General features: G+C 34.4%; 2 protein-coding genes across 2 annotated transcripts; both read right to left on the bottom strand.

Annotated features, from left to right (window-relative positions):
* Nucleotides 1-4081: 4081 nt before the first annotated feature.
* Nucleotides 4082-15436, bottom strand: LOC136036671 (zinc finger protein 583-like). The gene is made up of 4 exons (XM_065718982.1): nucleotides 15418-15436; nucleotides 10888-11049; nucleotides 9955-10125; nucleotides 4082-5246 (listed from the first exon to the last, which is right to left on the bottom strand). The coding sequence occupies exons 2-4, from the start codon at nucleotides 10931-10933 to the stop codon at nucleotides 4366-4368; spliced, it is 1098 nt and encodes a 365-aa protein (XP_065575054.1). The 5' UTR covers nucleotides 10934-11049; nucleotides 15418-15436; the 3' UTR covers nucleotides 4082-4365.
* A 25983-nt stretch (nucleotides 15437-41419) lies between these two features.
* LOC136036799 (gastrula zinc finger protein XlCGF52.1-like) lies at nucleotides 41420-71611 on the bottom strand. Its single transcript, XM_065719132.1, has 4 exons — nucleotides 71248-71611; nucleotides 53190-53350; nucleotides 46276-46353; nucleotides 41420-44373 (listed from the first exon to the last, which is right to left on the bottom strand). Exons 2-4 carry the CDS (start codon nucleotides 53230-53232, stop codon nucleotides 43382-43384), a joined length of 1113 nt encoding a protein of 370 aa, XP_065575204.1. The 5' UTR covers nucleotides 53233-53350; nucleotides 71248-71611; the 3' UTR covers nucleotides 41420-43381.
* Nucleotides 71612-72089: the final 478 nt, after the last annotated feature.

Genomic DNA, 72089 nt, shown 5'->3' with positions numbered 1-72089 from the left:
AAAGAGTGAGGTATTGATGAGGTGATAAACCCCCTCATGTAAATAATAGTTTCTGTCCGTTTTAATGTTAATTTTCACTCTCAGTTGAAAAAACTTTTATATTTAATTACTGATTGTTTTTAAATAACACTACGAAATCAAGCGGCTCCTCCATGGAAAATTCTCTTCTGCCCTCGGCGAGATCCTCTCAATGAAATCCCATTACCGCACAAGATAAATTCTCCTCAAAAAATGTCTGTACACTTCCCAATAGCCAATACTTTATGTAAATAATGATCAAATTTCACAGCTTACAGCCTTACCTTGGGGGCTACGGGGAGTCAATCATCCTTAAAGACATGCTAATTTAAGCCAATTTCCTAGGGAAGGAAAGGATACCTTAGCATATGCTTGTCAAATGCACTTACAGGAGTGTATTTAAATCAGATCAGTTTTTCGTTTAAGCCCCAAAAGAAGTCAAAACAAAAAGTTTTTGGCATTGATCCTTTCTTAAACCATTTACCAATAAAATCAAAACAAACACATTGAGTCCATTTTTTGGGAGGAGGGGACTTGCTCTTTTACTCTTTCTTTCAGTGCATGAAAGCCCTCTTACACCACGAACATGTTGACATAAGTTCAGAAATTGTGAGTAAAAAAGTTGTTGTCACTGGTGTTCCTCATTCAATACCAATCGAATAAAATTTGAGATCTATTTTGAATCCCGTTTTAGGCCAGCACAAGCACAAATAGTAAGACGAACAAACAAAGTCTTTCTGTTTTTCAAAAAATCCGGTAATCTTGGTCAAGGGACATGAGTTAACGTAAATTTGATCATTTGCAAGCCCCGTCCATCTAAAAAAAAAAAAATTGTGGTCTACTTAGGCTAGCAAACAAAATAGAGAATTCTAAAAATAACGAAGTAATTCAGAAAGTAAAAAAATTTATTACATTTTAATATCACAACACATTGAATTGCTGTAGGATAGACAATTTTTTTTTCATTTCAAGTAACAAAACAAAACTTTCTTAAGCAAAAACAAACAGAATTTCTAAGCAGTTTAAGCACAACTGGGCTCATATTTTTTAAATGAAACCGAAGTAAATCAGTGAGGATAGCTTGTAATCAAGAAAAAGAAACCCATGAGCCATAAATTTGTTTTTCTTTTCCAGTCGATCCATGGTTTCCATTTCTTTAGTATTTTAATTCTTTTCGTCTTTTTTTGTGGACCTATATGAAACTAATTTCAACTATTTACATCTTGCTTTCTTGGGCAAATATTGTTGCTTCGAATCCTGATTATTAAACATTTCAGCTATAAACAATATACAATTCTATTTCTTTTTATATTATTGATTTGAGGGCGATTATAATTTTTTTTTCTGCTTCTGTAGTTCCACATCGGTGATCGACAGAAAAGACGGGTTTCACTTATGAAAAAATGACACTACCAGAAAACTATACAAAAGATACAAATTACTAATTTAAAAATTAAAAATTAGCCAGCATGGGCAAGCAGTTCATCAAATATACTTCTTACAATAAAAGTCACAATTATGCCAGAAGGTCTTGCTGCAGTCCATAAAATGAGAGGTTTTTCTAGAATAGTTTGTCGGATGCCAATTCAGGCTTACTTAAATGAAAATAACCTTTTGCACAAATCACGTTTAAGTAATATTTTATTTGTATGCACTTTTTAATCAACTGTTTGGAGCTCAACTTTTTGATGTTGGTAAAAATTGCACAGATCAGAATGTTTTTTTTTTAAACAAATCCCATTTGAAAGATTTCTCACCTGTATGCAGTCTTTGATGTGCATTTAAACTGCAAACTTACTTAAAACACTTCTCACATTAAACAAAAATTTAACACTTTGCAAGTTACACTTTGCGACACTTTGCAAGTTACAGAGCGCAGGCCTATTGCAACTACTTGAAACAAAATGTTTAATTTGGAATTTTTTAAAGGTTTTTCCAAATTAAGCTTCATTTTCCATTGCTTATTCCACGAATCAACAGAGACTAAGGAGGAACATTAAAACTTAAAATTAACAGAAATTATTACGCATATGAAGGGGATTGTCTTTTGCTCTTTACAATAAGATTTGACTTATTATTAAATTATTTAAGAATGACACCTCAAACACATCGGCTGTTAGATTTGTATAATAAGCTTTTTGAAAGTTATAAAAAGACTTTAACGTAAAGAGCAAGGTATTGATGATGTTATAACCCCCTTTATATAGATAATAGTTTCTGTCCGTTTAATATTTCTTTTCACTAATATTTAAACTTATTTAATTACTGATTTTTTTTTTAAATAACGTCAGGAAAACAAGCTCCTCCTCCAAGCAAAATTCCCTTGCACCCTCGGAAAGATCCTCTCACTAAAACCCCTCCAGTCCTCGAGATGAATTCTCCTCGAAAAATATCTGTAAACTCCTAATAGCCAATAATATATTTAAATAATGGTCAATTTTCATAGCTTGCAACCTTACCTCGGGGGGCTGCGGGGAGTCAATTTTCCTTAAAGACATCCTAATTTAAGCCAATTTCCTAGGGAAGGAAAGAATACCTTAGGATATGCTTAACAAAGGAACTTACAGCAGTAACTTTAAATCATATCAGTTTTTCTTTTACGCCCCAAAAGAAGTCAAACAAATAATTTTTTGGCATTGATCCTTTCTTAAACCGTTCGTTAAAAGAATCAAAACAAACATATTTAGTCTATTTTTTGGGAGGAGGGGACTTGCTCTTTTACTACATAAGAGCCTTCTTATACCACGAAGATGTTGGCATCAGTTCATGAAATGTAATTAAAAATTATTTTCATTGGTATTCCTTATTCAATGCCAATAACAAATTTGGGTTTTACTTTGAATCCCGTTATAGGCCAGCACAAATGGTAGGACAAACAAACAAGTCTTTCAGTTTTTCAAAATTTTGGTAACCTTGGCCAAGGGATGTGAGTTAGCATAAATTCGATCATTTGCAAGCAGCATCCATGTAAAAAAAAAAGTTGTGGTCTACTTAGGATAGCAAACAAAATTCTAAAAATAATAAAGAAATTCAAAGAGTAAAATATTTAACACATTTTAATAACACAGCACATTGAAATACTTTAGGGAAGATAACTTTTATTTTCAGGTAACAAAACAGAACTTTTCCAAGTACTGACAAATGGAATTTCCAAGCAAATAAAAAACACAACTGGGTTCTTTTTTTTTAATCAGAACCGAAGTAAATCAGAAAGGATAGTTTATAAACAAGAAAAAAGAACACAAATGAGCCATAATTTTTTTTTTTTTTTAATTGATTCATAGTTTCCCTTTCTTTAGCCTTGTTATTCTTTTCATCGTTTTTGTGGACCTATATGAAACTAATTCCGACTAATTATATCTTGGGTAAATGTTAAGTTTCTTTGAATCTTGATTATTATGCATTTCAGCTTTAAACAATGTACAATTCTGTTTCTTTTGAGGTTATTGATTAGAGATGGATTTTGTTGTTGTTTTTTTCTGCTCATGTAATTCTATATCGGTGATCGGCAGAAAAACGAACTTCATTTGCCAAAATATGGAATTATCGGAAAACTAGACAAAAACATACAAAGTATAAATTAAATATTAGCCAAAAATATGTGAAAAATTAATTCTTTATGAAGTTTTCTTCTTATAATAAAAACCACAATTGTGCCAGAAGGTCTTGCTGTAGTCCATAAAATGAGAGGTCTTTCTGAATAGGTTGTTGGATGTTAATTCAGGGCAGACTTAAATGAAAATAATCTTTTGCATAAATCACGTTTAAATAGTGTCTCATTTCTATGCAATTTTTACGCTTGTTCAGACAGTCCAAGTCACGGCAAACGCATCTTGCATAAACCATCCTTTAAATAGTTTCTTTTAAATCATCTTTTGAATATTTTTTTTTAATATTTTAAATAGTTGAATAAACTCTTTCGAGCTCATTCAAAAACCTTGATGTAGACAAGCATTTCTTAACATACATCACATTTGTGACAATTAAGCAAATTTGTACACTTTTACTACTTTTCACAGGAGGATGATGAAATTGCTATAGAAGCTAAACACATAGAAAAACATTAAAAAAAAACTTATCTATTTAAAAAACTATTCTTATTAAGAACTACTCAGTGGTAGTGAAAATTAAAATCCCTAATCAATGAGGACACAGTTTGTCTTACGATAATCTTCTTAAACTTCTGCATGAACTCCTTGATGCTGGTGAAAATTACACCAATCAGAAAGGTTTTATTTTTACACACATCCATTTGAAAGATTTCTCGCCTGTATGCAGTCTTTGATGTGCATTTAAACTGCAAACTTGCTTAAAACACTTCTCACATTAACACAAAAATTTAAATGGCTACTCAGCCATATGCACTCTTTGGTGCCTGTTCAAACTGCCCAATTGAGAAAAGCATTTTTTACATACATCGCATTTAAACGGCTTCTCACCTGTATGCACTGTTTGGTGCCTGTTTAAACTACCCAGTTCAGAAAAGCCTTTTTTACATACATCGCATTTAAAGAGTTTCTCACCCGTATGCACTGTTTGGTGCCTGTTCAAACCACCCTGTACAGAAAAGCCTTTTTTACAAACATCGCATTTAAACGGCTTCTCACCTGTATGAACTTTTTGGTGCTTGTTCAAATTGCCCAGTTCAGAAAAGCCTTTTTTACAAACATCACATATAAACGGCTTCTCACCAGTATGCTTTCTTTGATGCCGGTTCAAATATCCTACTTGAGAAAAAGTTTGGTCACACACATCACATTTATACGGTTTTTCACCCGTATGCACTCTTTGGTGCCTGTTCAAACTATGTGCCAGAGGAAAGGTCTTGAAACATACATCGCATATAAACGGTTTCTCTCCCGTATGTACTCTTTGGTGCTGGTACAAATTTCCTGCTTGAGAAAAGGTTTGGTCACAAACATCACACTTAAATGGTTTCTCACCTGTATGAATTCTTTGATGTTTGTTCAAATTACGCATTCGAGAAAATATTTTGTCACATACCTCACATAAATATGTTTTTTTCTCTTTATGAGTTTTTTGACATCTTTCCAATTTTCTATACCTTATACTTTGCAGGCAACTTTTTAAACCTGTTCCCTGATTTTGTACGCCTTTTTCTTCAGGTTCTGATTCATTTGAGAAACTGTTCGTCGATGGATTCTTTGAAATAACTAGTGAAGTATTTCCCTGTAAGTGTAGTCCAGACATGTTTGATGAAAAGCAACCTAAAAATTTAAAAGTCTCTTTAAAAAAAGGAATTTTTTTAAAAAAAATTAAAGAAAGTTAAGAACAAAAAAAAGCGAATAAATCAAAATATCTAACTAAAAACTGTATACAAAAAACATACATTTCAATATGATTTGATAGTCTACAGAGTAAAAAAAAAATTACTTCAATATGTTCTAAAAGTCTACAGCGTTAAAAGAAAATGGTATATATTCTGATGCTTTAACGACTAATGTTATTTTTATTCCCTCTTCTCACCCTCATTGTGACACTTGTATTAGCTTTTAAAATTATTTACTCTAATTTAACAAAAAAAAGAAAATTAAACTTTAAACATTCAAAAATTATACGAAGGGATAAATCTGAAATTGAAGGATAGGAAATATTACAACAACTATTGGAAATTATTGCAACTAAAAGAGGAAGAGCTAATAGGATCCAAAAAGTAAATTTGACGGTAAGAATATTTTGAGTAGCTACAAAGCTCTGGATTAAAAAAAAAAATCTAACAAATGCACGTTTTCCTCAGGCCTTAGAAAATACCAGTTCAAATAGAAATAAATCCTTTTAATACAGTGAAAAAAAAAAGAAACGAAAAGGGATATTTTGGTCTAACATTCAGTGACATCGTCATCAGCAAATAGCCAATTTTTTTGTCATCGTTTTTCACTTTTCAAACAGTTCGTGGTAACGAACTGTAGTAAGGAGCGACCCGGTTCAATAGTAACCAAAACTCTAAAAAATGGAATTTTGATACCAATACCTACATCAAAAGAATCGCATTTTAATGCTGATTTTAAATATATAAGTTTCATCAAGTTTAGTCTTACCCATCAAAAGTTACGAGCCTGAGAAAATTTGCGTTATTTTAGAAAATAGGGGGAAACGCCCCCTAGAAGTAATAGAATCTTAACGAAAATCCCACCATCAGATTCAGCGTATCAGAGAACCCTATTGTAGAAGTTTCAAGCTCCTATCTACAAAAATGTGGAATTTTGTATTTTTTACCAGAAGGCAGATCACAGATGCGTGTTTATTTGTTTTTGTTTTTTTTTCCCCAGGGGTGATCGTATTGACCCAGTTGTCCTAGAATGTTGCAAGAGGGCTCATTCTATCGGAAATGAAAAGTTCTAGTGCCCTTTTTACGTGACCAAAAAAATTGGAGGGCACCTAGGCCCCCTCCCACGCTAATTATTTCACCAAAGTCAACGGATCAAAATTCTGAGATAGCCATTTTATTCAGCGTAGTCGAAAAACCTTATAACTATGTCTTTGGGGACGACTTACTCCCCCACAGTCCCCATGGGAGGGGCAACAAGTTACAAACTTTGACCAATGCTTACATATAGTAATGGTTATTGGGAAGTGTACAGGCGTTTTCAGGAGGATTTTTTTGGTTGGGGGAGGGGTTGAGAAGAGGGGGATATGCTGGGGGAACTTTCCATCGATAATTTGTCATGGGGGAAGAAAATCTCCATAAAGGGAGCGCAGGATTTACTAGCATTATTTAAAAACACAATGAAAAAATAAATATGAAAAAAGTTCTTTCAGCTGGAAGTAAGGAACAGCATTAAAACTTAAAACAAACAGAAATTATTACCCATTTGAGGGGCTCACCTCCTCCTAATACCTCGCTCTTTACGTTAAAGTATTTTTAGTAATTTCAACTATTTATTCTACGGCTTTTGTGATTCTGGGGTCATTCTTAATGAATTGGGACAAAATTTAAGCTTTAGTGTAAAGAGCGAGGATCTGACAAGGGGGCGAACCCCCTCATATATGTAATAAAAATATGAGAATACAAAAGTTCTTTACGTAAGCTAATTTATAAGTTACGTAAATCTTTTACTAATAAAAATATTCGTAAAAAATTAAAAGTTCTAGTTGCCTTTTTAATTAACCAAAAAATCGGAGGGCAACTAGGCTTCCTCCCCCGCTCTTTTTTTCTCAAAATCATTCGATCAAAATTATGAGAAAGCCATTTAGCCAAAAAAAAAAAAAATGCAAATTTTGTTTTAATTATTCCTCTGCGGAGAGCCAAAATCAAAACATGCATTGATTCAAAAACGTTCAGAAATTAAATAAAAAAACAAGTTTTTTTAACTGAAAGTAAGGAGCGACATTAAAACTTAAAACGAACAAAAATTACTTCGTATATGAAAGAGGCTGCTTCCTCATCAACGCCCCGCTCTTTACGCTAAAGTTTTTATACTGCTTTAAAAAGAAGAATTGAGAGACAGAGTCAAACTTTAGCGTAAAGAGCGGGGCGTTGATGAGGAAGCAGCCTCTTTCATATACGAAGTAATTTCTGTTCGTTTTAAGTTTTAATGTCGCTCCTTACTTTCAGTTAAAAAAACTTATTTTTTTTATTTAATCTATTAAAAGGATTTATCCCTATTTGAACTGTTATCTGCAACAGCTGAGGATAACGTGATTTTCATTGCTTTTTTATAACCTATGCGACTTGCTTTGCTTTTCTAGCTAATTATTTAAAACAGCTCGTTCTAAAAACAGACAAATGAACTTTTGACTTCATCTGCACAAAATGAATTAAAAGGAGAAATATACACTATAAATATGGATTGTAAAATTTATATAGAGATGTAGCTTTAATGCTTTTTATCAAACCTTTTCAAAATAGCAAACCTGCCAAACTGCTATCAGGTAAAAATTTTTAAAATTCATTAAAGATTAAAAAAACCGGTTTGGCAAACACCTGCACATTAGAATAAGGTAAAACAGAAATGTCATCTAAGATCAAGTTCCTTTGTTCTTATTTTGTCCAATAAAATATTGTCCAATGTATATCAATCAACAAAAACGCAATATTTCAGATGTACCTTCATCGTTATAACAATTGGGTTCTGATTTCTGGGTGTCGTATTCAAATTTACATGGTCCTGAAATGCAAGGTAAATTGAGCAAGGGACTACCTTCACGTTTTGGTGACAAAATACAGACTGGAAAATGAAAAGGTTTCTCAAGGTAACCTGATAAAGCGTCTTCAACTTCTAAAATAAATTTTAAATTAAACAGACACAGGAAAACTTATGTCTTTTTTTGTGCAGTCGGGTCTCTTGGTTTAAATATACATAAGTCTGCACAATACCATAAACAAAATATTGCACCTCTGACTGAAATTTATCTTACAGGGTTCTTTCTTTTCTTTTTTTTTTAAATCAAAATCAGAGTAGTTCAGTGAGGATCGCTTATAAACAAGAAAAAGAAATACGTGAGCCACAAATTTGTTTTTGACAATACATTAATGGTTCCCGCTTCTTTAGCCTTTTGATTCTTTTCATCTTTTTTTCTTTTTGTGGAACTAGATGAAAAAAAATTAAAACTACTTATATCTTGCTTTCTTGCATAAATTTTTGATTGCTTAAAAATCCTGATTATTGTGCATTTCAGTTCTGGACAATGTGAACTTCTGTTTCATCCAAGATAATCAATTTAAGAGACAATTTTTCCGGGATTCAGCTTTTTCAGCTAATATGGTTCCACATTGGTCATTGGATAAAAAGACAAACTTTACTTGCAAAAAAAAACGGAATTACCAGAAAACAGCATAAATATTCAAACTGCTAATTTAAGTATGAGAATTAGTCAGTTCTTCATCAAGTCATCTTGTTTAAATGAAAATCACCTTTGTTTGATAGGTCTTGTTGCAGTATATTAACTGAGAGATTTTATCAAGAAAAGGGCTTATTCAGAGCCTACTAAAATGAAAATACTCTTTTACATACAAATCACATTTAAATGGTGTCTCAATTGTATGCACTCTTTGCGCAAGTTCAAATAGTTTAGTCAAGGCAAGCGCTTGTAGCATAAATCATCTTTTAAACAGCTTCAAAAACACACATTTAAACAGTTTCAAATAGACAGTCAAAAACAAGGACAACAAACTTTTGGATATTTCGGTAGCACATACAGTGATATCATCACCAGAAAACACCTGGTATCTTTTTTTTGTATTGTTTTTCACTTTCTATTAAAAATATTTACCCCTATTTAAACTATTATTTCTAAGCCTAAGGTTAAACTGACTTAGGTCATTTCTTTTAATTCAATGCGAGTCGGTATGCTCGTTTTGTTATGTATTTAAAACAACTCGTTCAAAAAACTAACAAAAAAACTTTCGACTTCATCTGCACAAAATGAATTTGTTATTTTTATTTGAATCTAGTGTTTTCAGTCAATATTCTACACTAAAAATTTTTGGTAGGCAGTTCAGATTATAACAGCCGATTTTCTGCTTCTTGCAAATTCAACTTGAAATCAAAATGATGGACAGATGTTTATAAGAGAAATTATTATAAATAAAAAAGAGAATTATTTATAAATAGGGAGAGAATTATTAAGAAGTATTATAAATAATTAATAATAAATATTTATTTTATAAATCAAGAGAATTATTATAAAGAGAAATATACACTGTAAATATGGATTATAAAATTTACTTAGAGATGTAGGTTTAACACTTATTATAGAGCCTTTAGAAGAATAATAAAATCTACCAAACTACTTTACACTAAATTTTTAAAATTTTTCATGAAAGACTACAAAAACGGTTTGGCAAACACCTGCACATTGGAATAAGAAAAGACAAAAAGGACTACCTTACGATTAAATATTTTTTCTAATTTCTGTCCAATAGAATATTATCCAATACATATCAATCAACAAAACACAATATTTCAGATGTACCTTTGCTGTTATTACATTTGGCTTCTGATTCCTGGACGTCGTATTCAGATTTACTTGCTCGTGAAATGCTAGGTAAATTGAACAAGGGGACATCTTCACGTTCTAGTGACAACTGATGGCTTGGAAAATGAAAGGGTATCTCAAAGTCACATGGTAAAGTGTCTTCAACTTCTAAAACAAGTTTTAAATTAAGCAGATATAGAAAAATTTAACAGTAAAGCTTTAAAACTAAACAAATCTGACTACTTTTTTCTTTTTAGTTACGCATAACAATGTAAAGATACATATATTGTATATATATATACATAAAATTAGATGTCTATTCAGGTTTTATCACAAATTGATTTTAAAATCTGCTTTTTATAAAGCAAAGCAAAACCTGAAACATTCAATAAAACTCATTAACATAGAAAAAAATAAAACCTAAAATTCAAAAAAAAGTATTCATAACATAGAACTAATTGCTCGTAAGTGTAAATTTAGGATAACGTAGTGAATTAGAAAAATGAATATTGAATAAAAGAATATAAACAAAAAATAAACATTTTACAGCTTAACAATCACAGCAAAATTGACAAATTAAAGGTAAAGAAATAAATACCAATCCATTGGGTATTTTCTGCATTAGTTCCCAAACAAGAGATACAAAACCCCTGCTTTGGTGGTAATTCTTCGTTCATAATACCTACAAATGGTAAAGATTGACAGAAAAACAGACAGGATGACTAAAAAAATGTCTACAGGATGATTACTCGTCCCACCAAATTTAAATATAAAAGCTAATAAACTAAATTTAAATGTGTTGTGCAGCAGTTACATTTTTTCCCTTGTGACCACTTAATAAGGAAGGAGAATAAAAGGTGACAAATATTTCCCAAATCAAAGTAACTTTTCTTTTATTTTGTAACAGAAAACTTAACTGTATAGAATTACCGCTTTTAATGAAAGAATCCTCAGAAACCACAATGAGATCAGCCATTTTTAGAATTTATGACAAGTCCATGAATGATCTTGGAATGGAGCTTATGCAAATTTTGAGAAGTATAGTGCTATCATCAACACTTGGATACAACATAAGTTTTGGCCAGAAGAGTCCTAAAATAGAAAATATGTAATGATTGATGACTAATATCAGCTTTTAGCCACTTCAAAGCAGATTTTATCTTAACACAGATTAAATAATATGCTTAACTCCTTTAGAAGTTAAAGGCATAAGAAATCTGATTTTGCTTTTTTAAGAAAAGGGTACAAAAACTCTAAAACTGCCTTTTTGATATGACTATTTTTAAAGTGCAGTTGTTCATTTTAAATTGTAATAAACTTTCACAGTAAAAAAGCAAAATACAACTGTTAGCTGTATTCCATTTGTGAATTTTCCAAGCCAAAAACGATTTGGCTGGAAAATATGGTTTAACTCCTGATATAAAAGCATTATTCATGGTCTTACTGCTTAAAAAACTACAAAGTGTAGCCCTATTGTGTATATGTCATTATGATTCCCAAAAGGATATGTTAATTAAAAATTAAGTAATTACCCTTTAAAGGAAATTGAAATTCAAATGTAAAGTAAACTGAAGAAATTTAAGAAATATGTAACAATATTTAAGTAAATAAAATGTAACAATGTTCTTCTAAAATAATATTGAAAAATCGATCAATTGTTTAGGATAACTAAGGAGGACTATCTTCCTGGGACTGACTTATGACAAGGTCTAAATTTGCCTTCAATAACTTTTTTATCCAAATATTGTTTCATCATCTATGCCAATGTCATTATGAAATAAATTTCACCATTTATTACAACTCTTTAATAGCACCTGAAGACAATATACTGATGTAAAAAACAAAAAATAATCTCTGTTCAACAAATTTCCTACATGCCATGGTTACAGTGACAGCTGTAGCCTAAGATAGAGGACAAAGATGTTGTAATACCCAGAAACCCTTTAAAATTAAGTCAATTTGAAACAAAAGTTTTCCAGAAGTTTGCCATTCAACCTTTTTAATAGTTTTCCATCTAGACTTACCTTTTTAGCAACTAATAAAGATAAACCAAGTCATATTGTTACCAAATATTTAAAAACGTGCTTTAAAAAAAAAAGGTACTTCAGTACATTAAATTTTTTAGGAGAATTTCTTGATGTTTTAAACAATATATTCAACAGAACAATATTTTCACATGCAAACTTACCATATAAGAATATAGATTATAGAATGAAACCCATCATTCTGTCAAAGCAAACCTGCTATAAATTATAACTTTTTTAGAGGAAGTAAATCAGAGAATATTACATATTATTATTAACTTACAAATTAAATTAACCACAGATCTTCAATTCTTCTAATATCCTTCCAGATTATCAAATATGTATATTCTGTTAAAATTGGTTTTTAAATTCTAAAATTGGTACCATACAAATTTACATGGTCAAAACCAATAGCTAGACCAACCTTCTTAATTTTACCCCTCCAAGCCTCTGTAGCAACCTACTAAAGATAAACCACAGCCTGTTGCAACTAAAAAGTTTAAAAACCACTTTCAAAAAATTTCACTTTTTTTTAAAATAGACTTGTCAATTTGGTAAATTGTTGTTGCTTTATTCATAATGCTAATCCCCCTTCAATATTTTGCTCTTGATCTGCGTTTGAACTAAGCACTCAATAGGTATTGAAACTCCATATTTGCATCAAGTATCTTTTGCATTTCTAAATTGAGCTCCCATTTTTCCTAATTTTATAAGATGTATATGACTGTTTTAGGTCCCTCTTAACCAATTTTAAGAATCAAATTCATTTTTAGTGTACTTGGTACTTTTACAAACAAACAGCTGAAAAAAAAGATATAGAATATTAAAAAAATGAATAAAAAATTCAGCAAACTATAAAAAAATAAAAAGATAAGCAAGGTTTTGCATATAGCACAGGCATAACCAAATTTTACAAGGAGATCATGACAGAATTGCCATAGTGAGAATTCAATTTAAATAAATATAAACACCCAACTTTAATTTAATTTTTTTCTTAAATTACATGCTTTTGATTGTTTTTTACCTGCACAATATCATTTGCCATCTATATCATCCTGCTGTCAAGAATCAGTGACAGTTTTGTTTGAAACAAAGCCTGTTAGCATGAACAACATGATTATAGAGAGGGAACCAGTTATTTGGATATGTTAAAAATAAAGGAATGCCATTTCAGAAACAAAGGAACTTAATGCATTTATTTAAAAAAAAAACGAAGGAAATAGCAGATAACAAGCAAACAAAAGCAGAAGCACCTGGCATATTAGTTTTCAAATGATTTCTCACAAATCATGAATTAAAAATAGAAATAAATAATATATAGATAACAAATATGTTATATCTCAATAAAAAATGTCTAAAATATCTTATGTTTGAGAAAAAGGTCACAAATCTTGACTTTAAGTTTTTATTCAATATTTTAGCACTGTTCTATAGTTAAAAATAAGAGAAAGGGGTATCATAATACAGGGTCTATTAAGTTTCTAAGTAAAATGACTGTTATCTTTCAAAAGAACATGGGAAATGCATTGAGTGGTATACTCACCTAATTTTTAGCTTAGTTTTGAGAATATCTATAAATTTACCAAAAAATTGTCCCATTTCTCTAGATATGAACCATACTTCGATTTTACAATGGTATTCTAAAATATAACTTTTTCAGTTGAGAATTATTGTTTATTCCAAGTCCCTTATGTCTTCAGACCTTTGAAAATTAAATAGAATGCCAAAAGAAAACAAAATTAAAACTCATGGTTGATCTGTCTAAAAACCCTCTCAGCATGAATTTTCAGCATACCGCTGAACATAAATCTGTTCAGATAAATTCTTTACCACTACTTTCAAGAAAATTTTGAAGAAATTGTATTATCCTATGAGCATTATGTTTTTACTGACATAGGGAGAAATATCTTTATTTCCATAATCTTTGTCTGGTTTTTGATTGTATGAAAATAATTGAGACAAAAATTTTGGAAATTAATGAAAAATTATATTAAGTATGTAAAAATGATAGTCACTACCAATAAATCATTAAAGGTGGCTACACTGGGCAAATGATTATTTCCAATAACCAATTTTTTTTTCAGGGAAACAGAGAGATTTTAGGGGGAAATCCCTCAAAATTTGTGGATTGCATTTTTGAAAAAACTGCTGACCAATTTCTCAATCCCATGAAAACTAACAAGTAGCATTTCTAGTATGTTATCTTGCTTTCTGCTTGGCTGGGTCACAAGTTTGAGAAATTTTTTTATGAGTCTTAGTTTTAAGAAAAGAATAACCCAAGTAATATTATATTTATGAGCACATTTTAAGAGAGTACATTTTAAGAGAGTACTTTTTTTAAGAGAGTAAATTAATTTATCCAAATTAATGTTAGAAAATCAGTGCTCGTGGATTATATAACATTAAAAAAATCAATTTATAATGAAACAATATGTTTGGGATCAATGTTTTAAAGTTTGGGACAAAGGTTTTTAGCCTTTTTATACCCCATATTTTAGGTAGTTTTTATGAGCTCAAAAAATGCTTAAATCTAAATTTGAGGTAGATGTAAGTATTTGTAAAGAGCATAGAAATAGGCATCAATTGGTATATTCACTTTATATGAAAACCAGTTATGTGGTTTGCTATAATTTTACCAAAGTATGCCCCAGGGAGGTATTTTAAAGTACCTACCTTCACTTCTCTCTCTAGAGGATCCTGACCTTCAAAAATGTGTGTTTTATAAAAGTGAAACTTTGTAAAATAGATCTTCTGCTTACATCAAGAACAACAAAAATGGTTGCTTCACAACTTTGCTCAATCCCAACTTATAAGGTTTTAAAGATAAGCAAATACATTTCCTAAATTTTGAAAAAAAAAATCCATTGATATTGCTCAGAATTCTACTCAAATAACAGGAATTGCATTTTTAGAACTAAAGGCAGAGAAAAGGCAACTGGTAACTGAAAATTAAGGTAAAATGTTGTTTTTTCAAAATTTCAATAGGTATTGAAAGACCTGTCATGTAGGCAAATTCTAGGGCTCTCTAGAGGGAGAAGGAGTGGAGGTGGGCATTTTAAATACTTTCCCAGGATATACTTTAGCCTGTAGACCCATCCCTGATAGTTTCGTTTTTCTAGCCTAACCCCTTTCTGAGATAGCAATAAGTCACTCAACTAGAATTTTACCCTCTTTTGTTCTAACATGTCACCTTCTGAAGAGACGCTAGGCTATTCTAAACCTTTACATGTTTTGAAAAATTAGGCAGGGAAAGAGCAGATATAGCCTACAGTTAAGGAAACTTTATATTTGGATTTTTAATTAGCCTATATTTAGTTAAGATCAATCACTAGATGTTTCCTTCAAAGAAGACTAATCCTTAATGAAGGTTATTTGGAGCCAGGCTACTTTTTAGACCTAGCCTTAACCAATCTTTAAATCATAATGCTTTTATTACCCACTGAAAATAAGACTTATATTTCTAATTTCTAAGTCTAGATCAAACAAGTTTTTACATTTGTTTATGACATTAGTTAATTGATTTAAGTTATTTATAATGTAGATTAATGTTTTAACACTAACTTTTTTGTTGTTGTTGATGTAATCAGAGGGAGCTTATAGAATTTTCTTCTCTATGCTCCAAACTGTAACTTTTTGTAGTCCACAAACTAGAAAAACTGTAATTTTTGTAGATTGTTGACTTCTTAAACCCTGACATCTATTTCGACACTTCTTTTATTTATGTTTGCAAGTTATAGAGCACAGGCCTATTGAAACTACTTGAAACAAAATTTGGAATTTTGAGGTTTTTGCAGATCAAGCCTTATTTTCAATTGCTTATTCGACGAATCAAATAATAGTTAATTCCTCAGTCGGTTTTGTGGTAGTATTAAATAAAAAAACAAGTTTTTCAACTGAAACTAAGCAGGAACATTAAAAACTTAAAATTAACAGAAATTACTACGCATATAAGGGGGGATGTGCCTTGCTCTTTACACTAAGGTTTGATTTATTGCTACAATTATTTAAGAATGACTCTTCAAACACATCGGCCGTTAAATTTGTAAAATAAGCTCTTTGAAAGCTATACAAAAAAATTTGACGTAAAGAGTGAGGTATTGATGAGGTGATAAACCCCCTGATGTAAATAATAGTTTCTTTCCGTTTTAATATTAATTTTCACTCTCAGTTGAAAAAAACTTTTATATTTAATTACTGATTGTTTTTTAAATAACACTACGAAATCAAGCTGCTCTTCCATGGAAAATTCCCTTCTGCCCTCGGAGAGATCCTCTCAATGAAACCCCACCACCCCACAAGATAAATTCTCCTCAAAAAATATCTGTACACTTCCCAATAGCCAATACTTTATATAAATAATGATCAAATTCCACAGCTTACAGCCTTACTTCGGGGGCTACGGGGAGTCAATCATCCTTAAAGACATGCTAATTTAAGCCAATTTCCTAGGGAAGGAAAGGATAACTTAGGATACGCTTGTCAAATGCACTTAGAGGAGTGTATTTAAATCAGATCAGTTCTTCGTTTACGCCCCAAAAGAAGTCAAAACAAAAAGTTTTTGGCATTGATCCTTTCTTAAACTATTTACCAAAAAAAATCAAAACAAACACATTGAGTCCATTTTTTGGGAGGAGGGGACTTGCTCTTTTACTCTTTCTTTCAGTGCATAAAAGCCCTCTTACACCACGAACATGTTGACATCAGTTCAGAAATTTTGAGTAAAAAAGTTGTTGTCACTGGTGTTCCTCATCCAATACCAATCGAATAACATTTGAGATCTATTTTGAATCCCGTTTTAGGCCAGCACAAGCACAAATAGTAAGACAAACAAACAAGTCTTTCTGTTTTTCAAAAAATCCGGTAATCTTGGTCAAGGGATATGAGTTAACGTAAATTTGATCATTTGCAAGCCCCGTCCATCTAAAAAAAAAATTGTGGTCTACTTAGGCTAGCAAACAAAATAGAAAATTCTAAAAATAACGAAGTAATTCAGAAAGTAAAAAAATTTATTACATTTTAATATCACAACACATTGAATTGCTGTAGGATAGACAATTTTTTTTTTCATTCCAAGTAACAAAACAAAACTTTCTTAAGTAAAAACAAACAGAATTTCTAAGCAGTTTAAGCACAACTGGGCTCATATTTTTTAAATGAAACCGAAGTAAATCAGTGAGGATAGCTTGTAATCAAGAGAAAGAAACCCATGAGCCATAAATTTGTTTTTCTTTTCCAGTCGATCCATGGTTTCGATTTCTTTAGTATTGTAATTCTTTTCGTCTTTTTTTGTGGACCTATATGAAACTAATTTCAACTATTTACATCTTGCTTTCTTGGGCAAATGTTATGTTTCTTCGAATCCTGATTATTAAACATTTCAGCTATAAACAATATACAATTCTATTTCTTTTTATATTATTGATTTGAGGGCGATTATAATTTTTTTTTCTGCTTCTGTAGTTCCACATCGGTGATCGACAGAAAAGACGGGCTTCACTTATGAAAAAATGACACTACCAGAAAATCTATACAAAAATATACAAATTACTAATTTAAAAATAAGAAATTAGCCAGCATGGGCAAGCATTAATTGTTCATCAAATTTACTTCTTACAATAAAAGACACAATTGTGCCAGAAGGTCTTGCTGCAGTCCATAAATTGATTTTTCTAGAATAGGTTGTTGTATGCTAATTCAGGCTGACTTAAATGAAAATAACCTGTTTGGAGCTCATTCATAAACCTTGATGTGGACAAGCATTTCATAAACACATCACATTTGTTACAGTCAAGCAAATTTGTATCACTACTTTTCACAGGATCATGTGAAATTGTTATAGAAGCTAAACACGTAGAAAAACATTAAAACAAAAACAAAAAACTTATCTAATGCACTACTAAGTGGTTGTGAGAGTTAAAATCACAAATCAATGAGGATACAGTTTGTGCCACAATGTTCTTCTTAAACTTTTGCATGAACTTTTTGATGTTGGTAAAAATTGCACAGATCAGAATGTTTTTTTTTTTAAAAAACACATCCCATTTGAAAGATTTCTCACCTGTATGCAGTCTTTGATGCATAAAGGTGCATACATGGTTAAATTCAAACTGCAAACTTGCTTAAAACCCTTCTCACATAAAACAATTTAATTTAGTTGGCTACTCAGCCCTATGCACTCTTTGGTGCCTGTTCAAACTACCCGGTTGAAAAAAAAAACATTTTTTACATACATGGTATTTAAATGATTTCTCACCTGTATGTAGTCCTTGATGTGTATTCAAGCTGAATACTTCCAAAAATCACTTCTCATAAACATCACACTAAAACGATTTTCTTGTCACATTCACCACATCTAAACGGTTTCTCTTTTTGAGAATCTGAGAATTATATATGAACTATTTTTTTATTTTCTGAAGGGGAAGGAATTTTGGTACTTTTGTCTTATACGCCAGTCACTGAAGTTTATGCTGTGTAAACTTTTAAAACTGTCTCAAACTGTAACACTTGTAAATCGTAAATTTGACTGATTGCGTATAAGGCACAAGTACTGTTAACGGTGTGCGAAACTTGACAACAAACCGGTTTCTTCGTTAGTTTTTTCGTTACTTTAGAAACACATTTGGACTATATACTTGAAGATTCGGTGGAGGGGATAGATTTTAGCAGATCTGCACGTAAAACGGGTTAGGTACAATTATTCTGCATATTATGAAGTAAGAGTTGTTTTCTGACTTCAAACTGTCCAAATACTTTACCCACACCCTCCTTATTTGCAAACATATAGCCTAAACTATTTATATTTCACATCTATTCTATCATTTGTCTTTGTCTTGTCTCACGCAAAGCTAAAAGAAAAGAAATGTTATCGAGTTTTACGTAATGTAAACTTTAGTGAGTTGCCAATAATGCAGGAGTACCAAAATTTCTTCCCCCAAGAAAAAAAAACTCAAAACACAATTTTCAAATGGCAAAGCCTTATTTTTCAACGGGCGATATTTTCTAGGGAGGGTGTCGTGTATTATCCATTGGGTACTGTCGAAAGGGAAGGGGGTATTTTCCGCATAGGGAGGGGTATTTTCTGGGGGAGTTATTTCCTGATGAGGATTGTTTCCCGGAGTGTATTTTCCGTAAGGGGGGGGTAAACTCTGACGGGAATTTTTGAAAGGGGCCTGGGGGTATTTCTGGGATGATAAACGCTAGAAAGGGGATCAAACACCTAAAGCCGGGTGAACGAAGGTTAAGCAAGCAAGGTAAAAGTAAATTTAGATTTGGAGCAAAACTTGAATATTATTTAATTATTTATTTCTATATATTTCTGGCTTAATGTAGCACTTTTCTTTAACAAACTTGTTTTGCGAAAAAAGTCTTTCGAATTAATTTTTGTTTGTTCTTTATTGGCATTAACTAAATAAAACTTTTCCACGACTAAGTTTTTCAAAGAAAGGTAAACAACTCCATTAAACTAAAATTGACTAAAAAAAGAATCAAATGATTTACTAAGCATAAAACTACCAACGATCACCCTAATTAAATATATGAAACCCAAAACGAAGAAAAATTAAAATAAATAACTGTGTCGAAGTCAAAACGAGCAGAAATTGACATGAGTAGAGCTCAAAACCTAATTTGATATGGGGAATGGGCGGAAACTGCCACCTCAAAACGGAATTTTGATAGCAATAGAAATTTGAATCTGATTTCAATGCTCATTATTAAATATATAAGTTTCATCAAGTTTAACCCTACCCATTAAAAGGTACGAGCCTGGGAAAATTTATCTCATTTTCAAAAAAGGGGAAATACCCCCTAAAAAATATTAAAAAAGAAGTTTTTTACACTGAAAGTAAGGAGCAAAATTAAAACTTAAAACGACCAGAAATTATTACGTAAATGTGCTCAAAACCCAATTTTATTGGGGGAATGGGAGCGACTGCCACCTCAGGACCCAAGAATTCCCCGCAGACCTCAGTTTACTCCTCCCCCAGCTTAGATTTAGTTTCTGCAAAAAATCTTGTCGAAACTAAGTTAAGCCTGCATAACTCAAGTGTCCAGAGAAACAAGTCAGTTTTCTTTAGTAAATATTTTCCTTTATGGTGATGCATACTAAAGATATTCTACACCACAAATTCAACCTATATTTCAGAATATCAGTAAACTGAAAAAAAAAAATCATTCTTTTCTTCTTTGTTTTTATTTGTCGTACTTTCTCTCTGGCTGTACAATTTTGCAAGTGGAGGTATTTTCCACGGGGGAGCTGTCGGTAGGGAATTCAAATTATTTTATTTTTTTTGCAATTTCCTTATAGAAGTTCAATTAAAGCTTTGACAATTAGTCATTAAATATTGTACACTTTGGCTAGGTCCTTTACGATGTTTTTTTCCTTCACTTGCATTTCAATTAGTTCAATTAGTCAATATGTTCATTTCAATTAGTCAATGTGTTAATTCTCCCCTTGCAAAATAATAGAAAAAGTTAATGAAAGTTTTTTTCTTGTGAAAAGAAAGCGTGAACTTGAAGCTGGCAGACAAAGGTATGTACAAATACAGGTTGTACAAGATATCTTCCAAACTAGCTGGTTATATTTTTCCAATCTTTGTAGAATTAAAAAACTAGAGCTTTACAGAAAACACAAAACTTAACCCCCCACTCTAATAATAAAATACTCTTTTTGGAGCAAAAAGTTGAATGTTTAGTCTGCAGAAACATGTGTGGTATGTAGTCTTAAGGTTTCATATATATATATATATATATATATATATATATATATATATATATATATATATATATATATATATATATATATATATATATATATATATATATATATATATATATATATATATATATATATATATATATATATATATATATATATTTCAAAATCGCGCTTATTGTTTTCCAAATTTATCACGTTTTGTCAAACAGTTCGTTGCAACGAGGTCTAGTAAGGAGCAACCCGGCTCAATAATGTCAGAAACTCTAAAAAACGGAATTATGATACCAATCGATATTTAAATCAGATTCTTCATGCTGATTATTAAATATATAAGTTTTATCAAGTTTAGTCCTACCCATTTAAAGTTAAGAGCCTGTGAAAATGTATCTTATTTTCAAAAAAAGGGGAAACACCCCCTAAAGGCCATATAATCTTAATGAAAATCACACCGTCAGATTCAGTGTATGAGGGAACCATACTGTTGAGTTTACGGCTCGTATCTGTAAAATTTAGAATTTTGCATTTATGCCTGAAGAAAGATCACAGATGCGTGTTAATTTGTTTTTTTTCTCAGGGCTGATCGTATCAACCCAGTCTAAAAGGTCGCAAGAGGGCTCGTTTTAACAAAAACTGAATGTTCTAGTGCCCGTTTTAGTGACCAACAAATTTGAGGGAAACTCGGCCCCTTCCCATGGTCATTTTTTTCCCAAACTCACCGGATCTGAAAAGTTTAATAACTATGCCTTTTGGACGTTTCAATCCCCCACCGTCCCCAGGGGAAGTGATGCAAGCAATAAATTTTGCCCAATGTTTGCATATAGCATTGGTTATTGAGAAGTCTACAGACGTTTTCAGGGGAGATTTTTTCTGGTAGCTGGAGGAGGGGTTTTTGGGAGGGTTTACGTGGGAGGATCTCTCCATGGAGGAATTTATGATGGTGGAAGAAAATTTCCAAGAAGGGGGAGCTGGATTTTCCAAGTATAATTTAAAAAAAACAATGAAAAATTAAATAAAAAAGCAGTTTTTCAACTGAAAGTAAGGAGCAATATCAAAACTTGAAACGACCAGAAATTATTACGTATATCAACGGGTTCGTCCCCTCCTCCATGCCTCTCTCCTTACACTAAAGTAGTTTTAGTAGTTTCGAAAGAGCTATTATACCAATTAAACGCTCTTTGTGATTAAGGGGTCATTCTTAACGAATTGGAACAAAATTCAAGCTTTAGCGTAAAGAGTGAGGCATTCACGAGGGGGCGAACCCTCATATACGTAATAGATATTTATGAATATAGAAGTTGGTTACGTAAGTTAAGTCGTAAGTTACGTATATTTATTTCTAATAAGAACTTTCGTAAGTAAAATAAAAAATTCTAGTGTCCTTTTTGAGCAACAAAAAAAAATTGGGGGTCAACTAGGCTTTTTACTGACCCTTTTTCTCAAACTCGTCTTATCAAAACTTTGAGAAAGCCATTTTGCCAAAAAAAAAGCAAAAATTAATATAAGAATTTCGTTTTAATGGTTTATTCACGATAAGTAAAAATCAAAACCTGCATTAATTTTGTTTTAACTGAAAGTAGGGAACGATATTAAAACTAAAAACGAACCGAAATTATTCCGTGTATGAAAGGGGCTATACCCTCCTCAATGCCCCGCTCTTTACGCTAAAGTTGGACTCTATATCACAGTGCTACTGTTTAAAACCTTAAACATTTACTACTCAGTGGAATATTCCCTCAACGTTAAAATTTAATAATATTAAACTAGCCTGAGATATGACATATATCCCAAATTGACATAGCTTGGAGTGAGGCAATAACAAACAGTCTTTGTTATTAATGTTTATTATATAAACAGAAAATCAAGATTTGGTAATAAAAACGAAACAAATTAATTTGGACTTCCAGGCTATTTTGAACTAAATCAGAAGACCCTTGGTGCCCTTAGACTCTGAAATTGGTGTAAGAGCACTATCTCACGAACACCAAACGGAATTAATTAGACTTTCAGGCAATTTTAGATTTATAACTATTTATATTCCTGAAGACATCTTTTGATTTAGAGCCACATATTTATTTTTTCTTTTATGTTGAGCATGTTTATTACTTTATCTTTTAATTCTAACCATTGTTGTTTCAATTATCAACATTTATTCATATTACAGTCATTTTGAAAACCAGCAGGCACATAGGTCTAGTATTTCATGATTAATTCACTACTCGTTGGAATATTCCCTATAAGTTAAAATTTCATACTACTAAACAATCCTGAAACACAGCATATATCCGACATTGACATTGCTTACAGTTAGGCAATGATAAAAATTCTTTGTTATTAGTGTTTATAATATAAACTGAAAAAATAAACTAGTTTAGACTCCTAGGATATATCAAAGTAAATCAAAACAGACTAGGTGCATTTAAAAAGGGTACTAAAAAATATGGCACGTGTTTGCATCTATCAAATTTGTATCATGTTTGATGACAGTTCCTATTTGTCAAACACAGACAAAAAAAAAACAACTTCAAAATAGTAAAGACGGCTAGAAGGAAATAATGATAATAAATCAAATGTTAATATATAATGATCTTAATCTCAAGATAATTCATTCATTTCAATTTCTGTTGGTTTTGGATTTCACAAATTAATTTATAATAATTTCTGGTTATTTTAAGTTTAAACTATTGTAGTATTGTAATACTTAAAAGTAAAAAGTTAGATTTTTTTAGTTTTACTCAAATACATATGTTTTAACTATATACAGAAAAATACGTCACATTCAAAGCTGCAATTTTCATATTATTTAAATGATTGAAATCGTTATATCAGGAATTTTCAGTTCCTGATATAACTTTAAAGTTGGAGATTCTTCACATAAAACTCTCTAGTACAGCTTCTGCGCGCCTATCCCCTCACCACCGTCTTATCCATTTTTTTCGTTGACTATGTGTGTGAATTAGTTTTTCTCTTTGTGTTTTTTTTATATTTATTCTTACTCCACCATATTTACTTTAATGTATCGTGTGGGTGAAAAATAAAATAAACAATTAATTATGTCCTTAGGAAAAGTAATTATTTCCAGACTATTATTCTTATTCTTACTCCACCATATTTACTTTATTGTATCGTGTGGGTGAAAAATAAAATAAATAAATAAATAAATCAATTATGTCCTTAGGAAAAGTAATTATTTCCAGACTAGTGAAGGAAAGGGACTAACAGGGTACATTTTTTTTCAAATCTACATAAAAGACCAGCCATTAATTTCATAGTAGTATTGACATGGTCTAAATGTCAAAAACCTACTTTTTTTACTTAGGCAATTGTCAAACAATTACACAATGGAATCATCAAAAAAAGTTGTTTACTTCTAAGCAAAAACAAGGTATAGTGGAGGATTAAAAAAAGAAAATATTCCAAAAAGAGAACCCAAACTATAATTCCCTTATTGAATTGTGCATATTTGGAACAGAGAAACCATTCTGTGCATTTGTTTCTTCTGTATTTTCTAATACATTGCCATATTGCTACAAAAAAGTCCAAGAGGGCTTAGGGTATTAAGGTTTAAATTTCAGAAAATCTAAAGCAGGATTTTAAACAGACTAAAAACATACTATAATGTCTACCATAGATTCAGCCAAGCCTAGTTTTTGTTCTATATCTTTCTGTATAATTCATTAGCTATTAAAATTTAAAAGAATGAATTAACTGAACTTCATGAAATAGTTAAATATTACAGTTTAAATATTACAAGCTTTGGCCGTGCAAGATTACAAGGGTGATACTTGTCAAGGACAATGAAATCAATTATGAAGTTTGCTGCTATGAGATGGAGGAGATAAAAATCGTGAAATCGTGGAGATAAAAATCGTGAAATGTTCAGTGTGCAATAAAGCTGTGTACGAAGGATTGTGAAGGTTTACCTGGTAATTTATCCGAATCTGTGAAATTAATGCAGACTGAAATTGTAAACCTTCGTGATGGCATTGGAGACGAAATTCGGAAGAGAGTGGAAGACGAGTTTAATAGGCTAGGGAGTTCCAGTTTAACTGGACTGAGCTCCAGTTTAAGGCCAAATTTGAACGTATTAAAAAAAAACCTTACCGACTTACGGTTCAAAATCGTTCATAATGGGGCGAAGCTCCAGAAACTTGAAACCAAGCTAGACGATACAAGTCAGTCTGCGCTTCTTAGCAAGGTTATTGTGTCAGGCACAGACTCTTCTGCTCGGGATTTACGCCGTCTTGGTGAAAAAATACTAGATCGACTCAATAGTGAAATGGGACAAATCTGTTATCAAGAGTGTAAAACATTTGGGGTCTACTTCTGAAAATAAGACTCCGATTGAACTTAGCTTTCTTACTGAGGCATCTGCGGTGGAGATACTGCGCAGTCGAACAATTTGAAGGGCTTCCGAATTTATGTAAATAATGCTTTGACAAGGGAAAGGCAAGAAATTTACAGGCTTGCGTGCAATAAATTTGATTCAAAAAATGTTTGGACTTTACGACGTGTTATTTATGTCAAATGCCGTTCACAAAACATTCCGTGTAGATCGATTTCTGACATAGTTCAGGTTCGAAATGTGTCAAAAGAGCCCGTGGCTTAATTTCAAAATATGGTGATTTTGTTTTCCTTTTTCTTTCTTTATGGATCGCTTTCAGTCTTTTCTTGATTCTCGTTTGAAACTTGATTTTATTCTAAATTCAGCAGCTGGCAGTGAGAAAGATATGCCTTATGTGACAAATCTACCCGAGTGTGAATTTTCTTCGGGTGGCATTCTAACCAATCAGTCTAACAAGTGTAAATTTCTGATCCGATCATTACACGTGAATGTGCAAGGGTTGCAAAGTGCATTCAGTGAACTCAAGTTCTTGCTTACATCTAGTCCTAAGGACATTGTCGGGGTTTCTAAAACTTTTTTGTCTGCTAATACACCTCTCACAATATAAGATCTGCCTGGGATGAAGTGTATTTCACATACGAGGTAACAGATAGGAGGGGAGGGCAGATTTTGTGTATTCGTGATGAATGGACTTTTCATGTTCTCAGTGATTTTTCTGTTTTTGGGGAAGGGTTATGTGAGACTATTTTTGTGCAAGTTCACCCCTTGGGCTGTAACCCATTTATTTTTGGGTCTGTTTATAGACCTCCGTCTGGCAATCCTAAAGATTTTTTTTTTGAAGTTTTAGAACCGCTGTTAAAAAATCTAGAAGTATCTAGGAAACCGGTCATAATTTCTGGTGACTTCAATTTTGATCTGTTGATTCTTGATGTTGGCAATAATAAGGATTTTCTAAGCATGATGTTGTGTTCTAGTTTTCTTCCAAGTATATCTCTGCCAACTCGAGTCACAGGTAATACAGCTACATTATTGGATAAAATATTTTATTCTTCTGATTGGTCCATGCAACAAAATCGTTTGTAATTTTGTCTAATATGTCAGATCATTTTCCGGTGAATGTTCTTCTTGATTTAAAAAATAGTAATTAACAACATTGGGATTCAATAAGGAATAATTCGAAAAAACGATATAAACAGACTAATTGTAAAGCCCTTCGGCAGTTAATTGAGGATCATGATTGGAGTTTTATAATTCAGATGATGCAAATGCTGCATTTTCGAATTTTATTGATCAAATGATTCGACTGCGGGATAGGGCTTCGTCGACACGTGTTTTGCATGGAAAGTTTGCGCAGAGATTTGACCCATGGATTTCAGAAGGTATTTTGGTATCACTAAAACATAAAACAAAAAGTTTAAGAATTATTTAAAATTGCAGACACCCAATCTTCTCAAGATTATAGAGTTTATAGGAATAAGCTAAATTCAATTATAAGACATGGAAAAGGAAGATTTTATAATGGTAAACTCCTGGAATATAAATCTGATATGAGAAAGACATGGCAAACGATAAATGAAAGAGTACGTCCTCATGGTCGTAAGAGTACTAGTGTTGACTGCCTGGAATTAAATGGGGAAAGAATTACACAACCTAAACATATTTTAAATGCTTTCGGAGATTATTTTAGTAATATTGGTTCTTGACTTGCATCGACTATGAGTGCACAGTTGAATTCCCATATCAATCCATGTAATGATCATTATGCGGAAAGAATGCTTACTTTTTTTTTAGATTGCGCCTCAGGAGACAAAAAAAATTATTATGAAGCTTAGACAATGTTTTTCTACGGATGAATTTGGAATTTCAGCGCAAATTGTTAAACAGGTAGCGTCGAGCATTTCCCCTTTGTTGGCGCATATTTTTAGTCTATCACTTACACATGGGATTTTTCCTGAGCTTCTAAGAAAAGCAAATGTTATAGCCCGTAAAAAACCCAGTAATTCAACTGATTATTCAGATTATAGAGGTATTTCATTGTTTTCAGTTTATAGTAAAATTTGGGAAAAAATTGCAAATAGTCAACTATAAAAATATTTATTTCATAATAAGATATTACACACTTCTAAATATGGATTTATAAAGGGAAAGTCAACTGAACTGGCAATTCATGAACTTTTATTGAATATAAATGATTCACTAGATGGTGATCAAAATGCTTTGGCAATTTCCCTTGATGTCGCTAAAGCGTTTGACACTGTAAATCATTCTTTGCTTCTTACGAAACTTAAGTCTTATGGATTTTCAACACAAACTCTTAATTTCTTTTACAATTTATCTTTCTGGGAGACGACTAAAATGTATTGATAAATCCCGTGATCTTCGTTCAGATACTTTCCAGATTAATTACAGAGTACCTCAGGGCTTTGTCCTTGGCCCTATTTTATTTCTTCCTTTTATAAATGATCTACCGGATGTTTTGCCTCTTTGTAAAATTATTATGTTTGCTGATGATGTAGTAATGTTTTCCTCTCACCGGGACTTAGCAGTTCTTTTCAAAAACCTTGACTGCACATTACACTGTGTATCTTTTTGGTATTCAAGGAAAATACTAGCTCTTAATGAGAAAAAATGCCAATATATGTTGTTTTCACGAACTGGATCGGTCATTTCAGATGGATTATCTCTTTTGTTGAATGGTCTTGAATTAAAAAGGGTTGATCAATTTAAATACTTTGGTGTTATTTTAGATGAAAATTTGTCGTTTCATAAACATGTGAAAACATAATCGTTGAAAATTTCCCGAAATATTGGTGTTCTATCACCTCTTTGATATTTTTTCCTAGAAATATTCTAAAAATCAATTTGTTGTTCTTTTGTCCACCCATATTTTCTTTACTGTATTTCTGTTTGGGCTTCTACTTTTTCATCTGTATTTAAATCTCTCCAAATACTCCAGAATAAAGCAATGAGAATTCTTTTTAATGTTGAGTATGGATCTCCAGTTAGACACTTATTTGGGAATTCAGGAATATGTTCTTTGGATCAACTTCATGCAAGTTCTATTTCTAATATTTGTCATGATTATTAATACAATAGTTTACCTTCAAATTTTTCTGGTGTCTTTTCAACTAATTCCCAATTTCATAATTATCATCGTTCAGATTTTTCGTGCGAATTTCGTCCTACGTCAAGACAGGGTTTCAGCGTCCGTCATACTGGGTCAAAAATTTGGAACTCAATTCCAGTATCAGTACGAGAATGTAGCAATAAGCGAGAGTTTGTTAAAATTATTTTAAAAAAAATTAACGACGCAGTGATAAAAGTAATTTTTTCAGAAATAATGAACTTTTTATTAAAAAATTGCAAAACATAATCGCAAAGTTGAAATTTGTCAAAATTATTGGGTGCGAAGATTAGAGGAATGATGGATTTATATGTAATTTATGACTGGTTTTCAAATATTTAAATAAATAACAAATAATTAGGTGATTTGTGTTTAATCCATTGGGGAAAATTTTTTTTGTTTATTTTTTGTATATTTATGTAGATACTTTAGGCTTGTATTTGCTTTGGCTTGATTTATTTTTATTGTATCAGAGCTAAAGTACGTAACACAGTCAATGATAGTTTTTATTTTCGTAGTGTAAGTAACATTGTAATATTGTCAGTGCTAAAGTATGCCACCAGGCATGTGCACTGGTTTGTCATATTTATTTATATAATTGTATCAAATAAAAAATTATCTATATATCTATCTATCTAGGTGCCCTAGTATACTGATGGTCATAGATTTCTGAACACAGATTTGGACCATGCTAATTTGATGCAGCCAATTTGGCAATTTTATCAGCACCTGTATCTATATCTTTCTGTATAATTGCTTAGCTACTACAATCTAAATAATGAGTTAACTGCTACTTTGTTAACCATGTACTATTTTATCGTATGTAAATAAGTACAGTAGCAATTACATGTAGTAACAATGCTACTTTGAAGCAGCCAGTTCGGCAATTTTCTGAACACGTAATGCAATGGAAGCAAGAATTGGAAAGTAGTTCTGTGATTTTTTGTTTCAGCACCTATTCTAAAATCCTGCAATAACAGATACAAAGCCTGGCAAAATTCGGATGCAAATAAAAAAATCTTCTTCTTGCTTACTTTGTCTTAAAAAACGAATATGTAGGCCTATTCAATAGCATGGCATGCTTAAAACACTAAGAGCTTCAGCCAAATATAGCTGTAGAAACCCAAAGGTAAACCAAAGTTAATCATTACCCCCCCCCCTGACTAAAGTTTTCAGAATGCATGTTTCAAAACGAGCAAAATTGTGGTGATCTTTTTGCAAAAGTTTGACTTTTTGTCCCAATTCTGTAAGATCAACTCCTAAAATCCATGGGACATTTAATTGGAACAAGAAACCATCATAAAGTATGGCATTAAGAAACTTTGGCATAAAAAACAAGGGATTCGGGAGTGGACAGTCCCCATATTATACAGAATAATTTCTATTTGTTTTAAGTTTTAAAATTGCTCCTTCAATTCAATTTTTAAAAAAAGTGTTATTTAATAGCCTATAAGATACAACCGTGTAGGCCTACTAACAAGGGAAGTCAGGTAGTACGACACATTATTATTGGTTTGTTTTTATTTTCATGAAATGAGTATACATGTTGCCCAAGGTTTGGTAGCATATGCTTGGTTCCTAGTGGAATTTTTCAGATTGTTCTAGTTCATTATTTGTTAGTAGTATGCATAATTCTGGACATAGTCAAGTGTTTCAGAACAGCCTACATAGACAGTAGTATGACACATATTGGGTTTCAGCATGACATGTCTATTTCTGCATTTTGTTATTATTTTCATTCAGAAACTTTTATTAAACAAAAGCATAAAACTTTTGGTCTCCTAAGCTGAGGATACGTGGATCAGCATGAAAGGAGAACTACTCTGCTAGGCAGCTGGTTCCACCATTGATGGTTGGGTCAGGCAGAACTAGAGCAACATCTTTTCTTTTTTAAGAATGATGCAGCCTCCCCAAACTGTTTAAAAACTGGCCGGAATTATTGTTCAACAGGAGATAAGAGCTCATATGGTACTTGTGATGAGGTTGGAAGAGCCAAGAGTTCATATGACATGAGCTCTAGCAAAATTCTAAGAATCAACAGATCGATTTAAACGGAAAATCATAGGCATAATGCCGGTCGGGATTTAAAATAAGATCTTTGAGACACGAGGTCCTTCTAAATATCAAAATTCATTAAGAACCAATCACAGACTTGTAAGTTAAAAATACCTCATTTTTTCAAATTTTTCCTTTCTCTTCAACCCTCCAGATGGTAGAATCGGGGGAAACGACTTTATCAAGTCAATTTGTGCAGATCCCTGACACGCCTACGAATTTTCATTGTCCTAACGCGTCCAGAAGTACCAAACTCGCCAAAGCACTGGAATCCCCCTAACTCCCCCAAAGAGAGCGGATCCAGTCCGGTTACGTCAATAACCTATCTACAACATTTGTTTATTCTACCCACCAAGTTTCATCTCGATCTCTCTACTCTAAGCATTTTCCAAGATTTCCAGTTTCCCCATCCAACTCTCCCCAATGTCACCAGATCCAGTCGCAATTTAAAAAGAGAGCTCTGAGAAATGAGTTCCTTCTAAATATCAAATTTCCATAAGACCCGGTCACCCGTTCTTAAGTTAAAAATACCTCTATTTTTCTAATTCTTCCAAATTAGCACCACCCCCCAACTCCCCCAAAGAGAGTGGATTCCGTACGGTTTTATCAATTACGTATCTAGGACTTGTGCTTATTCTTTCCATCAACTTTCATCCTGATCTCTCCACTCTAAACATTTTCCAAGATTTCCTGTTTCCTCCTCCAGCTCCCCCAATGTCACCGGATACAGTCAGAATTTAAAATCAGAGCTCTCAGACAAGAGGTCCTTCAAAATATCAAATTTCATTAAGATCTGACCACCCATTCGTAAGTTAAAAATTGGGTTTTTATCGAATTGGGGAAACCACTGTTATCAGGTCAATTTGTGTAGGTCCCTTACATGCCTACCAGTTTTCATCATCCTAGCTTGTCCAGAAGCACCAAACTCGCCAAAGCACTAGAAATCCCACCAACTCCCCCAAAGAGAGCGGATCCGTTCCAATTATGTCAATCACGTATTTATAACTTGTGCTTATTCTTCCCATCAAGTTGCATCCAGATCTCTCCACTCTAAGCGTTTTCCAGATTTCTGTTTCCTCCCTTGAACCCCCTATGTCCCCGGATCCAATATGAATTGAAGATGTACATCTGAATCATAAGATCTTTCTATATATAAAGCTTCATTAAGATCCAATCACCCATTTGTAAGATTTTCACGTTTTCCAAGATTTCCGATTTCCCCCTCCAACTCCTCCTAATATCACCGGATCTGTAAGGGATTTAAAACAAGGATCTAAAGTACAAGATCCTTCTAAATATCAAATTTCATTAAAATCTGATCACCCATTTGTAAGTTACAAATACCTCACTTTTTGAATTTTCTGAATTACCCCCCCCCCCAACTCCCCTAAAGAGAGCGGATCCGATCCAGTTATGTCAGTCATGTATCTTGGACTTGTGCTTATTCTTCCCACCAAGTTTAATCCTGACCTCTCCACTTTGAGTATTTTCCAAGATTTCCAGTCTCCCCCCAAACCTCCCCCCAATGACACTGGATTCGGTCAAGATTTAAAATAGGAGATCTGAGTTACGAGCTCCTTCTAAATATGAAATCCCATTAAGATCCAATCACTCCTTCTTAAGTTAAAAAACCTCATTTTTTTCTAATTTTTCAGAATTAACCCTCCCCCAAGTCCCCCAAAGAGAGCAGATCCGTTCTGATTATGTCAATCACGTATCTAGGACTTGTGGTTATTTTTCCCACCAAGTTTCATCCCAATCCCTCCACTCTAAGCATTTTCCAAGATTTTAGGTTTCCCCCTCCAACTCCCCCAATGCCACTGGATCTGGTCAGGATTTTAATTAAAATTTTTGAAACACGATATCATTCTAAATATCAAATTTCATTAAGATCTGATCATTCATTTGTAAGTTAAAAATACTTCATTTTTACTAATTTTTCCAAATTAACTGCCCCCCCCCCAGATGGTTGAATCAGTGAAAAGACTATTTCTAATTTAATCTAGTCTGGTCCCTGATATGCCTGCCAAATTTCATTGTCTTAACTTATCTGGGAGTGCCTGAACTAGCAAAACCAGGACAGAAAGACAGACTGACAGAATTTGCAATTGCTATATGTCACTTGGTAAATATCAAGTGCCATAAAAACTCAACTTTTAGCACTCCCTTGTCATCAATGGAACTGTCTTCATGTTCACTTTCATGGAATAGCTGAACTACACTGGCAACAATATACTTGGCTGATTTTTGTCCATGGAAGTTCCTGAGATACAATCTCATGAAATTTTTGAATTGTCATCTAGCTGTAGCTCCGTGTGTCCCTCAGATGAGGAAAAATCCTCATCAAATAGGGCTGCTGATAAAGTAGCCAAAGCTGGGGATCTTTTGGTAAGACTGGTTTCTACCCTCTTATAGGTTTTGAGCCTTTCTTGGCTTACTTCTTAGTTCTCTCAAGCTCTGTTTTAAGCTAAGCTTTCACTAGTATTTCAGTCAATAACTTGCTTTTTTAGCCTTTTCCATGACCTAGGGTTCCTGCTAGGCACTAGAGCACAAACCTTTTGAAAAGGAAAAAAGCAACATCTGAACAGGTAGGATTGGCTACAGGAAATTTATCAAGATCAGTATAAGTTTGTGCAATTTTTGTGCAATCTAGATTCAGACAATCATTTCGCAATCATTTCAGACATTTCTTTTTGATGGTAAGATATATGTTGTGGAAACACCTTTCACAGTATAGTTTATTGTAAAAGCTCTTGAAAATACTTCTCCAATAAGTCCTGTAATATTGTAAAATGCTGCAGGTTTTCCAGGATGATGCATCTTCCATGAGTTCATAGCACTGTAATAGCACGTAAAACATAGACAGATGTATCCAGCAGTTGAAGTTTATGGCTGTAATGTTGTAGAAAATTCAGAAGTGCTATTCCATGATAACTTGCCAGGTTGAGAGTTTCAAGGGAGATGTGACTCTCATAATTGTCTAAAACCAACTGATACTTGTTGTCCTTGCTGCATTTAATGTAAACTTACTTGAAAAAATGAAGTATGAAACAAGTAGTGAATATTTTAGTGATTGTCAAGCCACATGGGTTGGCTGTTCCATACTAGTGCATTTGCCAAAACATGGTCCTTGGAGTCAACTGTTGCAAAAAGAAAGAATAGTGGCAAAGCTGTTTTCTTGGCATTAACACAGCCTACCAGAATGAAATGAATTTGTGCTTTCCTGATATAACATGGCCTACTTGTTTCACAACCTTCTCTGCAATAATATTTGGCAAGATATGGGCTGTTGTTACACCTATCTTGTAAATATTATGCATGTTATCTTGGTTAAATTTTTTACATTGTAGGGACTCTTTCAATATTACCATAGATGATGTTTACATTCTCCCAGTTGAAGCTAGTGGCTCAAGCTAATGTACAAACTTCAGGTTTTCTCAAGCTGAGTCCTGGGTTTTGCTTTATATGCACATAAAACAAGTCTTTACAAGCCTTTCCAAGTTTGAGTCAAGATGATGGGGTTCTTTTTATATTTGCAAATTTTGTCAAATTTCAAAAGCTGATTCTTGGAAGGCTGTAGTGAATCTTGGATGGCTTACACAAAAACTCTTAAAGGGATTTTTCTTTATTTGGCTAAAAGATAAACTTTCTATGAATCTTCACACTCACTTTATCAATTGCAGGTTTAGCATGAGACTTCTGAAGAATAGAATTCTATTTTAAAATTCGTATCACAGCATTGTTGTTAAATTTGAATTTTAAATCAAGCAAATGCTAGTATATATGTATATATATATATGTATATATATATATATATATATATATATATATATATATATATATATATATACATACATATATATATATATATACATATACATATATACATATATATATATATATATATATATATATATATATATATATATATATATATATATATATATATAAAGAGAGAGAGAGAGAGAGGGAGAGAGAACAGGAAATACAGAAATAATTAAACACTTTATGAAGCATAGAACAATCATTAGTCAGACTATTAAGTAAACCAGTTTTACAGCTTATTTGATGGTACTACTGATTGTAAGTAATCATATAGTCACTCAGCAATTCAGATAAAAGAACAAATCATTAGTATCATAAGCCAAGTGTTGGGTAATAGATCACAAAAACTGTGTCATAGTACTAAATTCAATCATTTTGTGTTGCATATACATTTATCCCTGGATGATAAGCCAATCTAGTGGTTTTCTAATTGCATATAATGAGTAAGGACAAACATATATACAAAAAAACAGGAGTTTGTTGACCTACTTACAAGGATCTCTTTTTGGAAATAGGTAAAAAATACAGCATTGGACTTTACAGTTCCTACCAGTGGTGCTGATCTCTGTTTCTTGGCTCTTCAACAGTCAGGAAGTGCAATGGGGGCTTTTGGAAATATTAATTATCCTATTTTTATTTATATATCCTTTTAGTGTTTTCTCTTGATTCTAAAATTCTAACTTTTATTGCTTGATATTTATTCTTCAAATAACAAACATTAAATATATTTTTTTTTCAATTGCTTGTCAAAATAGAGACACAATTTTAAATTTATGCTGACAAATCATGGGTAAAAGTTTGACCAAGAAGGTAGGATTCTTGTTATGGCCCTCATATTGCATCATGCTGTAGTAAAATAGGGGTGGTCCAAAAACCCAGTGCTATTTCTGTGTAATAACCAAAAAAGTGGTCTTTCCCAAAGAGGTTAGCCACCTTATTTAGCTCACCTAGAGGAATCTATGAGAGTTAAAGTGTCACCAATGTTTGATTTATTCTTTTACAGTAGCCTAATGTATTGGATTATGAAGAGCAATCTAGGATCTTGCTTTAATTTTTATTTTTTGATACATTATCTGAGATTGTGTTCCTAGTTAAAGGACTTTATTTTAGTATGTAGGTGTAAAGAGATTATACTCCAATTAGACTTTGTAGATGGCCAAATTGTAAATGAACATTTTTGAGTTTGTATTTGAGTGGTTAAATATTGCTAATTTTCATTAATAAAAATAATCTCATATAAATTCTGAAGTAAAATTATGATGAAAATTGTCCCTAAACAGACCTCATCAAGGTCTTTTGAGACAGATAAACTTCTTTCTCTCCTCTAGCATATATCCAACAGGCCTATCAGGCTTCTGAGTAGGTCCTTTGCACTAGGCTTATTTCTTAAAATAGAAACATTCATGGAAAAGACCTAGACTATTACTCAAATATTCTAACCAGCATAAAGTAATGCTTCATTGGCCTATATTCAGTCTTATCATTTCCAATCTCCCATGGCATAAAAGAAAGTAAAATTCTAGTTTAGCTACTTTTTACTATCTTGGAAAGGAGTTAGGCTAGGAAAACAAAACTTAGAGTAATGAATTCAGACACAAAGACATACTCTGGGAAAGAATTGTCAAGCTTGTATATTAACCCTCTTTCTGTGTCTTAGTCTTAGAAATTTGCCTACTTCACAGTGCTATGCTTAGGTTATTGAAACTTTGAAAACAACAGTTTACTTTAATTTTCAGTGATCATTTTTATTTTCTCTGGTTTTAGTTCTGAAAATTTAATTCCTATAATAATTATTAACTAGATAATTAATTATAATTATAATTAACAAGAATTTTACCAAAGATTTTTAGAGGTCGGGACCATCTAGAAGGCACAACAGTAGGTAATTCAAAATACCTTCCCAAGACATTATCCAACTTTAGTCTATAGACCCATCCCTGAAAGCTTCATTTTCGTAACCTAACCCTTTTCCAAGATAGCAATAAGTAGCCAAACTAGAAATTTGCCTAAAAATTAGCTTAAATAAAGTACCTACTTTTTTACTCTTTCAACAAGATTTCCAGCAAAACAATGTGCCAAATTTTCAAAATTTACCAGCCGTAAGCAGGGTTACCTCTCATGGCCGAACTCGCAGCAGCTGACGTCTAAAAGAGTTCAAGTAAGGCCTGAAAGAGGAATTTTTGCTCAGAAAGGGTGCAAGTCAAAGCCCTATCACTGTTCCGACCTCTCTTACGTTATTTACAAATAATCATAAGTTCTCCTGAGCTCAAACAACATATTACCTTCATAATTTTCAAATGCTTTTCAACAACATTCCTGATGGCTCCCTACTTACATAAACCTTTAAATGATAAGTCAGATAATAATTCGTATTTATTTATGGATGAGAAATATTTATAGCTAAAAGAAATGCACTGCTAAAAAATTTTATGCGTGAATTTTAATCGCTTGTACATATATGAAGCTGCAGTTGACTTCATCAGTATCTAAATTAAATTTGGTCTTCAACTCATCCAAATATTTTGAAAGGAAAATCAGAGATCCATTTAACTAGTCATTAACTATAGCTTACATCACTATAGTCAAATCAAGCACCGTGCTGTAGCAGAAACAAAATAATTAGTAAATACATTTTAGTCGCACAAAATAATTCTTTTTCTTTCTCAATTAGATTTTCACCTTCTTTTCTTTTCTTGTAAATTTATTTTCAATTTTTAGTTGAAATGAATAGTGGTCTGAGTATTTTCCCAAAAAGAGGACGGCAGCATCATTGCCAAATGTACTGCATTACTTTTTGTGATTTAGGTCTGACTTTTAATGAACATGAATAATTGTGAAAGAGACATGAGTTTTGAAAAAGAAGTAATTTTGGATAATAGTAACCAGAGAAAAAAGTGTTCTGTGTAGTATATAGCTTAACAGCCCAGAAGTATAAATTTAAATTTGTTGGTCTTTCAAAATAATATGGATAGATTACAAAAATGTTCAGTAATACAAGTGACATAACATTTCATTCCGAAGCATTTGCATTGTAAACCGTGGAAATATCAGAACCAATCAATGATTAGACAAAATTTCACAAATAATTATGGAGTTAATAAACATAGATTTTTATTATATCTCCACAGAATTTTTACGCCAAACAGCTTTTGGCTCCTTTTTATCAAATTTAAATTTCTACTGTTACTTTTCAGTTCTTCATTGGACTTTAATCTACTTTTCTCAGAAAGTTGGATATACTGTAGAGTCAACTAGGGAACAACACAAGCAGAAATAGCGGACATCATACCGGTTGACTATTGTATCTTTTGAGCTCAAATAAAATAATTCAAAGTTATGTTGTTTGAGTCCAAAAGATATAACTTCATCTGTTCAAAAGGTAAAACTTGTTTTATCACCATTTTGTGAATGAGTACAAAGACTTAATAATTGCGAGAATGAGAGCAATCTTGTCAGGGGAAGGAAAGAAGTCTGTGATCAGCATTACCACTAAAGCCACTAAAATAATCGGTATTTTACCAAAAAATCACTAATAATGCCAAAATAATGCCTCATCCGTAATCTGACATGGTAAACTTTGGCTTTGAAAAAAAAAAAAAACACGTCAAATGATGCCGATTTATATTATTATATAAGGTGAAATATCAAACAAACTGTAATCACTGTCTATTGCCCTGGTTGCTTTGATGAGACCCCTCCTTTGTTCCGCCATCTAGTCATTATCATTTGTAGTTATCATAAGCAGGGCAACAGCGCTGTCTAATTACAATTCGGAGTAGTGCTAAAGTTCTAGCACTCTTTAGTAATGGAAAGTGATTGTAGAGCAAACAGACTTTCCCTTGCCCATTATTTTCCTAACATCCAATAGTTTTTTTTTGATGGCTATTTTATTTAACGTAGTTGAGTAAATATGTATTTGAAATTGACCCTCCCCACAGCGCTCAGGGCAAGAGTTGCAAGTTGGGTCCCGGGGAGCATGAAAGTTTCCTACAGAGAATTTTATAGTGGTCGTATCAATTTTGGAGAGGGCCACTGGATTGATGTTTTAGTGCCCTTTTTAAAAGTCAATGTGATCAGATGGCAACTAGTCCCCCCTCTCAAGTCCTCAAATGCATTAAATTTTGAGATTGTCATTTTTTCAAAAACAATCCAAAGATTACATTGCAAGGCTTTTGGGGTTGAAACAACCCTCAAGCATTTGGGGGAAAAGGTTAGAAGTCATGCCCCAGGGGTGTAAACGGTTTTTATGGAAGGAATGTTTTTTTAGATTCTTGAGAAGGCTCATTTGACGGATAATTTAAAATTATTGTTCCTCATTAAGGTACAAAAGTGTTGGAGGGCAAATAGCCTCTTCCCATCCACGGCGCCTTCTTTTTCCCAAATAGATTTGAAAGAAGCGGCGAGATAACCAATTTGTTCCCAAAGGCAATGAGCAGACAACAATGTTTTCAGCGTGGGCACATCCTCCAGAGCCCAGGAGCAAGGATTGTAAGTTATGCCCCGAGGCATATAAGTTTTTAATGGAACGGATGCATCTAAATCATAGATGAGATGGGAATGATTTGACTGGATTTCAGAAATTTTAATGCCCTTTTTGAGCCTCAACAGTGAACGAATAGCAACCAGCTCTTTGACCACAAGCACATCACTCCTCAAAACACATCTGATCAAAAATTAATGTTTGGTACTGTTAAAAGGTCAACTAATTATGTCATCGGGGATTTCAACCTCCCTGCTGTCCTTGAGGCAAGATCTGTAAGTTGAGAATTTCGTTTACTGTTTAGCCTACTTATACTAATGTTATTAAGAGGAAAAAGAGAGAAAGTTCAATATCCCGAAGTTTCTCTGACATTGGCTGAAGGAAACTTTGTGTCATTGTTTTTAGGTTTCCTGTTTAAAAATTAACACATTTGATTGAAATTAAAATGTTAAGATAAATTTTGAAATTTGAGGGTTTCTGAGTAGCAATACTTTTCCTGTGACCGTCCTACTCTTCATCACGGAAACATCCTTGAACATGTAGGTACCTTAATCAACAATTTCATTCAAAATCTTTTCATTTGTTGTAGCTATTTGTTTGTTTAAACAAATGGATTCATTGACTGAACAAGAAATATTAAAAATAAATTATAATAAAGGTACATTACCAAGAATACAATCAGACATATATTTCTTCCTTTTTGTCTTCACTAACGTTCCCTTTATTATTTGTCATTCTATTAATGCCTTCCTCGTCAGAGCATTCGATAACTTAAAAATCGTTTTTGGTTCCTCAAAATGGGCTGACCAAATAAAAATAAAGAATTTATAGCAATTTCTTCCAAAGGACTAATTAAGATTAAAATTTATGAAATCTAACAGACATTAGAATTTTGAAAATCAAGTAAATGCGAGTAATAGTTTTTAAATGAGCCATTAAACATCTTTTTACGATGGAGTAGAAGCCTGCTAATGTTGCTGCAGATACGAGTTGAATAGAAAATTAATGGAACTTACTAAGGGGGCTGGAAGGGGGAGTATACAAAAAGGGTTCATGTCAACACCCAGTTAATTGTTTTGGAGTATAATTATTACAATGGTACCGTTTCATGCTTCCAACCTTTTCTACTTGACAAGTGGTGCCAAAATAATTTTTTTAAGTGCCGTTTCACACTTGCAGATGTTGAGAAGCTTTTATTTGAGCTGTTATACATCTGACTAGGATGTTTTCAGTGTCCCGCTAGCCCAAACCCTTGAAAAGTGGCACAAAGTAGCCATTTTTGAGGCTATATGTGTTTGCATAAATTAGAATTTATGGAAAGCACTTATACATGAAATTTAGTTTTTAAATAATCCCTTAAACGTCTCTCAATTATGTTCATGTATTTAGCTTTTACAATAATTTCTACTTTAAGAGAAACAAAAGGATAGAATAAGAAACATGTTTTTTTTTCGCTTGGTAGTTTTTTTTCCAAAACGTCTCTTTTAATGATTGGTGTTATGGGCTGTGGTTCTCTCTTTTCTAGGCGGCAGCTACTGCAGCAACAATGACAAACATGGAATATTTTATTTGAATCAAGGGTCTTAAATGGGTATATGGTTGGGATAGCTAGTGAGAGGCTAGTTTAAAACAAATAAAAGGTGTAATTTCTTGCTAATTTTGAAGCAAAATGCCGTCTCTTAAATGTGTATGCATTGTAAAGAATATGAATCTGTGTCGGTAAATATTTTATTCAAGGTGTTTAACACAATAGGAAACTGCCAAAGCTGCCAAACTGCTCAATAATACTTCTTTTGAGCCATGGAAAGTTACTGTGGTCCTTGGAGGGCTCTTTCAGGATGACAATCCCAGTTAACAGTTATGTCCCAGAGGCATTTACGGTTTTTATGAAAGGAATAGTTGCATAAATTTTGGAGTTGGCTCATTGAGTCGGGAATAAGAAATTCTAGTGGCATTTTTAAGAGTCAAAGGTGGTCGAATGGCAACTAATGTATCCCCCCGTGTTCTCTTATCCCAAATACATCCGACGAAATTTTTTTTATCACCATTTTTTTCAAAATAGTCTCCAGTTCATATAACAAGGCCTTTGGAATTGAAGAAACCCCACAGAACCTAGGGGTAAAGATTGTAAGTTATATTCTGGGGACATATACGGTTTTTAATGAAAGGCGTAAGCAAAACTTTAGAGGATACTCATTCAGTTGGAAACTTAAATTTCTAGTTCCCTTTTAAGGGTCAAAATAATATTTTTATAGTCATACAAATTACAATGGGGCCAACTAACCTACTCCACGGGATTTAATATCTTTGTTCTGAGTCCAAGTTCATCAGCCAGAGACAATCAGATCTAACTCGGAGCTATCTAACCTCTGGCCAGGCAGATTAAACTCCAGAGAGAAGGTTGGTCACCTTTGAAATAAATATACAGCAATTTTTCCCCTAAATTGTCACATAAAGTACCTCTTATTCAAGGAGCTAAAAAAATTTAATCAACCCTTCAAATTTTCCACATGACTGTGAAAAACAAAAATTTTGCACCTATTAGAATTTCGAAATAAATGTGTGCCTATGACAGGATTTTAGGTATCCAAAATTTGTGCAGGTTCCAGTCAACTCATTTTTCCTCATGTCTAGTGTAATTATGTAAAAATACAGCAGCTAGGCCGCATTGTCCTAAACAGAAAAATAAAGTTTAATTTGTGGCTATTTTAGTAGTTTGTAGGCGGCACATTTATAGGTAGACACCTTTACCCTATAATTGCCGTGCCGTAGATCAGCAAAGAACAACCAGCAACGATATCTCCCTTCTCTAGGGAAATACCTTTAACCAAACTGACAAACTCCACGCTGATTATCTTCCGAAATCTAAATTGGGTTAAGGAATATTCACACATAATACACAGAAATTGTAATTTTTAATTATAAAACCAAAGCCGAAAAAGAATCTCAACTTTAAAAATAACAAAGAAACACAAAAGTGACAAATTAGTATAGCTGCTTCTTTTGTTGGCCAGGTAGATGTGATAAAACGACGGTTAAGGTGAAACTAATTGGTTCAACAATTTACCATATAATAACTTACTAATTTTACTAACACACTCTAAAGTTTTCAACTTATTTATATCAAAATAGTACGTTATAAAATGACTTACCACTACATAGTATAAGACAGGATACATCAGGCATTACTTTTGAAACATAACTAAAGGATTAGAATTTCACTTAAACCAGAAATTTTAAAGACCACGAAAAAACAAAACAAAAAACGATGGCATGCTATCATGTCCAACTGAGAACCACACAAGCTAACAGCAAGGATTTTAAAAGAAATTACAAACCATTATATTTATATTATTTCATTTCTGGGCTTCAGCAGTTATATTTGAACTGTAGGTTAAATGATTTTGTTTTATGAAGCGTTTCCTGTAGAAAAAAACAACTATGATTTTCATCCAATATCTAAGAATTATAAAGACGGTTTTTTAATTCCATTGTTATACCTCCTTGTGTATGGTGATGTTAATTTACAAAAATATATACAGGAACGATAATGTATAATTTCAAAACTAGGGAGGTAATTTAATTGTTTTTTCGATAAAATAGAAAGAATTGGTTTTTCAAAGAAAATACAAAATAAATGATTTTGATGTTGATGAGATGCAACTCCTCTAGTTTTCATCAGTTTGTTGAGTCCCTACCAGTTAAGAAAATAAATGGGGTTTCAACTACTTGAAATTCATTTTTGAATGTTACTGGTTATTGTTTTATAGTAAAAACAAAAACTAAATTTGAAAAATTCTTTCTATTCAATGTAGGATCCTACAATCTGTCGTTTGGAATCGGATATTCTGAATTTATTTCGTTTGCCTCTGTCAATAAAGGAAGAAATTCACCCACCTCTTCAATATGGTTTATTAGTGTCTTCTTTTACATGGACCAGGAATTAAAACTCCAGGCATGAGACATGGGACTGAGTCCATCTTTAATTTATTACCCCTAAGGCGGAAAGATGTAATTATTAGAAACTATATAGGATTAATTCACCACAGATTAAATCAGAAAAACCTTAAAATAAAGTTTAATCGTCCCCTCCTGATAAAAAAATTGCGTCTGAAAAATTTCTCATAAAACAGTTTTCAATACGCACACGACGAGGAGCTATCTTTGTCATACTTAGAAGCTACATCAACAGCTATCCTCCTATTCTCCTCAGAATATTTATCCTCCTTAGAATGTCTATACTCCTATACTCATCAGAATATCTGTCCTCTTTAGAATATCTATACTCCTATATTCTTCAGAATAATTATCCTCCTTAGAATATCTATACTCCTATTCTCCTCAGAAAATCTAACCTCCTTAGAATATCTATACTCTTCAGAATATCAGTCCTCCTTAGAATATCTATACTCCTCAGAATATTTATCCTCCGTAGAATATCCATACTCCTACTCTCCTCATAATATCTATCCTCCTTAGAATATCTGTACTCCTGAGAATATATATCCTCCTTAGGATATATGTACTCCAATTCTCCTCAGAATATCTATACTCCTATTCTCCTCAGATTATCTATCCCCCTTAGAATATCTATACTCCTATTCTCCTCAGAATATCTTTACGTCTATTCTCTTCAGAATATATATATCCTCCTTAGAATATATGTACTCCTATATACCTCATTCTATCTACCCTCCTTAGAATGTTTATATTCCTACACGCCTCAGAATATCTATTTATCGACATATGATCAAAATTAAAAAAGGGACATAGAAAAAAGATGAATGGCTCTTCTTACCAAAACGTCTGAATTTTCTATTACCTCAGTGCTGAATATTTTTCTGTGCACTTAAGATTCTCACACACTTACAAAAGTAAACGGCGTTTGATCTGTATGAGATTTTTGGTGTCTAGATAAAGCAGAACTAAAAGTAAAACTTTTCTCACATATAAGACAATTGAAAGGTCTCTCTTTACTATGAGTTCTTTGGTGTTCAGATAGATTATAAATACGATGGAACCTTTTCTTACACAGGTTACATTCAAAGGACTTTTTATCTGAATGCGTTTTTATGTGTTCAGATAAATTAGAACTTATGTTAAATCTTTTTTTACATATATAACACTCAAAAGGTTTTTGCCCAGTATGGGTTATTTGGTGAGTAGAGAGCCCGGATCTAAACTTAAAACGTTTCCTGCATACATCACATTCAAAAGGTTTTTCTCCAGTATGTACTCTTTGATGATCATATAGATGAGCTTTTTGCCGGAATGTTTTTTGACATATGTCACATTCAAAGGGTTTTACATCAGCATGAGTTCCTTGGTGACAAGATAAACTGGCGCTAGTGGTGAACGTTTTCTTACAAATATTACACTCGAAAGGTTTTTCTCCAGTATGAATTCTTTTATGTCTAGAAAAACTAGAACTAGAAGCAAAACATTTTTCACAAACATCACACTTGAAAGGTTTTTCTCCAGTGTGAGTTCTCTGGTGTTCAAGTAAGTGAAAAGTTTGGGCAAAATCTTTCTTACAAATATCACACTCGAATGCTTTTTTCTTGTTATGACTGCTCATATGCTCATATAAATCCTCCTTTTTTTCGAAAGTTTTGCTACACACTCTGCACTTACACAAATCTTCTTTTGTCAATATATTCCGCAGAAAACGTGTGCCTTCCTGTTCCGTGGGATTCAGTTCAGCAAATATATGAGAGTCACTTGGCAGTTCACGGTCACAATCCCAATCTACTTCTTGTTTCAGATATATACTTGTAAGACAAGGTATACTAGCGGTTGAATATCTTTGTTTAGAGGAATCGTTATCATACAACGATGCTACAGGTACAACTGAAATAAATTTTAATCAATTAAATTACATTAATAATCGCAGTATTTTTTCAAAGTTATTTTATATTTGAAAACCAATACAGATTTTTCCCATTTTCTCCTTACAATGTTGTAGTTTTCGTAACATTTCCCTCAGTGACAAATCAATCAAGTAGAATTTGATATTTTAGGCGTATAGTCAATTCCTTCTTAAGACAACATCTTTTACAAATTTACATGCATAAGATGTCCCATAAACGTACGAAAATGTAGGAAAGCAAATCCATAGATTTTTCCCAATCGACAGAGCTAAAAATTTTGCTTTGGAAGTTGATACTTAATTGCAAATAATTTTGTATACAACAGTGATTAGCTTTGTTCAAAGAACCAAACAGCCTTTTTGTATGACTGTAAAAATCTAATGACGAACAACATGTAGGGTATAAAAAATAGTCATTGAAAATAAATGTATTGTTTATATTTCAACAATAGCTTTCAGCTGACAATATCTAATCAGCTAATCATTAGAATACAAAATGCTAAGCCAAGACAATTAAGAAAATTGAATTTTTCCAACCTAGTTGGGACTTTGTCTTATTAGATTTATCATTCTTTGTATAAGATTGAGAAAAATAAGGAAAAGTCCACAGCCAAAGACAATTTTACTGGTGGAAATTTTTCCTCGTTTTTTCATTGTCCTAAGTTTCCTTTTATGGTCACATGCTTAAATTTTAGAAAAATTTTGAAAATTTTGTAATTAACTTTGTAAATTAACTAAAAGTTTCCTTTTATTTTCACATGCTCAACTATTATTGTCTCAGAACTTATTCACAGCAACAAAAATCCTGTTGTTGGATCTTTCTACTATTTCCGAGGCTTGTAATGTTGTAAATTTTTGTTAATTCTTTGCAATTTGTAAAATTTTGAATTTTTTTTTGTAATTTTGAAATTAACTTGTAAATATTTTCGTTGTGCTAAGTTTCCTTTTATTGTCACATGCTTAACTAATGTTGTCTCATAACTTATTCACAGCGACAAAAATCCTGTTGTTGGATCTTTCTACTGTTCCCGAGGCTTGTAAAGTGGTAATTTTTTTTATTTTTTTTTTAATTTTTGTAGTTTGTAAATTTTGTAATTAACTTGTAAATTTTTTCGTTGTACTAAGTTTCCTTTTATTGTCAAATGCTTAAGTGATGTTGTCTCAGAACTTATTCAAAGCGACAATAATCCTGTTCTTGGATCTTTCTAGTCCTTCCGAGGCTTGTAAAGCAAGCAGTTTTGATAAGTATTTCGTAATTAGAGATGCTGCTTCTATTGGTCTGTGTCACTTGGTTTATATAACGTTGTAACATTTTATGTTTTTTTAGTCCAGTGTTAAGGCGATCCAACTAAAAAAACATCTTCAGCAAAATACATTTCAAATTATAAGAAATATTTGTAGGATTTAATTTTCTAAACTGTTTCTACTATAAATTTTTAGCTTGTGGCAAAAGTTTTTTCTTCTAATTAAAAAAGAGAAAATGTGTCACTTTGCACCAGGAGAGGTTTTTTTCCAAGAAGACACTACAAACTTTGATCTATTATGCCAGCCCATATGGTGGGATGAATACAGAGAATCGCTCAAACGTCTAATACTGATCAGAAGAATCGTCCAGTAGAATCTGTCTATCTGACTCCGGGTTTAAGAGATTTCCCCTTGTATTAAACCTTACTTGAATTTGCATATGGTTTAAAAGCTAGTTGAACTTCTATCGTCCACTTACTATCATCATTTAAAAATGGCATGAGATACAGCATATTGTTGTCGCAAGAAATAGGGTATAAAATATAAAGCGCCATCCTTAAATGCATGTATTTAAACCCAATTTAAGTGAACAACCATCATGTTCTAGCCGGGTACATAAGCCCGGAGAATAAGATTACCTTCATGTCGAGGCGATGATATGAAATTTGTACTTCTAAAAAAGTCTTCGCTAGCATTTGGCAAGGTGTCTTCAAGTTCTAAAAAATAGATAAAAGTTACCAAACAACATAATTTCTCCGCATAAACAAAACCAACCAGTTATTCAAAACAACAAAGTAAAATATGATGATTACTTAAATTAACGACAATTAAAAGAGTACGGAAAAGTTCCTTCCAGAAATTAAAAAAAAATTCAAAAAATTTTCAGTAGCAATCTTGTGTTTTCCAAAAAAAATTATTACAACTAAGGCAGTGGTGAATATAGACAGGCCCCCCCCCCCAAAAAAAAAAATCATAAAAGTTTTTAAAGAATTTAATAGAAAGCTTTGAAACAATCATAAGTTTTCCTCAAAACACACTTGAAAAACTTGTCACAACAAAGGCAGTGGTGTATTTAGAGGGGACAATACCTCTGTATCTGGACTCTGGACAATACCTTTGAATTTTTTGTTGCATTCTTGGATAAAAGTGCATCAAAGCAATAAAATTCCTCCCCTTTACACATCTTTTGTCTATCTAGGTCTAGATCCTACATTTTAAAGATCACTTTTACATCCTTAGCCAAGAATTTTCACTCCCTTGGTCACCCCACCCCTCTATTCAAGTCTCTGAAAAGTTGGAGTACTGGAGAGACTTGTGGACAACCCGTCCGATCCCGATCTAATGACAAAGCCAACTCCTTAGTACCATCCATTACCTAGTTCAACTTCATTTTCCCTCTAATTATTGTGGAAAAATTAGTTAGATTCCAGATGACCTAGTTTTTAAAATAAACAAGGAGAATTAAGCTTAGTCCTGTATTGTTAGTCCTATAAGGTGTTATTTGTTTGTTCTAAGTTTGACCTGGTTATTTTTTTATTTCCATTTGTTTTTGGATTTCATTCGATTATTAATAGTAATTTTTGTTCAGTTACAGTTTAACTAGCATCTGACTACATTTGACTGCTCATCTTTGGTTTGTATTGCTCAATACTTTCCAATGAGCGACATTTGTCAATTCTTTTTTAAATATATTTGTATTGGTTAATGAGAAGAATAACAGCACAGTATTACTTAGTTTTTCTCTTCAAAATTCCAGATTTTTACTTGCTTTTACATTTCTGACAAAATGTAGTAAAAATTTTAATACTGGTTGTATTGTAGAACTTCGGATGGACGGAAGCTTGAAATACTATTTTCACTAAATGGACTGGAAATCTGTATATTTTTTGGCTGTTAAAGCGCTGTGTCCATTCTGGCTGTAATAATTTTAATACCTTGAACTTGGACAAATATTAATTAGATATACGTTGCATTGGCAACGTGAGGCGTTGTGGCAACCTTTGTTCGGCTTCACAAAATATAGTGTTGCGTGGCCAATACTTTAGCAATACCAGATAACTGGTTTTGTTATCTCACTTCGATTACACTCTGAAATTGTTAATCTGTAAGGATCTTAAAATAAATACTAGATACACCGACTCACAGAAGTTACAAACCCTTCATTGCAACTAGCAAAAGTTGCAAACCACTCATCATTGAAGATGATTGTAGCCGAAGAGTTGATTATTACTTACAAGTCCCTTACATGTCTCACCACTGGTCTTTTCATCCCAAATTGATCTTACCCTCAAATACACCGGAAACAATAACAGGTACACCAACTAGCAAAAGTTGCAAACCCCTCATTTCCAAAGATGATTATGAGCTAACAGCCGAGTGTTGCTTAAAACTCCCCTATATGTCTCAAAATTAGTATCGGTCTATTTTTGGTTCCAGTGTGTACCTTACTACTGAAGTTATCAACCCCTTTAAACTTTCAAACTGATATATCTTATGAAGAAATTTTTCTACCAAAAAATGGATGACATATACTTTGATCAGCTCATCAAGAGTTATCGACTGCCGTCGAAAAAAATAAATCTGTCTTAGTTCAAAATTTGACCTTTTTGCCATAGGCCAAGTCTCGAACGACATCACTTACAAAGGATAAACTCTAATTTCTTTAGCAGTAAGAGAACTTTTAAACTATAAGAGGCCCATCTAATACCATTTCTCTACCGCAATCCCAAGTACAAAAAAAAAAAATATTGATAAACTCAGCTGAAGTGACGAACAGAAATGGGTAAACACTAGATTTTCCGCCCCAGGCAAGAGTTCTACAAAACTTTCCAAAATACAAAGTTATATTCATCAATCCCGCCTAACGTCCGCACTTTCTGCAAAAACCGCAGAGGTTAGACTCTAATCCATTTACAATTAATCCAGATTCTAATCCATTTATAATATTTTCCATTCCCCTCAGATGAGAGGTTGCAGCCAATCTGCCTCCGTTGTGATGACCTGACCAGTAATATCTTTTTGTAAATGTTTATATGCCACTTAGCTCAAGTGAGAATTTGCATGAATTCTCCCTGCACTTAGGTAAACTAGTATCGATTTTGTCTGATAAATATACTTATGTTTGTTTCCTGGGTGATTTTAATACTAATTACAGTAGAGAAACTATTTTCGGCCGTGAGCTGAAGGCCGTAATAGCTGAAAATGATTTGGCTTGTTTTTTACGAAGTGGCTCTAGAGCCATCAACTTTTACATATTTGAGCCCGTCAGGCCATACGTCATAGATTGATCACATGATGTGTTCAAGTTCTTTTAGTAGTACTGTTATACCTATTTCTGCAAGATATGATATATTTGGTTCAGACCATTTACCTCTTTTGTTTGAATTATCTTGTGCTATTCGTGCTGCAGATTCGTTGTGTGCAGATCCGCCACTCCCTGGTCCGCCAACTGTGGACTGGGAGCGTGTGAGTGCGTCTCAGCTTGTTCAGTTCAGTTTAGTTTATTAACATGAAAATAAATGGACAACAATAACTCTCTACCCCTAAAAGGCTCCATGGCCTGTTACATAGGGGTTAAAACAAAAATAAATACCAAATAAAGTCTCTTCTTAAAAAAAAAAAAAATGTGGCTCACGGCTTGGAGGTTGAGAGGCGTATCCTTGCTCTAGATATTGCTACTATTTACCATTGAACTCGCCCTTACTGTACTAATCTTTCTCATACTAATGGGTTAGGGGCTCTTTATTATACACTGATTTCGATCCTTATTTTTAGTGCATGTCATACTCTATCTCTTCGTCCGGGTAGTACTAACAGAAAAAAAATGGGGCTGAATGTTATTCCTGGTTGGAGTTCAAATAATAATGGTACATTTAAACATGTCAAAATTGTCGTGTGTAAATCACACCTGACTAACTCAGACAAAGTGGCAGAGAGAGGTGAAAAAGTGGCCCAGAAAGCACCAAAATGAAGGAATTATCTGAAGCAAGTATCCTTGTCTGGATTGAAAGAGAAGATTTTCTACGCAGCTCTGGAAAAGATGGGGGGCCACCACCAATAAACATTCCAGACGCACTACAATTCAAAGGAAGATTAAGAAGCCAGCGTAAAGAATTGTTATAAAGGACCCGAAGAGAATTCTCACACCTAAAAGACAGATTGCACAAAAGCTAGACCGTACAACGGAGTGCAGTAAGCTCTGAATCTTACAGAAGGGTCACAACTCCCGAACTTACAAATGAGTAAGTTAGCCCTGCAGCACAGCGAACGTAGAAGTGCCTTAACATGAAGCTCATCACTTAGAGTTGGAGCCATAGTGAATCCAAGATATTTGTAGGACCCAACAAAAGATAATGACACTCCAGGAAGCCAAACCATAGGGATATGTTTCAAAGGAGTTCCCCGGAGAATAAACGCCATGCACTTGGTTTTAGCCCTGTTGAACACGATATCATTGGCTGACGCAAACTCATCACATATTGAAAGTAAGTGGTCAAGTGCAGCCACCGTAGGAGCTACAATAACTATGTCATGTAGTTGCTTAACGATCGGTCTGTAGATACAATCGGTCTGTAGTTGCTTAACGATGCCATATCACTGGCATTTGACTTCGGAATAGAAACAAGGCAAACCTCAGTAAGGGAATCTGGGACATAGTAGTGGTTAAGGAAACCATTGAAGAGAAGTGTCAACAAACTAATCAGGGATGGGCTAACATGCTTAATTTGATTTGCCATCACTCCATCAAGTCCACCAGATGTGTTTCCCGAAAGCCCAGACAACGACCGCACCACAGACTCTGCCATTATCAGCTGCTTAACAGGATCAGTCCAAGGTTTGGCGAAGGATCTTGCCCTTCCTGCTTTTGAATCCGAAGCCACTGACGAGAAAACAGAACTGTAGTGACCCCTTCATAACTCAGCAATGTCTTTAGGACCAGTTGCTGAACCGACTCTGTTCAACATTTTTTGTGGACCAGGACTCTTAGAACTAGCAACCTTTTTTTTCAAAAAATCACGGAGATCAAGTAAACTCAAACTACTGGTTAGCATCGAAGTCCTAAAACTCCATATTCTTTTCACACCACCGAAGGGCACTCCGGAACCTACTATGAAGAATTCTCTTTGCAGAATCGAGTCCACCTTCAAGAGGTCCGCTATTAGCAACCCACAAAAGTAAGGCATTTGTTGCAGCTACATAATAAGAGCGAATGTCCAACCAGGTGGACCTGCCATCTGCCACTTCTATAGCTCAAGGTCTTCTTCATAAAGTAAAGGATTGGCGCTGGTCAAATGGTATGGCTCTGAACAGCCGAAAGAGTGCCATTGTCAACTTTAGGACCCCTTACCGTATGAGAGACGTACGACGTAGACGTAAGACGTAGGAGCCAATCACCCTGACTTTTGGGAATGATATTATACCACAAGCTACTATGGTGAAATTTCTTGGTGTGTATCTTGACTGTTTTCTTTCTTTGAAACCACATATAACTCACACCCGTTCCTTAATCCTCCGCCAGTCTTCAATGTTGCACCGGATTAACTCATTTCTTCCTCCTGATATTATAGTTTCTCTTTATTATGCTTTTATTTATCCTTACCTTTCTTATTGCTGCTCTGTCTGGGGCAATACTAATAAATCTCTTCTCTACTCACTTCAAAGAGCCCAAAATAGGGCAGTGAAGGCTACTTTTCTTCTCCCTCGGCTTTACCCTTCCTCTGATCTTTATAATGATACTGGAATAGCTCTGCTGGATAATATTATAGGTAAAAGTACTCTTTATTTAGCGCATTCTGCTTTTCTATGTACTCTCCCACCGACCCTGCAGCAGTTTTTCTCACGGACAGGCTCAGGTAGGTACTTTTCTTCTTTACGTAATTCTTCTCGACGATTTATTTTACCAAAACAATCCTCTACAGCAGCTCAGAGGTCTCCAGTATATCAGTCAATTCTATTATGGAACTCCATCCCTTCAGATGTCCCTCTTTTTCTTTCTGCATAGGCATTATTTCGTCGGATCTTTCCAGTTCAATAATTTTTGTCTCTCTTTTTAATTCTATCCCAATTTGTATGTCACTTCTCTTCTTTTAAAATCATTTTCAGGTATATGTTAAATCTCCTTCTAAATCTTCTATCTGTTAAATGTCCTTGTCTTGTTCCAGTGCTTTTTTGTAGTTTTTTTTTTGTATGTGTTTTATAAAAGTGTTTTATTCTTGTTCTCTGTGGTCCATTACAAGCAAAGCTTCTTGGGCCTATTAACTGATTTACTTTTGTAATAGTTTTTCTTTTAGTATTAATAAATTGATTGATTGATTGACTTACATCGAAAACAGGGATTTTTTTGTTCTGTCGAATTTGTAGGTGTAAATACTCCCATTTACGAAACAGTTAGATTAGTGGATGTTTTTCTTACATACTAAAACCTTTTTCAAACCGAAAGTCTTTAAATTAAGCCTTCCAGAGTAAAACAAAAAGTGTTTTTTTTTTTTTTACAAAAACTATTGTATCTTCAGTACCTATACACTACTCTTGTGACAACCTGTATGCACTAACTGCTTGCATTACTTTGACCCAATCCCTAACATACCCCTGAAGGTTTCCCCTTAACAGCTGTAGCCTATTCAGAGACCCAGATTCACACAGACAACTATTAACAAAACTTATATGCAGACAATAGCCTATTTTCACAACTTACAGCTTTTGTGTAAACAACTATGGGGTTCCTTTAATGGGTTTATATATAAAATTCTGCGTTTTTTTGCAACAATTTTGGTGCAAGTCAACCCTCTTCTGATATTTTAGTGAAACTTTTATGAGATCACTCCCAGGCCAAAAAATACACGCTCCACCATCAACCTTCGCTGGATTCAATCAAACTTCTAATTTCAGAAAATAGTGGTAGTTTTTCTTAATAAGCCATTTTTACAAGAATGGCACAAAAATTGTGTAAAAGAATATAATTGGAAAAAGTATGTTGTATCGCAATCCTGGTTGTTAATAGCTTTCCATAAATCAAAACTTAAAAACTTTTTCAACTTGGCCAGGGGATAATGTCTCAACATCCTTTGAGTTGAAGAATTGCATCCTTAGCTGCAATTTTTTGGGAAAAAGCTTCTTTTATGAGGGGAAAAGTCCCATGACTTCTCTTAAAAATTTTAGTGTTTTTTTTTTATTATTTAAAAAAACACTAAATTTTAGTGTTGTATCGCAATCCTGGTTGTTAATAGCTTTCCATAAATCAAAACTTAAAAACTTTTTTCAACTTGGCCAGGGGATAATGTCTCAACATCCTTTGAGTTAGAGAATTGCATCCTTAGCTGCAATTTTTTGGGAAAAAGCTTCTTTTATGAGGGGAAAAATCCCATGACTTCTCTTAGAAATTTTAGTGTTTTTTGGGGTTCCATAAAATAAGGGCAATGGTGTATCAAATTAAATATATTTTCATACAAAATTACAATTAACAAGACATCTATATAGGATTGATTCCATTCAAAAGATTATGAATAGCCAAAACAAGTTAAATATTGGCTCAACAACACATAATAATAATTACCTTGCTTAATAGTAGCAGAGACCAGGAGGTTGCTTTTGTCCATGTTTCTGAAGTTATTTCAAATTCACTGACAGCTTTCTTGACTGTAATTAAAAATCCTCAGACTGAATAATCGATAAACACAAACATCTTATCTTCAAGAAGTATAAGGATCACACAACCTAAAAGAAATAGCTAGGTGAGAGAAAATGGCATAATAACCAACGAACCCTAGACCTCGAAAAATCAAAGCCTAAGTTTGAGCTGTGATCTTTGTAAGGGTGTGACTTTAATTATGACAGACATTTTGTAGTATATGACTCACGCTTGTCACTGCAACCTAAACTGCCAATTAACAGCTGATGATCTTTGCTGGTGCTTTGCATTATATGATCAATTACAATTGCAAAGAGTTGCAGCAACAAGACCCAGTCTTGGTTAACTCCTGGTAGGATATACAAGTCGGTCTCGGTTTTGCTAGTTTAGGCACTTCCAGATACGCTAGGACGGTGACATTTGGCAGGCGTACCAGGGATCAGACAAGAGTAAATTAAAACAGTCGTTTCCCCGATTCGACCATCTATGGGGGGGGGGGGGGTTAATTCGCAAAAATTACAAGAAATTAGGTATTTTTCACTTACAAACGGGTGATGGGATCTTATTGAAATTTGATATTTGGAATGACATCATGGCTAAGAGCTTTTATTTTAAATTCCGGCCAGATCCGGTGATATTGAGGAGAGTGAAAGGGGGAAACCTAAAATCTTGGAAAACGCTAATAGTGCAGGGATCGGGATGAAACTTGGTGGGAAAAATGAGCACAAGTCCTAGATACGTGATTGGCATGACCGGAATGAAACCGCTCTCTTTGGGGGAGTTGGGAGGAGGGTTAATTATGAAAAAATAGAAAACATTAAGTATTTTTAACTTACGAAGGAGTGATCGGATCTTAATGAAATGTCATGTTTAGAAGGATCTCGTAACTCAGATTTCTTATTTTAAATCCCGACCGGATCCAGTGCCGGGGGGAGGGGGGTTGGGAGGGGACCCCGCAATTTTTGAAAACGCTTTGAGTGGAGAGATCAGGATGAAACTTGGTGGGAAGAATAAGCACAAGTCCAAAATACGTGACTGACATAACCGGACCAATCTGATCTCTTTTTGGAAGTGGGGGGGGGGTAATTCAGAAAAACTGGAAAAATGAGGTATTTGCAACTCACGAACGGGTGATCAGATCTTAATGAATTTTTATATTTAGAAGGATCTTGTGCTTCGGAGCTCTTATTTTAAATCCCGACTAGATCTGGCGATATTGGGGGGAGTTGGAGGGGGAAACTAGAAATCTTGGAAAACGTGAAAATTGAGGTATCTTTATCTTACGAATGGGTGAACAGATCTTAATGAAATTTGATATATACAAAGATCTTATGTCTAAGATGCTCCATCTTCAATTCGAATCGGATGCAGGGACACAGGGGGTTGGAGGTAGGAAACAGAAATCCTGGAAACCGAAAAATTTTGGAAAACACTTAGAGTGGAGAGTTCAGGATGGTACTTGATGGGAAGAATATGCACAAATTCTAGACACGTGATTGACATAACTGAAACAGATCAACTCTCTTTCGGGAAGTTGGGATATTTCCAGTGCTTTGGCGAGTTTGGTGCTTTTGGATTTGCTAGGACGATGAAATTTGATAGGTGTGTCAGGGACCTACACAAACTGACTTTGTAACAGTCGTTTCCCCGATTTGACCATCTCGGGGGGGGGGGGGGCTGGAGAGTGTGGAAAAAAATGGTTATTTTTAGCTTATGAATGTGTGATAGGATCTTAATGAAATTTGATATTTAGCTGGATCTCGTGTCTGAGAGATCTTATTTTAAATCCCTACCGTATCCAGCTATATTGGGGGGAGTTGGGGGGAAAACGGATATCTGAGAAAACAATTAGAATTGAGAGAACGGGATGAAACATGGTGGGAAGAATAAGCAACAGTTCTAGATACTTGATTGACATAAACAAACTAAATCCGCTCTTTTTGGGGGAGTGTTAATTCAGAAAAATTAGAAAAATTGAGGTATTTTTAACTTACGAAGAGGTGACCGTATCTTAATGAAAGAAATAATATGAAAAAAACTTCGTTTTCTTAAAGAGTTAAAGAGGCTGCGTCCCAAAGTCGAACCTTAAAACGTACAGGAATTAGAAGAGGCAGTTGGGGGGCTGCCGCCCCCCAAATCCCCAGCTTTTAAAGACTCTTTTGTACAGGTTTTTTGTTTTTTTGCTAACCCCCTGCTCTTGGCTTCGGAAAGGCCCTTTTTTAATTAACAAAAAATTGAAATGAATGAGTAATGGAATAACTTCGAAAAATGTTAAACACAAGAGGACAGGAGAACCATTGCGCCGAAACTAGTAATTAGTAACAATGAAGTCCCCCCACAAAAAAAACCTGTACAAAAGAGTCTTTAAAACCTGGGGGTTTGGGGGGCGGCAGCCCCCCAACTGCCTCTTCTAATTCCTGTACGTTTTAAGGTTCGACTTTGGGACGCAGCCTCTTTAACTCTTTAAGAAAACGAAGTTTTTTTCATATTATTTCTGTACGTTTTTCTACAGTCCATGGTGGATGTAATTTAATAATTCCTGTACTCCTCGTACAGGAATTAGGAGAGGAAGTTGGGTGGCTGCCGCCCCCCAACCCCCCCGCTTTTAAATCATTGTATAAAATAGAAAAAAAATCGATAGAATGACCGAAATGTTTCTTTTGCTCATAAGAAGCTAATATTCTGTTATCTCTCAAATGATAAGCTGTCCAGGTGTTATGAAAATCTTTTTGATGTAGTGAAAAAAATCCGCCCGTAAGGGACTTGAACCCTTGACCCGTAGATTAAAAGTCCCACGCTCTACCGACTGAGCTAATCACCTGCATGTGTATAAATATAACTTCTCAATAACTTTTAAAAATTTCAAATTAACATGGGCTCTTATGGAGAGAAATGCGTTAATTAAGTAGCTAATGCGTGGTTTCTGGAAAACAGGGAAGGAGTTATCGGATCGAGCTGAAATTTCGCGGATAAGCTCCTGGGCCGTAGGGGACCTTAACTTGTGAATTTCAGCCCGATCGGACAACGTTAAGGGGGGGGGGGTTTGGGGGTCGAAACTTCCGGGGGTTAAGATTTTCCTACGAAACTTTCAAGGGCACTTACTCGGAGAATTGCGCATCGAATGAGTCCTCGTACACCCAGATCCGATGTCGGCTGTGACCCGTAGGCGTCGAGAAAAAAAAGAAAATGAAATTTAAGTGTCTATGCGTGGTTTCTGGAAAACAGGGAAGGAGTTATCGGATCGAGCTGAAATTTCGCGGATAAGCTCCTGGGCCCTAGGGGACCTGAACTTGTGAATTTCAGCCCGATCGGACAACGTTAAAGGGGGGCTGGGGTTGACGGGTCGAAACTTTCGGCCAGATTTTCCCCATGAAGGAAAAGTTGGAGGGGGATGAAATTTGGCAGGTTTCTTAGTTTGAGCTCAGGCTACGAAATGCATCCCTCCCCATCCCTCTGCAACCACTGGAACCGAAGATCGATTGACATTGTCGTGGGTCGCCTCTTTATAGAGCCACGAGTGTGCCTCCTTGATTTGATATTTAGAAGAAACTCATGTCTCAGAGCTCTTATTTTAAATCCCAACCTATCTGGTGATAATATGAAAAAAACTTCGTTTTCTTAAAGAGTTAAAGAGGCTGCGTCCCAAAGTCGAACCTTAAAACGTACAGGAATTAGAAGAGGCAGTTGGGGGGCTGCCGCCCCCAAACCCCCAGCTTTTAAAGACTCTTTTGTACCGGTTTTTTTTTGTGGGGGGACTTCGGTGTTACTAATTACTAGTTTCGGCGCAATGGTTCTCCTGTCCTCTTGTGTTTAACATTTTTCGAAGTTATTCCATTATTCATTCATTTCAATTTTTTGTTAATTAAAAGAGGGCCTTTCCGAAGCCAAGAGCGGGGGGTTAGCAAAAAAACAAAAAACATGTACAAAAGAGTCTTTAAAAGCTGGGGGTTTGGGGGGCGGCAACCCCCCAACTGCCTCTTCTAATTCCTGTACGTTTTAAGGTTCGACTTTGGGACGCAGCCTCTTTAATTCTTTAAGAAAACGAAGTTTTTTTCATATTATTTCTGTACGTTTTTCTACAATCCATGGTGGATGTAATTTAATAATTCCTGTACTCCTCGTACAAGAATTAGGAAAGGAACTTGGGGGGCTGCCGCCCCCCCCCCGCTTTTAAATCATTGTATAAAATAGAAAAAAATAGATAGAATGACCAAAATGTTTCTTTTGCTCATAAGAAGCTAATATTCTGTTATCTCTCAATTGATAAGCTGTCCAGGTGTTATCAAAATTATACACTTTTATTTTGATGTTGTGAAAAAAACCGCCCGTCAGGGACTTGAACCCTTGACCAGAGGATTAAAAGTCCCACGCTCTACCGACTGAGCTAATCACTTGCATGTGTGTAAATATAATTTCTCAATAATTTTTAAAAATTTCAAATTAACATGGGCTCTTATGGAGAGAAATGCGTTAATTAAGTAGCTAATGCGTGGTTTCTGGAAAACAGGGAAGGAGTTATCGGATCGAGCTGAAATTTCGCGAATAAGCTCCTGGACCGTAGGGGACCTTAACTTGTGAATTTAAGCCCGATCGGACAACGTTAAAAGGGGGGTGGGGTTGGGGGGTCGAAACTTTCGGGGGGTTAAGATTTTCCTACAAAACTTTCAAGGGCACTTACTCGGAGAATTCCGCATCGAATGAGTCCTCGTACACCCAGATCCGATGTCAGCTGTGACCTGTAGGCGTCGAGAAAAAAAAAGAAAATGAAATTTAAGTGCCTATGCGTGGTTTCTGGAAAGCAGGGAAGGACTTATCGAATCGAGCTGAAATTTCGCGGATAAGCTCCTGGGCCCTAGGGGACCTTAACTTGTGAATTTCAGCCTGATCGGACAACGTTAAAGGGGGGCTGGGGTTGACGGGTCGAAACTTTCGGCCAGATTTTCCCCATGAAGGAAAAGTTGGAGGGGGATGAAATTTGGCAGGTTTCTTAGTTGGAGCTCGGGCTACGAAATGCATCCCTCCCCATCCCTCTGCGACCTAGAGGCACGAGTGTGCCTCCTTGACAGTGTGGAGAGTTGGAAAATCTTGGAAAACACTTTGAGTGTAGAGATTGGGATGAAAGTTGGTGAGTAGAATAAGCAAATGTCGTAGATACGTGAGTGCCGTAACCTGACTGGATCCACTCTCTTTGGGGGAGTTAAGGGAGTCTAGTGTTTTGACAAGTTCGGTGCTTCTGGACATGCTAGGACGATGAAAATTGGCAGGCGTGTCAGGGACCTGCACAAATTGACTTAATAAAGTCATTTCCCCCGATTCCACCATCTGGGGGGCTGAAGGGAGGGGAAAAATTGGAAAAAATGAGGTATTTTTACCTTACAACTAGGTGATCGGATCTCAATGAAATTTGATATTTAGAAGGACTTCGTGTCTCAGAGCTCTTATTTTAAATCCCAACTGGCATTAAGCCTTTGATTTTCCTTTTAATAAATTTATTGATTCTTAGAATTTTGCGAGAGCTCATGCCACATGAGCTCTTGGCTGATCCGACATCGTCACAAGTGTCATATGAGCTCTTAGCTCTTGTTTTAAATACCAACAGGTAGCAAGACAGTAGTTCATAAAACATCAAAGTAGTTTGTGTTGCTTTCCTTGTTGTTAACTGCTTTCTATATATTTAAATCTAACATCTTTTTCAACTTGGCCAGGGGATAATTTCTCACAACATCCCTTAAAATTTAACTGCAGGTTTCGTGGGGAGTTATTTTTTTGGAGGTGGGGTCACTCGACCTCTTTCAGGAAATAATAAAAGTTAAAGGGTTGATTAATTTAAGGGCAACGATGTATCAAATTAAATAAAAGCCATACATAATTACACTTAACAAGGCACTCACATTGTGTTGATTCCCTTCAATAGATTATGCAACATCTTTTTCATTTTAAAACTTTATTTTTTGGAAGTGGGTTTAACTGATTTCAAATTTGTTGGATCAATCTTAGCCAAATATATCGTCTAAAAATAAATACTATACTTAGTAGTAAAAAAATAGTACTATAATTAGTAGAATCCTGACTCAAATGGACTTAATTTTAAAGGATGAGCAACATGGTTTCCGCCCAAATCGTTCTTGCTGCGACCTGATATTTAGCTTAGGTGTTCTACTGGAGGAATCAAATGAATGGCAAGTGAAGATTATTTTAGTGTTTATAGACTTCTTGAAAGCAATTGAATCTGTCCACCGAGAGGCAATGTGGAAAATTCTTCTAGAGTAAGGAACACCTCTGGAAATTGTCAATATGATTAAAACCCTGCATACTGCACAGGTTTACGCAGTCCAGACGGAGAACACGCAGTCAGAGTGGTCCCCAATCGAATCCGGTGTACGTCAAGGATGTTTACTATCTCTAACATTATTTGCTATACTCCTAGATTTTGTGGTTCGAGGTTGCCACTTTAGAGGAGTTATAGAACTAAGCTCCGAGCGTCTAATATAAGACTGTGATTTTGCTGCCGATATTGTTCTCGTGGGTCACTGCCAAGAGGACATTCAGCATAGTCTGAATGAACTAGCAGCAACAGCTGCCCCTATGGGCCTGAAGATTAATGTTGACAAAATGAAAAGTATGTCAAACGCAGTTATAACAAACATTGCAGCTGGGTTTCGATACGAAGGCACTACTATTGAAGAGGTCAGAGATTTTAAATACCTTGGTAGTGCAATTACCCAAGATGGGAATTGTAATAGAGAAGTCTTGCTACGCATAGCATATGCAAGTGGAGCGTTTTCTCAGTTGAAGAACATTTGGAGATGTAGATACTGCTCTAAGAAGTTGAAATTGCGGTTGTTTAGGAGCAATGTATCTCTGTGCTTTTATATGGATGCGAGTCTTGGAGCCTTTAAAATAATGCTGAGAAAAGATTACTTAGCTTCCAAAATAATTGCCTGCACAGAATCCTTGCGGTATATTGAACTGATAGAGTAACGAATGCCCAGATAAGTGCTGATACCGAAAAACCACTTGTGACCAACGAGATCAGATTGAGAAGATGGAAGCATTAGGAGGATATGACCCACATGAATGAAAGACGCCTCCCACACGATTTATGGTGTTGAACCCCACCTGGCATTCTAAGGACTGGAAAACAATACAGCACACTTGATCAATCCTTTGAAAAAGTGACGGCAATTCTCCGAAACACTCTGAGCAAACTTTGGCTTTTGGAACAGGATTGGTCAAGTTGGAGGTCAACCGTCACTGCCCTGTGCGCCTGAGGTTACTTTTGTTTATGTTTCTTAACATGCTAAATTCATGCTTAGACATGCAAGACATTCTATTATTTTCTGGACTTGCTGGTACACCATTTACAAGAGCTTTGACTATGAGCAATACTGTGAGCAGTTTTGTCATGCCAGACATATTTTAATTTGACAGAAATACACTCATATAATTTGTCGTACTGTGTTACTGAACATCTGGATACAGGAGAAGATAACAGTCCACTACTGCAAATGAACAGCTGCACAACTAAGAATGACATTTTCAGCTATCTACAACCCAATCCTGCATGTTCAGATGCTGCTTTGCCAGACGAGCTCCAGCCATTTCAGATGGCTTGTGCTTGACTGGCTAATAAGAACATTAGGTCTTTCAAAGGAATGAAGAGCAGAATATTGATTGAGACCAAGAGAAAATCAGTTTGAAGCAAATCTTGTACGCAGATCAAAAAAATGTTCTAATTCTACAAAGGGTAAGAAAAAACACAAAAAAGATTTACACTTGCTCCTACTGCATCAAAAAACCTCTTTGACAAGGAGTCTTCTTTATCTGACAGAGCTTCAGCTAAATGATTTTTCTGAATTTTCAGTAGAAGATATTATAGAATCTTTAATGGAAATCAAAGAGAATTATTACATTTTAGCAAAGGTGTCATTATTAAAGGAAATCAATAAGTTTTTTTACTGCCAGAATATTTTACTTGTTTCAGCGACGTGAAAGTGAAACCAGTGTCAGTGATGATGAGGAAGATGTAGAAGCTGACTTCTTGAAGAAAAACCACTGATGGATCGGTGAGCAGGAAGTAGCTCAATATTAATTCTTTTGGTGAATATTGAGAAATCCGCCAGAGTTTTTCTTCAAGAACTCAGCTTCTACTTCACTTTCACGTCACTGAAACAAGTAAAATATTCTGGCAATAAAAAAACTTATTGATTTCCTTTAATAATGACACCTTGAGCGTCAAAGTTGAGAAAAAATTCTCAACTTTTTTTTCATGCCTTAAATACTTTGCACTTGTAATGTTGTATGTGTTTTATATATAGAAACAATCTATTCACTCTTCTGGAAAGGGTGGGGGGCAGTGTTGCGATGGGAGGTACAATTGTACCAGATTCAGTACTTTCTTCTCTGACCTGTACATCTGTACAACTTTTTTTTTAAAGTCAGAAAATCAGTACATTTACGTCGAACTGGTACAAATTCAGTACATTTTCTCCAAAACTAAAAAAAGAACGAAATTTACTTTTAAACGGAACCTTTACCATTCATTGCTATGACAAATACTCTCGCGACTTGTCTGTCTGCTTTTATTTAGAGGTTAACTCTATGGTAAATTTGGAGTCGTTACGGAAAACGGAAAGTTGCCGCGGATTTTCAAAAACTAAAAATGCTATCATCTTAACTCCAGTTGTGAGGTAAGCCTGCTGATGTCTTCTTCAGATTTGCCATGTCAGCAACGCTAAGTATGTAGTGCAGTGGCTTATTCAGATGATTGTTATGTACGGTATTTGTGCAACAAGTCCTTCTTGCAACCCACATTGCTAGAGGCTCGATCACTAACTTAGTGATCTAACAAAATGCACATTCAAACCTACAAGTTCAGACTGTTCAAAATATCTATCAGTTATAGTATGAATGACAATAGGTTTTATGTGAGCCATACCTGTATGCGATTAGCCCCCATGTTTCTTAAGCTGATCACTTGTGGAAAAGCAGATAGAAGAGGCTTAGAGTAGGAGTGACTAGGAGTGTAGTGGAGAGCATATCGGCTAGACATATGCCATGGTGAAATCTACCTTCATGAACCTTTCATGTGCAGCATACTTGGGTAGAGGTATACTTATTTGAATGTTTGTTGACTTTGAACTTTGCCATTTTCATGCACTTGCTGTGACTAAAGTTAACTATCAATTAGCCAAAGTAGGCAATTAGGGGCTTCTGAAAATAGTCTACCTGAATAGGTATTTTGGATCTTCATTCTACCATTTAGCCCAAAACTGCACTGTTTATATTTAAGTATGGTAACTGTTTAAATAAGCATACCTCTACTGTACCATTGCTAGTTTTGGAATAAAAAAAGCAGGAACCTTTATTGTATTTTTTTTAACCTGTAGGCTACTCTACCAAAATCAGGATAATTACTGACATGGGTAGTACCTGACAAAGTCATACTTATTTGAATGTTTGTTGACTTTGAACTTTGCCATTTTCATGCACTTGCTGTGACTAAAGTTAACTATCAATTAGCCAAAGTAGGCAATTAGGGGCCTCTGAAAATAGTCTACCTGAATAGGTATTTTGGATCTTCATTCTACCATTTAGCCCAAAACTGCACTGTTTATATTTAAGTATGGTAACTGTTTAAATAAGCATACCTCTACTGTACCATTGCTAGTTTTGGAATAAAAAAAGCAGGAACCTTTATTGTATTTTTTTTAACCTGTAGGCTACTCTACCAAAATCAGGATAATTACTGACATGGGTAGTACCTGACAAAGTCACTTAACCTGTAGGCTACTCTACCAAAATCAGGATAATTACTGACATGGGTAGTACCTGACAAAGTCAGTGACAAGTATCCCACAGCCTCAAATTCTGTGGAGGATAGGCGTTCCTTTATATCTATCATGGCCATGGGTAATTTTGTAGTAGCTTACCAGATGGTTACTCTTCTTAAAGAGATGACAGGCGCACACATCTTTGTGATCAGAGTTTTCACTGTCTTTGTCACCGTGTTTATTGGAATATCAGTACATATTTCGATCACCCATGCATTATTTACTGCTATCACATAACACAGTTTTTCAGGGAAATCTCTTTAGGAAATCCGTACTTCTGTGTTGTGTGATTGTAGAAGGGAATCTCTGGTTTTTTGTCAGCATCTGTTTACCTGATCAAGGGTAAAGCTAACAAAAAATCCCAAAGTAAAATTACTATCTAGCCTAGTATGCTTGTCATTCTTACCGTGAAAAAAGCTAGTTTTAATTTTCTTTTTTGATTTACCATACGTAGTAGAGAGTAGCTAGTAGATACATGGAATTATATGTTATATATCGTTTTTAAGGACAAAATGAAGCAATCAAAACTTCAACAGTTTTTCAAAAAGCCAGGACCTCCAGATGAGACAGATAAGAGACAAGAAAATCCGAACAAACCCACTGAAGAATTGCACGAGGTGACAGAAGTACAGACTGGAATAAACCCTGATAGCCGAGCAAACTTGGGCAGTGATAAGAACAGCAAAAACTGTGACCAGGATATGATATCACTAGGTGAAGAAAGCGGCAGCAGTACTGAATCTAGTGAATCTGAAGAGTCTGACTCTGATGACGAATGTGTTGATGAGAGAATGAATGTCAAGGCAAAGCCAAAAAAGAAAAAGACACATTACGAGCACAAATTTAACAGTGAAGGGCTTTCTGACAAAGACCTGCAGAAATGGATTCGGAAGGATGAGAAGGACAGTACGAGATTTATGTGCCTGGTTTGCAACAAAAGTTACATTGGAGGAAAAACCCATGCTCTTCGACATTCCAAAAATAAATTCCATGTAAAGAACTTTGAGGCAAAGCAGCATACAACTGATCTAGCAAACTTGTGCTCCAGTAACGTTGAATTTAAGAAAAGTGTGATGTTGCAGAAGAGTGTTGAGAATGCAGAGCTGAAGCTCAGCGGCTTTATTGCTGAACACAACCTGCCATTTAGGGTTATGGAACATCTGCCAGAAATCCTAAAAAATGTGTTCCCTGATTCCGTGATCGCAGGTAAGATTACGTGCGGCCGTGACAAAACACGAAATATCATTGTGAAAAAGTTGGCACCTGATGCAGACCAGGCTCTCTCAGAGAAATTGCAGAAATGCAAGTTTTCAATCTTGTTGGATGAATCGACAGACAAATCTGTTGTTAAATCTATGGCTGTTGTTGCTCGCTTCTGGTGTCCTCAGTTAAAACGTGTTTGCGATCGCTTATTAGGACTTGTCGAGGTGCCATCAGCAACAGCTCAGGTAATGAAGGGAGAAGTAGATAAGCTACTCAGCGTCAGAAATATCCCAAAAGAGAACTGCATAGGTTTCGGATGGGATAATGCCTCTGTGAACATGGGGGAGGTAACGGGGCTGAAGGCTCTTGTGAAAATTGACAATCCGTATGTTATTGTTGTAGGCTGTGTGTGCCATAGCCTTGCACTATGCGCGTCTAGCGCCTCCAAAGAGATCCCACCAGAATTTGATGAGTTTGTCCGTGATGTATATAACTATATACAGCATTCACCAAAGCGTATTGCAGCATATGCAGAGTTTCAGGGGATAACAGATACGAAAAACCATAGACTGCTGAAAGTCTGTGACGTCCGTTGGCTGTCTCTCGAGTCCGTAGTTATGCGAATTTTAGAACAGTGGAGAGCTCTGAAAGTGTACTTTTACGAGGAATTCAAGGCCATCAAGTCGGCCTCTGCTGAAAAGGTCCTGAAAATGATGGAAAATGTGTACACGAAACTGTACTTGCAGTTCCTGGGCTTCCTTTCAACAAGTCAACAAGCTGAACATATTGTTTCAAGCTGAGGGGGTTAGGCTGCACTGCCTTTGCAACGAGGTCTCTACAGTATTTGGGACTATCCTAAGGAACTTCCTACGTCCGGAAGTAGTTGAAAACAAGCCGTTAGGGACCTATGATCCGTCCAACCGAGAGTATTTCTTGCCTCTCGAACGAATCTATGTGGGAGCAAACGTGGAAGCTGAGGTTATCGAGAAAAATATTCCTGCCCCAACAGTGCATGCGTTCAACCTAGTGTGTCTGAAGTTTTATGTGAAGTTGGCAAAGGAGTTTTATGTCCGCTTTTACTGCAACTCAACCTTTAAGGTTCTGCAGAAAATGAAAGTGATCGACCCGGTTGTGGCTGCCTCTGGCCGAGAGGATTTAGTACCAGTACTAGTCATGTTTCCTAACTTAGTCAACCGACAATCTCTAGAAGAATTGAGCTCTCAGTGGCGATCAATCCCTGCTGAATCAAAGCATTTGCCACCCCAATACTTGAAAAGTCCAGAGGTGTTCCGGGGGAAACTGAAGGAGCTTAAGAATGGTCTTGGCTCTTCAAAGTATGCAGAGCTTTGTACATTCATGTTTTCTGTCATGTCCCTTCCACACTCATCGGCCTGTGTCGAACGTATTTTCAGTGCAGTGTCGGTGGTTAAAACGAAGTCTCGAAACCGCCTTGCAGTTAACACCATTTACTCCTTGATTCGGACAAGGGAGCATATTCGCGACCATGGTACTTGTGTCTCCTGGAACCCTCAGAAAAAAAAGAAAGGGTCTGAAGAACAGGCAATTGTTGAATAGAAGATGATCAACAGGAGGAAATTGAGTCTCTGCTAAGAGATATTGAAGACGTGATGATCTCGTGATAATTCCTAAGAAGTTTTAGTTTTTAAAAGAAGTGAATATCTTGTTTTTCTGTATCCGATGATCTAACAGAACTTTTGTATCCGATGATCTAACATAAAGAAAGATAAATAACGCCGTAAAATGGGCCGTAATTTTAGCTTGAGCTCATTCCGAGCTCCACAACTCAACAACCCCTTTCTCGATTAGAGCCAGGCCCATAGACATAACATATGTCCTCCATGGACAAAGCATATTTGGAGTTTTTGTTTTGGTTATCTGCGGTTTCTTCCGCTTCACTCTGCTTAAAATTGCTATCCTTTTGGTTATCACTTAGGTTAGGCTACTGCCGCTTTCCGTAAGCGTTGTTCAAATTGGTTAAATAAGACGAATAAGGGATTTTCGGAAGAGACATCTCTGGGTCCGTGGTTCGTGGATCCAGTGGAATTTCTTCGCGACTCAACCGCTTTTCCTTTGTGGCAGATTTTGCGTGACTTTCCAGCTCTGAGTTACCTTCATTTGGCAGAACTAATTTACCTCAATAGGCACATTTTGGCTCTTTGGCTACTGAGCACGCTCTAGAGCCAAGCTCTATTCCAGAAAACACGAAGGTGCAGAAAAATAAGGTTAGAAAAGAAAATGGGAGCCATCGGGAAGAGAGAGAAAAATAAGCGAAAAGAACGATATTGTATAGATTCGTACAGTAGCGCGAAAGAAGATCGCGATTATTACTGCAAGTCTGATTTCTAACTATAATTTCTTCTAAGATTTAAACTTTGATTTAGTTTTTTAAGGTTTTGGAATTGTTATATCCCCTTGTTAAAATATATACAAATATTTTTGCATTTACCAGTTTTTGTTCTTTAGGCAACTTAATGTCTTTTCAGACAGAATCTATTAAAAAATGTTTGATTATTACAGCAAGACTTACTTCTAACATCAATTTCTGCTAATCTTCAAACTTTAGGTATTATTTTCAAACATTATGGCATTGTTGCAATCCCTTGCCAAAATATATATTAATATTTTTTAATTACCACTTTTTTGCTCTTTAAGCAATTTAATGTACTTCTCCATAAATGAAAATTTTCATTTTTTCCACACAAGTGTGACAACATGCATGCAATACTGATTTATATAAAAATTAAATAAAAAAAACAAGTTTTTTTAAATGAAAGTAAGGAGCGACATTAAAACTTAAAACTAACAGAAATTACTCCGTATATGAAAGGGGCTTTTCCTCCTCGACACCCCGCTCCTTGCGCTAAAGTTTGATTCTTTCTCGCAACTCTACTTTTTAAAACAATAAAAAACTAGGAGCGACAGTAAAACTTAAAACGAACAGAAATTACTTCGTATATACAAAGAGGCTGCTTCCTCATCAACGCCCCGCTCTTTACGCTAAAGTTTTTTTACTGTTTTAAAAAGAAGAATTGAGAGACAGAGTCAAACTTTAGCGTAAAGAGCGAGGCGTTGATGAGGAAGCAGCCTCTTTGTATATACGAAGTAATTTCTGTTCGTTTTAAGTTTTACTGTCGCTCCTAGTTTTTTATTGTTTTAAAAAGTAGAGTTGCGAGAAAGAATCAAACTTTAGCGCAAGGAGCGGGGTGTCGAGGAGGAAAAGCCCCTTTCATATACGGAGTAATTTCTGTTAGTTTTAAGTTTTAATGTCGCTCCTTACTTTCATTTAAAAAAACTTGTTTTTTTTATTTAATTTCTGAAAGTTTTTGAATTAATGCATGCTTGATTTTGGCTCTCCGTGCATAAATTACTAAAATGAAATTTGCATATTAATTCTTTTTTTTGGCTAAATGGCTTTCTCTTAGTTTTGATCAGACAATTTTGAGAAATAAGGGGTGGGGAAGGAGGTCTAGTTGCCTTCCAATTTTTTGGTTACTCAAAAAGGCAACTAGATCTTTTAATTTTTAACGAACGTTTTTATTAGTAAAAAAAAACGTAACTTAAGAATTAACTTACGTAACAAACGTACATAACTTACGTGACTTACATTACGTTTTATCCCAATTCTTTAAGAATGACCCCTGAATCAGAAAGGCCGTAGAATAAATAGTTGAAATTATTTAAAAAATTTTTAGCATAAAGAGCGAAGTATTTATCTCCTCCTAAATACCTCGCTCTTTATGCTAAAGCATTTTTAGAACCCTTCATATGCGTAATAATCTCTGTTCGTTTTAAGTTTTAATGCTTCTCCTTACTTTCAATTGAAAAATCTTTTTCTTGTTTATATTTTCATTGTTTTTTTTTATAGTAATGCTAGAAAGTCCTGCGCCCTTTTCATTGAATTTCTCTTCCCCCATGAAATACTCCTCCAAGGAAAGATCCTCCCATATAGCCCCCTCCCCTGAACCCCACACCCAAACCAAAAAAATCCCTCTGATAACATCAGTACACTTCCCAGTAACCATTATTGTATGTAAACATTGGTCAAAGTTTGTAACTTGCAGCCCCTCCCCCAGGGACTGTGGGGGGTAAGTCATCCCCAAAGAAATAGTTATTATGGTTTTCGACTATGCGGAACAAAATGGCTATCTCAAAATTTTGATCCGTTGACTTTGGGAAAAAAATGAGCGTGGGAGGGGGCCTAGGTGTCCTCCAATTTTTTTGGTCACTTAAAAAGGGCACTAGAACTTTTCATTTCCGTTAGAATGAGCCCTCTTGCAAAACTCTAGGACCACTTGGTCGATACGATGACCCCTGGGGAAAAAAAAACAAAAAACAAAAAAACAAATAAACACGCACCCGTGATTTGTCTTCTGGCAAAAAATACGAAATTCCACATTTTTGTAGACTGGACCTTGAATTTTTTTCTATAGGGTTCTCTGATACGCTGAATGCGATGGTGTAATTTTCGTTAAGATCCTATGACTTTTAGGGGGTGTTACCCCCTATTTTCCAAAATATGGCAAATTTTCTCAGGCTCGTAACTTTTGATGGCAAAGACTAAATTTGATGAAACTTATATATTTAAAATCAGCATAAAAATCCGATTCTTTTGATATATCTTTTAGTATCGAAATTCCGTTTTTTAGAGTTTCGTTTACTATTGAGCCGGGTCGCTCCTTACTACAGTTTGTTACCACGAACTGTTTGATAACACCACTCACATAAATAGTTATTTTCCAAAATTGAGGCTCTTACCAAATTTTCTCAAACTTCTGACCAATCAAAATCGTTTTTTAGGCCAGATACACCAATTAATGAATACACAATTATTACTTGTTTATAAAGATGGTATAATAATGATGGTAATCTCTTTGCCCATTATTTACAAAATATTATAGTGGAGCAAAGAAAAAAAATAAATACACCATTAAAAAAAACCTAGTGTTTCTCTTAGGGACATATTTGTAAATTAGGGGAGGATTAAAGTTCCAACTTATCTCTATAGTCAGATTTGCATCTGAAATCCAAATTAAACACTCATTTGCATCCAAAATGAGCTTTACCTCTACCCACCCCTAATGTTCAAATATATACACTGAATTGGTATATATAGGAGTGGGGATAAAATTCATTTCTGATAAAAATGAAAGTTAAATTTGGATTCCAGAAACAATTCTGACAATGGAGGTGAGTTTATTTTCTAGCAACCAAAATAGTCTGTTAATATGAACATTACCTCTATGTTTCTTTTTAAATAAGGTTTTGAGGTTAAAAATATGTTTGAGACTAGACCCAGATGGAATTGTATTACCCTCAACTGGAGAGTATTATGACACACTGACCATGTAGAGTATTATGACACACTGACCATGTACAAAATTAAGCCTATCACAGAAAAACTGTGAGCCAGAAAAAAAAATATAAAAATAGAGGTACTTGTATGATTGTTATAACCACTACTGTTCCAGTTGTTCATGCATTGACAAACTGTAAAACCAGTTTTTTTGCTGGTTTCTTTCACCTTAAGAACAAAAAAAAGACAAAGAAAAGTGACAGAAAAGATGAGAGATATATAGTTTGGGGCTATATATTTGCACATTAAGGGGGTGGGGTAGGTAAAGTGTTGGGACAGTGTGAAGTCAGAAAATAACCTAATCTGCAAATATAGAGCCCAGATTTGATTTATAATTTATTATGATTAACCTTAATTTACTTCTTGAGCTGTAGTTGGTATATCATATAAGTACCAAATCTGAGATTCTTCAGGGAAGCCAGTATATGCTATCAAACCTTTAACACCTTACATGAACATTTCATAGAAACAAAAAACCCACAATGAATATGTGGTATACTACCCAACTCTTCCCTAACAAACATAAACTTATTTTATGCTGTATTCATGAACACAATACTTGTGACATATGTAGTGAACCACCACCTGCCCTTGACAAGCCTATCCTACATCAAGCAGGCAGGGGCAGTGTAAAAATTGTCTATTACATGAACAAAACCATAAGAACAAGCACAAAATTAGCAATCCTAAAACTTATCTCTTTTTGTTTCAGCAGGTCTTCTTCTGAAGAGGTGCTCTTTATATAATTAACCATATCAGGTAGCCTATAGAAATCATAATTATTTTTACCTTGTCCTTAAGGTTTATTTATGGGGTCTTGTAAACATTAGCTGATTTGTTTGCTTAACTCAAATATTTTCAAAAATAGCAGAAAACCTTTGTCTGTTTAGTCTGTAGATTCATCCCTGAAAGTTTCATTTTCCTAACCTAAACCCTTTCTGAAATAGCAAAAAGTCAATTAATTAGAATTTTACCATTTCATGGCCCTCTATAGGGAGAAAGAGCAAAGGTGGGTGCTTTAAAATACCTTTCAGGGACATACTTTAGCCTGTGGACCCATCCCTGAAAGTTTGATTTTCCTAACCTAAACCCTTTCTCAGATGGTAAGAAGTCAATTTACTAGAATTTTACCATAATTTTGTTTCTGTTGTTTTAGTTCTTAAAATGCAATTCCTGTAACTTGAGTTGAATTTTCAGCCATATCAATGTTTTTTTTTTAAATTTAGGAAATTCAGCCTATTTGGTAATCTTTGTAACCTCATCAATTGGGATTGAGCAATGTTGTAAAGCTGAAAACAGTTTTCTTGTAGGCCTACTTCATTTAAGCAGAAGTTCTGTTTTGTAAGGTATTACTTTCAAAACACAAACATTTTAAAGGTAATAAAACGTGACTTCCCTCTAGAGGGAGAAGGATTGGAGGTTGATACTTTAATATACCTTCCCAGGGCATACTTTAGTCTGAACACCCATCCCTGAATGTTTCATTTTCCTAACCAAACCCCTTTTCAAGATAATGGAAAATAGCTGAACTAGAATTTTTACTCTATTTTTCAGTAATTAAGATTTTTCTTACCAGCTTGTTAGCTTGAAGTAATCTCATATCCCACCAAATATGTGTTACCACTTTCTATAGTTTACAATAACTGAAAACACTTGAGATGAAAAAAAAATAATTGTAGGGTGCGTTTCTTTACTTGTCCGATTATTAATCTGATTAATCCAAGCGTTTCTTTAGACACATATGACGTCAGAGGTTAGTCGGATTATCCCCACAAACGCTCAGGATTACTTGTCCGTGGGCTGGCACTTTATAACCCCCAAATAAAAAGATTATTTGAGGATTGTGACGTCAATGCTATATATTTTTTTAAATGGATAAACATGTGAAATCGTTAAGTCTAGAGAAAAGACAAGGAAACTGTAAATAATAGAAATAATCTTAGCTTTTCAGTGACCTGTAAGTAATATTATGCATATTCCTTAGTATCTAAAGGGTTTTTGGTGTTCTAGGCCTGTCTTGCATAGGCTAAGCTTCATAAGGAGCCAGAAGAAAAGTTTTTTTGTTATTAAAAAGGTTGATTCTTAGGGAGGCAGCTATCACATTGGTGAGTTAGTCAAATGTTATTATATCAAACAGGCCTAGTTTCTAAACCATCCTATAATTATTAGTTGGAAAAAATTTAGAATTATTAGGCCAATACCTATAGCCTTTTATATAGTCTATATTTGTTGAGACTGCTATTTAAACTGGATTTTTAAGATACAGTAGGGGTAAAATTTTACTTTAGCTACTTTTGGCTATCTTTGAAAGAGGTTAGGCTAGGAAAATGAAACTTTCAGGGATGTGTCTACAGGCTAAAGTATTTCCCAGGAAGGTATTTTGAAGTACCTACTTCTACTTCTTTTCCCTCTAAA

The sequence above is a fragment of the Artemia franciscana genome, chromosome 2, assembly GCF_032884065.1.
Source record: "Artemia franciscana chromosome 2, ASM3288406v1, whole genome shotgun sequence".
In the NCBI taxonomy this organism is placed as follows: Eukaryota; Metazoa; Arthropoda; class Branchiopoda; order Anostraca; family Artemiidae; genus Artemia; species Artemia franciscana.
The sequence above is the reverse complement of the archived record's forward strand: the minus strand, read 5'-3'. Positions and strand labels throughout refer to the sequence as shown.

Coding starts and splice junctions, on each gene's coding strand:
- LOC136036671 (XM_065718982.1), bottom strand. CDS start 10,933: ATGGCTGATCTCATTGTGGTTTCTGAGGATTCTTTCATTAAAAGCG. Junction 10,126..10,887: donor GGATTCTTTCATTAAAAGCG/GTAATTCTATAC, acceptor AACTTGTTTTAG/AAGTTGAAGACACTTTACCA. Junction 5,247..9,954: donor CAAATGTAATAACAGCAAAG/GTACATCTGAAA, acceptor TTAAATTTTTAG/GTTGCTTTTCATCAAACATG.
- LOC136036799 (XM_065719132.1), bottom strand. CDS start 53,232: ATGGACAAAAGCAACCTCCTGGTCTCTGCTACTATTAAGCAAG. Junction 46,354..53,189: donor CTCTGCTACTATTAAGCAAG/GTAATTATTATT, acceptor TCTATTTTTTAG/AACTTGAAGACACCTTGCCA. Junction 44,374..46,275: donor ATCATCGCCTCGACATGAAG/GTAATCTTATTC, acceptor AATTTATTTCAG/TTGTACCTGTAGCATCGTTG.